The sequence below is a fragment of the Mesoplodon mirus genome, assembly GCF_964341445.2.
Source record: "Mesoplodon mirus genome assembly, contig: HAP1_SCAFFOLD_928, whole genome shotgun sequence".
Taxonomy (NCBI): domain Eukaryota; kingdom Metazoa; phylum Chordata; class Mammalia; order Artiodactyla; family Ziphiidae; genus Mesoplodon; species Mesoplodon mirus.
The window spans coordinates 90624-162712 of NW_028295117.1; the positions used below are offsets into that span (position 1 = coordinate 90624).

The window sequence follows — 72089 nt, forward strand, 5'->3', positions numbered from 1 at the left end:
ATGGCTGGAGTACGCTGGTGCTGAGGGAGCCAGCGGGGAGGACGTGCCAACAAAGGAGCCCTGCCCGGACTCAGAGTGCCCCGTCCCCTCTAGATGGGACTACGATCACCAGATCCAGGCAGGCCCTCCTACACCTAAGCCAAGCCTACTGCACCCCAAAGATGGTGGACCCTCTGGGCTCAAAGAGCGTTAACAAGGGACCTGGTCGCCAGGTCCCCTAGTGGTAAGGTCCCCACCTCCAGCCTCCTTCCTTAGAGTAGCCCCATGTACGGACGACAGCACCCTCAGCAGAGTGGTTATGCAGGGATTGGCATCTGCCAGGGTAAGGGGGAAAAAGGAATGAGGCACAAGCCCTTGAGTCCTTGTGCTGGCACACTCCCCTCTCTTTTACAAGCCAGGAACACAACTTTCCCTAAGGCTCTGGTTGCCTGAGTCACCACACTGGAGCATGAAGAAATCCTGCCGCCTTGTGGCCGCTTCCTGTAACAACAGCTATAAACCTGCTGCTGCTGGGTACTTAATGTTCACAAGGCCTGAGGGGCGTTAGGTGATACCTGCCCTCAAGTAACGTGCTGGGGTAGGTCATCGAAGAAGAATTCAAAAATGGGAAGACTTTCCAGAAGCCCATTTCAAGAGATAACTTTTACTCACACTGTTTAAGGGGAAAAAAATAAAAGCACATGAAAAGATGCTCAACGTGGCTAATTATCAGAGAAATGCAAATGAAAATGACAACGAGCTATCACATCGCACCAGTCAGAATGGCCATCATCAAAATGTCTACAAACAGTAAATGTTGGAGAGGGTGTGGAAAAAGGGAACCCTCCTCGCTTTTGGTGAGAATGGAAATTGGTTAAGAGCCACTGTGAAGAACAGTATGGAGGTTCCTTAAAAAACTAAAACTAGAGCTACCAAATGATCCGGCAGCCCCACTCCTGGGAGTATATCCACAGAAAATCCTATTTCAAAAAGACACATGGGCTTCCCTGGTGGCGCAGTGGTTGAGAATCCGCCTGCCGATGCAGGGGACACGGGTTCGTGCCCCGGTCTGGGAAGATCCCACATGCCGCGGAGTGGCTGGGCCCGTGAGCCATGGCCGCTGAGCCTGCGTGTCCGGAGCCTGTGCTCCGCAACGGGAGAGGCCACAACAGTGAGAGGCCCGCGTACCGCAAAAAAATTAAAAAAATAAAAAATAACAATATGCTTCCTTGTATCCCATACTATAGTAGGATATTTTTACTCTCCTGTCAAAGATAAACTTTACTTTGACCTGTAGCTGTGCTCTTATCAAGTGTATGTTTCATTGATTCCTAGCATCAGTCCAGTGTGATAACATCAAGCTAAATATCCTCTCAACAAAGGCATTTGACCATGGGAAACAGGATTCTACTTACTAGGTTTATCTTATGAACCTGCAACAGCAGGCTTATAAACTTATAGGAATTAGTTTCCAGCTCTCCAAAAATGTCCATCTACTTTGTATCTACAGGTTTGTTTTGGTAGAGCAGCTGTTTGTCAGTCAGTTACTTTGCATCTGTAAATTCATCAGATGGGCTATCTATGTCTGAAATGTCCATCATTTTTAAACACTCTGAAGCATGTTGGATGTCATCATAAGTTAAACCTCTCTTTCTCAGGGAAAATAGTTTAAAGCACAGAGATAATCTGAAGTTGTAAAATTAAATTCTAAATCAGTTACAGTTTTAATAAATAAGTTGGGATTAATGGATACACACTACTATACATAAAATAGATAACCATCTAGAGGGACCTACTGTATAGCACAGGGAGCTACGTTCAATATCTTGTAATAACCTATAATGGAAGAGAATCTGAAAAAGAATACAAGTATCTATCTATCTATCTATCTATATGTATACGAACCACTTTGATGTACACCTGAAACATTGTAAATCAACTATACTTCAATTAAAAAAAATTTTTTTTTAATTAATTGAGAAAGTCCTGTTTAAACTGGCTACCCTTTTCTGGTGACACTTTTTCGGAGTTCTAAAGCAGTCTTACTTCCAAATATCAAGTCATTTTTTGCTTGTATGAGTTTTTGTTGCAACCTATCCATAACATCTAATGACTCAGATGTACTCAGTTCATCCTTTTTCAGACTTTGTGGCCTCTTCAAAGATCATCAAACAGCTTTGGAGAAAGAGCATATAAATTGTTTTGCTATAATACTTTTCTCCACTCTCATTAATATATTTCCAAATTAAAGAAGGACATTGTTACAAACTGAATGTGCCCCCAACCCCAAAATTCATATGTTGAAGCCCTAACCCCCCAGTGTGGCTGTATTTGGAGATGGAGCCTCTAAGGAAGTAATTAAGATTAAATGAGGTCATAGGTGGGGCCCTGGTCCATTAGGATTAGTGTCTTTATAAGAAAAGACTCCAGAGAGCTTGGTTTCTCTTTCTCTCCACATGCTCACAAAGAAGAGGTCATTTGAGCAGCCGTCTGCAACCCATGGAGAGAGGCCTCACCAGTCACCAACCCTGCTGGCACCTTGATCTTGGACTTCCAGTGTCCAGAACTTTTCTCCACAGTGTGCAGTATGCTCTGTTTGGTTATTCACTGCCCTAATCCAGATGTACACGTCCTTCAATCTGTCATTAAAATAAGTCATTTAGCAATGGAATAGAATAGAGAGCCCAGAAATAAACCCACACACCTACGGTCAATTAATCTTCGATACAGGAGGCAAGAATATAAAAGGGGAAAAAGTCTCTTCAGCAAGTGGTGCTGGGAAAGTTGGACAGCTGCATGTAAATCAATGACATTAGAACACACCCTCACACCATGCACAAAAATAAACTCAAATTGGCTTAAAGACTTAAACATAAGACACAACACCATGAAACTCCTAGAAGAGAGTATAGGCAAAACATTCTCTGACATAAATCGTACCAATGTTTTCTTAGGTCAGTCTCCCAAGGCAATAGAAATAAAAACAAACATAAAAAAAATGGGACCTGGGCTTCCCTGGTGGTGCAGTGGCTGAGGGTCCGCCTGCCGATGCAGGGGACACGGGTTCGTGTCCGGTCCGGGAAGATCCCACATGCCGCAGAGCGGCTGGGCCCGTGAGCCATGGCTGCTGAGCTTGCACGTCCGGAGCCTGTGCTCCACAATGGGAGAGGGCACAACAGTGAGAAGCCCACAAAAAAAAAAAAAAAAAGGACCTAATCAAACTTACAAGCTTTTGCACAACAAAGGAAACCAATGAAATGACAACATATGGAATAGGAGAAAATATTTGCAAATGATGCAACTGACAAGAGCTTAATCTCTAAAATATACAAACAGCTCATACAACTCAAAAAAAAAAACCCAAAAAAACCCAACCCAACCGAAAAATGGGCAGAAGGGGCAGAAGACATTAATCGACATTTCTCCAGAGAAGACATACAGATGGCCAGTGCACACAGGAAAAGAGGCTCCACGTCAGTCATTATTACAAAGTCTACAAATAACAAATGCTGGAAAGGGCGTGGAGAAAAGGGAACCCTCCTATACTGTTGGTGGGAATGTGAGTTGGTGCAGCCACTATGAAAAACAGTAGGGGGGTTCCTCGGAAAACTCAAAATGGAATTACCATCTGATCCAGCAATCCCACTCCTGGGCATGTACCTGGACAAAACTCTAATTCAAAGAGATACATGCATCCCTATGTTCACAGCAGCACTATTCACAATAGCCAAGACATGGAAACAACCTAAATGTCCATCAACAGATGAATGGATAAAGAAGATGTGGTACATATATACAATGGAATACTACTCCGCCATAAAAAAGAAAGAAAGAATGCCATTTGCAGCAACATGGATACAACTAGTTATTATCATACTAAGAAAGAGAAAGACAAACACCATATGATATCACTTATATGTGGAATCTAAAATATGCCACAAATGAACCTATCTACAAAATAGAAATAGACTCACAGACATAGAGAACAGACTTGTGGTTGCCAAGGGGGAAGAGGAGAGGGAGAGGGATGGACTGGGAGTTAGTAGATGCAAACTATTACATCTAGAATGGATAAACAACAAGGTCCTCTTGTATAGCATAGGGAACTATATCCAATCTACTGGGATAAACCATAATGGGAAAGAATATAAAAAAAGAGAATGTATGTATGTGTATAACTGAGTCACTTTGCTGAACAGCAGAGACTGGCACAACATCGTAAATCAACTATATTTCAATAAAAAAATGAGTCATTTAGCCTTCTTTTTCAGTGATGTCTGTGTCATACTGGCACTGGTAGGATAATCATTCTTGTTTTCATTATCTGAACTCTTAGAAAACATGGTCATGATATTCAGTGTCAAAAATTAAACTAGCACTATCTCAATACAAAGTCCAATAGTTAATCCACAAGCAAAATGAAAAATAGACTGTTAGTGCTCATGATTACAACACACTTAAGGTGGACATTTAAGTCACATCATTTGGAGTGACGTTACAATGAATGCTCCAGTTTTGTGAACCATAAATCATGGTTGCCTGCATCAATGGTAAGGGAAAAAAATAAGCAACAGCAACTACAGAAGGCAGATAATCTATGCCATATCCATCTGACACTAAAAATCGTATTGATTTCAGCCCCTATTTTTCAGGTAGCCTTGTGGGGTTCTATATTCTCCCCCAGACTTCTGCATCCATCACCCAAAACTGGGACTTTTTGTGTCCTGAGGAGGGGTTTCCTGGGATGCTAAACTTTCAGTGCTAAAACTGGGACAGTAGTGAGCAAACCAGGGGGTTAGTCACCCTTGCCTAAAGGAAGCTCGGAGTCTATATCAGTTATATCAATTTCCAGAATGGATGGATTCAATGAGTAATTAGCTACACTTACTGAGCATCCACAATGATCAGGTATATAGTGCAAGGTTTCTTCATGCGCATTTAATTTCTTTAAAAATATTTATAGGGCCTCCCTGGTGGCGCAGTGGTTGAGAGTCCGCCTGCCGATGCAGGGGATACGGGTTCATGCCCCGGTCTGGGAGGATCCCATATACCGCGAAGTGGCTGGGCCCGTGAGCCATGGCCGCTGGGCCTGCGCATCCGGAGCCTGTGCTCCGCAACGGGAGAGGCCACAACAGTGAGAGGCCCGCATACCGCAAAAAAAAAAAAAAAAAAAAAAAATATTTATAATGGCCCCACAAGTAGATGTTATAGTCTCCATTTTATAGATGGAAAAAGTAAGCCTCAAAATCTAGGCTGCACCACTCATGGAATTGGGGAAAAGTGTAAAATGGATTTTTGTCCTTGCCTTGGCTAGAGAGGAACCATATCTGAGTAAACTAAGGGTCAGACACACTGTCAAAGAGGAGAAAATTCAGTAACTCTAAGAGAAAGACAACAAATTATAGAGGGGTGAGTTAGGGCCTGCCAGTCCCACTGCCCTTTGCGCCCTCCAGGTGGCTCCTTTTGTTTCTGGAACATTAGGACCTTGTTTTATTAAGAGGTGCATCCCTTATGCAGTAATTCTTTTTTTTTTTTTTTTTTTTTTTTTTTTTTTTTTTTTATTTATTTTGCAGTACGTGGGCCTCTCCCTGTTGTGGCCTCTCCCGTTGCAGAGCACAGGCTCTGGACGCGCAGGCTCAGCGGCCATGGCTCACGGGCCCAGCCGCTCCACGGCATGTGGGATCCTCCCGGACCGGGGCACGAACCCGTGTCCCCTGCATCAGCAGGCGGACTCTCAACCACCGCGCCACCAGGGAAGCCCCATATGCAGTAATTCTTAAACTTTGTCTCTAATGGCAGGTCAGAGAAAATTTAGACTCAAGGCACATGACCAGGGATGAGGCTGTAAACCACCTTATGGTCAGCATGTACTTTAACATTAAAATAATTAAATCATTATTAAAATGTTTAAATACACTTTGACTTTGTATTTCAAAATCCTTGTCTGAAATTACTGCTCCAGAAAGCAGTAACTATGGGCAAGCTAATTAACATTTATATTCCTTATAAAAGCAAATATAATATGATGCCTTCCCTCTCTATTCCACAGTCTCTGAGAATTGAGAAGAAATAATTTACATAAGACATATTCTTTAAGCTTATTACTATTTGGGGAGTCAAGGCTCCATGCTTCTGTCACGGCTGCATTTTTTTTTTCTGAAATTCTACCACTAGTTCTCACCTGTAAAACAGTCACAGCTCAGCCAAGCAAGACATACCACATTTAAAGGCTAGTTCCCTGGTCCAGACCAAAGAGTTAAGATAATCAGTATCTCATTTTCAAACTTATTTATCTTGTGTTCCAAGTGTAGGCAACAAGGTAAGTATTGGCTATTTCAGATTTATTAGCTTATCACCACAGATCTGAGCAACACTGTAATAAAGAGTATAACTTCATTACTGATATTTGATCACTAACAGCTTTCAAGCCTCTTTTCCCCCTCTTCTCCTATTGCCCCACACCTGGACAGGCCTGTAAGAAACCCTGCGGGCTCCCTCTCCTGGTGCCAGTGGAAGTTCAAACCATGCCAGCCCCTGCAGGCACAGTTAGAACCCTCACCCCAACGCTACTACCTACACAAAAAGAATATCCAAATGGCCAATAAGGATATGAACAAGGTACTCAACATCATTAGTCATTAGGGAAATATAATTAAAACCATAACATGTTACATCTATACTAACACCAGAATGGCTAATATTAAAAAGACTACCCAGGGGCTTCCCTGGTGGTCCAGTGGTTGAGAGTCCGCCTGCCGATGCAGAGGGCATGGGTTCAATCCATGTTCGGGGAACTAGAAAAGACTATGAAGGAGGAGGTTGCAGAGTATCTAAGACTCTCATACACTGCTGGAAGCAGGATACTTCATTACAACTATTTTGTAAAACTTTTGGCAGTATCTGTCTAAGCCAAGCATATGCCTAACCTGTATGATGTAGCAATTCCACTCATATAATAATTAATTAATATAAAATTATATCAATGTATCTATCTACCTATAGATATTCAAGAGATATACATGAATAGGTCAGTCAAAAGGCATGTAAAAGAACGTTCATAGTATTTACAAAAGCCCCAAATCTGAAGCCACCCAAATATCCATCAACCAGTGGTATATTCAGTCGATGGAATAGTACTCAGCAATTTTAAAAAGCCTCTGCTACACGTAACAACATGGATAAACCTCACAGACAAAATGTGGTAAAAGCATCTAAACATAAAAGAGCAGATACTAAATTATTTTCTTTGTCATCTACACTAACCTATAGTAAGAGAAATCATTACAGTGGTTGACCCTTGGGAGGAGGCTGACTGGCAGAAGACGTGAGGAAGCCGTCTGGGCTATCTTGATCTGGGTAGGGGGCACGATACACCTCACTGTTTGCCTCCACTGGAGCCTACCTTGCTATTCTCAAGCGTGCCTTTCCTTACTTAGCAATATCTTGTGGCCGTTCCCGTGTCAATAAAAGTAGCTCTCTTTCATCAACTTTGAGTTGCTGTCACCTCTTTTTATTAAACATACTTTCAGGAATCTTGTCTCCTTAAGCAAGTTACAAATGCTACAAGGGCAGGGGCTCTATCTTGCAAATCACATGAAGAAAGAGAATTTGGAGCTGCGGAGAGAGACAGACCTGGTTTTAAAACCGAATTTCACCACTTTGGGCTGTATAACCTTGGACAAATAATGTACCCATCCAGCCTCAGTTTCCTCATCTATAAAATGGGGGTATAATGCCTACCTCATGAAGTTTATTAGAAAGTTTTACATAGACAATGAATGGAAGGAACTTAATACCTAATGGGTGCTCATCAAACGACAGCTGTCTTCTCTTCCAGCCTCATCAAGGCCTTGCTCACAGAGCCCTCAGAAAAGCTATGATGATTCTCTTACCTCGTTCCTGGAACCAAGCAGCAGTCTAGAGACTAAGTGCAGGGCAGCATCAGCTCAGCGTGCTTCCTAATGCCAATCGCTCCTTCTCAAGGTCAGGAGACACTGTCCAGCTGATCACACCATTTAAGACCTGAGGATGAATTCCGAGAACGCATAGTAATGTGTATCCTGAATTGCTCTCCCCAGTCACAGACAGCAATCCCCTCAGAAGGCATAAAAATGAGGAAGTGTGCTGAACTTCAAGGCTGGCAGGTGGGGTTTGACAGAGACCACCTAGGCTAGTCCCAGAATCAGGAGTATAAGAGAAATGTGTTAAATAATGAGGATTTGAAGAAGTAAGTAGCACCCCTGCGTGGCCAACATTCCATATGGAAGCTGTTCTGTGCTTTGATTCAGCCTGGGGTTTTTCCTAACTGCTGTATCATGTCCTGGCTTCACAAGGGTGGAGAGAGAACTAAGACACATTCAGGAAAATGAGTACAGTTGTTCCCATAATCTGTTCCTCACCAAGATCTGTGGCTCTGAGCCCACTGTGCCTCTAGGGCCTCCTAGCTTCATAACAGGCATTAATTCAACAACCTCTTGCCATAGGCATTGTACAGATCTTAACCTGAGCAAGCCCCACCTCACTCCTTTTTTTTTTTTTTTTTTTTTTTTTTTTTTTTTTTTGCGGTACGCGGGCCTCTCACTGTTGTGGCCTCTCCCGTTGCTGAGCACAGGCTCCGGACGCGCAGGCTCAGTGGCCATGGCTCACGGGCCTAGCCACTCCGCGGCATATGGGACCTTCCCAGACCGGGGCACGAACCCGTGTCCCCTGCATCGGCAGGCGGACTCTCAACCACTGCGCCACCAGGGAAGGCCCTTTTTAAAAAATAAAAATAAATTTATTTATGGCCGCGCTGGGTCTTTGTTGCTGCGCGTGGGCTTTCTCTAGTTGCAGCGAGCGGGGGCTACTCTTCATTGCGGTGCGCGGGCTTCTCACTGCAGTGGCCTCTCTTGTTGTGGAGCACAGGCTCTAGGCGTGCAGGCTTCAGTAGTCGTGGCACGCAGGCTCAGTAGTTGTGGCTCGTGGGCTCAGTAGTTGTGGCTTGAGGGCTCTAGAGCGCAGGCTCAGTAGTTGTGGCACACGGACTGAGTTGCTCCGCATGTTGGATCTTCCTGGACCAGGGCTCGAAACTGTGTCCCCTGCAACGGCAGGCGGATTCTTAACCACTGCACCACCAGGGAAGTCCCCCACCCCACTCCTATATTCTGCTCTCTGATCTTTCAATGTGGGTGGGATTCATGAAACTGTATTTCTTGCCAGACTCCTGCCTTCCACTGTATATGGCTGTCTATCTTCTCGTAGGTTTCCTAAGCAATATGAGGACAGATGCCAGGACTAACTTATTCACAAATGTAATCTTGGCACCTATCACGATGCTTGGCACAAAGAATGAGCTTAATAAATGTCTGCCGAATAAATGAATGTTGACGTGCTTGAACTGTCCAATATATGCTGTAACTACTGATTGCAGAAATCATTTCACTCACTCACTTGATCCAAGATTTATTAAGTATCTCCTATGTGCCATGAACTGTATAAGGTGCCAGGGTGACAAAGATGACTAGAACATTATCCTCTGCCCACAAGGATCTCCAGGTGGGAGAGAGAAGGTGTGGAAGTGAATAATATGACCAGAGCTACCACAAAGGAATGAGCAGGCTGCTTGACACCTGCCTGAATAGGTGGGCTAAGGCTTCTGAGCCAGCTGACTGTTTGGGATGAGTAGCAGCTCTCTAAGTAGGCAACTCGGGAAGGGGAGGCGTTCTACTCAAAGGGAACGGGATGCTGTGCATGAGGCTGGGTCAGGGTCACTTTGCATTGGCCAAAACAAGTCTCATGGCCAAGCTTGACTTCAACAGAGTGTGAAGAGTAACCCTCCCGGGAGGCGCACTGCGAAGACGCAGCTGGTCGGCTCCTTTCCCCCTGGCGCTTCTGCCCAGCTCTGGCGGACAAGTCTCGACCTCGTGCGCGCCCCTCCCCCTCCCGGGACCGCTCCCTCCCCCTTCTCGACGTAGTCGAAGATAAACAATAGTTGGCCGGCGAGCGCAGAGTGTGCATCCCGCTGCCGCATTCGGCGGGCTGCGTGGGACCGGCGGGATCTCGGCCAGCCTGCCATGGCGGGGCTGTACTCCCTGGGAGTGAGCGTCTTCTCAGACCAGGGCGGGAGGAAGCACATGGAGGACGTTACTCAGATCGTGGTGGAGCCCGAGCCCACGGCTGAAGAAGAACCCTCGCCGCGGCGGTCTCTCTCTCAGCCGTTGCCTCCGCAGCGGTCACCGCTGGCTTTTCCTGGCGGCGAAATCTCGGGGAAAGGCCCGGCGGTGGCAGCCCGAGAGGCTTGCGACGCGCCGCCGGACGCCGGGGCCTCGCCGGCTCCCGGCTGCTGCTGTCGCCGTCGTTCCTCAGTGGCCTTTTTCGCCGTGTGCGACGGGCACGGCGGGCGGGAGGCGGCACAGTTTGCCCGGGAGCACTTGTGGGGTTTCATCAAGAAGCAGAAGGGCTTCACCTCTTCCGAGCCGGCGAAGGTGTGCGCTGCCATCCGCAAAGGCTTCCTCGCTTGTCATCTCGCCATGTGGAAGAAACTGGCAGAATGGCCAAAGACTATGAAAGGTCTTCCCAGCACGTCAGGGACAACTGCCAGTGTGGTCATCATACGGGGCCTGAAGATGTATGTAGCTCATGTGGGTGACTCAGGGGTGGTTCTTGGAATTCAGGATGACCCAAAGGATGATTTTGTCAGAGCGGTGGAGGTGACACAGGACCATAAGCCAGAACTTCCCAAGGAAAGAGAACGAATTGAAGCACTTGGGGGGAGCGTGATGAACAAGTCTGGGGTGAATCGTGTAGTTTGGAAACGACCTCGGCTCACTCACAGTGGACCTGTGAGAAGGAGCACAGTCATTGACCAGATTCCATTTCTGGCAGTAGCAAGAGCACTTGGTGATTTCTGGAGCTATGATTTCTTCAGTGGTGAGTTTGTGGTGTCACCTGAACCAGACACAAGTGTCCACACTCTTGATCCCCAGAAGCACAAGTATATTATCTTGGGGAGTGATGGTCTTTGGAATATGATTCCACCTCAAGATGCCATCTCAATGTGCCAGGACCAAGAGGAGATAAAATACCTGATGGGTGAGCATGGACAGTCTTGTGCCAAAATGCTTGTGAATCGAGCTCTAGGCCGCTGGAGGCAGCGTAGGCTTCGAGCGGATAATACTAGTGCCATAGTAATCTGCATCTCTCCAGGAGTGGGCACTCAGGGAGATTTCACCAATGGAGACGAGCTCTACCTGAACCTGACTGATAGCCCTTCCTATAATAGTCAAGAAACCTGCGTGATGACTCCTTCTCCATGTTCTACACCACCAGTCAAGTCACTGGAGGAGGACCCATGGCCAAGGCTGAACTCTAAGGACCACATACCTGCTCTTGTTCGTAGTAATGCCTTCTCAGAGAATTATTTAGAAGTCGCAGCTGAGATAGCTCGAGGGAATGTCCAGGCTGCAGTCATATCCTCAAAAGATCCAGAGCCACTTGAAGAAAATTGCACTAAAGCCCTGACTTTAAGGATACATGATTCTTTGAATAATAGCCTGTCAGTTGGCCTTGTGCCTACCAATTCAACAAACACCATCATGGACCAAAAAAACTTAGAGATGTCGATCCCAGGTCAAATGAAAGCTCAAGAAGTTGAAAGAACCCCTCCAACAAACTTCAAAAGGACATTAGAAGAATCCAACTCTGGCCCTCTTGTGAAGAAGCATAGACGAAATGGTTTAAGTTGAAGCAGCGGTGCTCAGCCTGCAAGCCTCCCCACAAACTCACGGCGAAAGAACTCTGTTAAACTTACCATGTGACGCAGACTTAGGGGCCAGAAGAAAATGGGAAATCCTTTACTTCACCAGCACAGAAAAACTGTTTGTGTTTGCTGAAATATATCTGGAATTTTTTTTTTCCAGACTTCTAAGAGGGCTTTATGAATTTGGTGCCGAAGCTGAACTTTTTTTAAGGGGACAAAATAAAAATAGTATACAGTTTGACTTTTTGGAATTCAACAGTTTTATCCTGGCCTTGTACTTGCTTGTATTATACCTGTGAATTTTGTAGATGTTAGGGTATAAGTTGCTATAAAATGTGTGTAAATTTGTATCCTTCACACAAACTCAGTCTCTTACACTGATACACAGTAAATGTAACAACAGGGCTAAAGGTTTAAAAAAAAATCAAAAGAATCTATTCGATTTTAGAAATACATTTAAACTTTTAAAAATGCTTATTAAGACATTTGTATAAGTCACGTGTGATGAAAGCTACACAACTTTTTAAAGTAAATTATGAAGCAAACTGGAAAAGTGATGTATTTTCATAGTGACCTGTGTTCCACTTAATGTTTCTTAGAGACAACTAGTGTCTTTTAAAAATTATTCTTTATTTCTGATTTCATAATTCAGAACTAAATTTTTCATAGAAGCAGAAGTGTTGAGCCATGCAAAAGCAGCTGGGTTTTAGTCTCCTTGTCCTAATTAAAATACTATGCAGTATCTCTTATTTCTTTCAGTAGCATTTTTTCTAAACATTAATCATCAGATTTGCTCACCAAATCTTTGAAGTAGAAGGAGGTAGGTTTGCCTAAAAAGATGCCCTTCTCAATCATCCTGGACATTCAGTGGCATTAGTGGGTCTTAAAAGTAGTTATATCCTCTTCTAGTGTTTGCATAAAATATGTGAAGTTTTTCTTGCTATGTCAATAACAGATGGTGCTGCTAATTCCCAACATTTCTTAAATTATTTTATATATCCTATGGTTTTCATTGATTATATGGACATGTTTGTTCATCGAACAAAATCAGTGAACTGTTAAAAAAAAAAAAAAAAAAAGAATAACCCTCCCACAGAGAGAATAAGTGACTCTTTGGTGAATGACAATATGAGCTCATTGCCCATGTGAGCGGTCCTCCCCACAGACAGTAAACTCCAGGACTGTTTGATACAAGTCAACTTTTCCATTCGAAGATTGACCAGAGGGCTTCCCTGGTGGCGCAGTGGTTGAGAGTCCGCCTGCCGATGCAGGGGACACGGGTTCGTGCCCCGGTCCGGGAAGATCCCACATGCCGCAGAGCGGCTGGGCCCGTGAACCATGGCCGCTGAGCCTGTGCGTCCGGAGCCTGTGCTCCGCAACGGGAGAGGCCACGACAGTGAGAGGCCCGCGTACCGCAAAAAAAATAAAGATCGACCAGAATTCAGGAATTGAGGGGAACCTACAGAGTGTCTCTCACATTTGATGAGGCCAACCCACCAGGTACTGGCTTTATCAGTTTTCTCTTTGACCGAGAAGCCCTGTGATCTGGCCATGTTGTGTGTACTTTCCTTCTTTGTCCCATTCTTCAGAATAGGATAGTCAGAGAGAAGACCTGTCCATCTTTGGCTTTGTTTAATAGAGCTTCTATTACTACTGAGCTATTGCAACAAATACTGACATTCTCATCTGGTCCCTCAACAGTCACTCAGTATGCCCTCCTAGCTCCTCCAAACTCAGGGACATTAATAAAACCTTGCTCAAATCTCCTCTACTTGCTGCCTAAGAAACAGAAACTTTCTCAGAAAAGGCTTTGAGTCATCCCTCACGATCAATTCACATCCATCTACACAAGTCTTTAAGAATGAAGAAAAGTCCTTAAGAATTGAGGCAAAAGGTAGTATTATTTGTTCTCTTCTCTTTTGTATTCTTTTCAGGACAAGATCAGTCACAAGGATGGGGAATTAGAGAGTTGGATGTCTGTGCTCAAATCATCATATTAAGTTAAACATTTCTGAGTGGCATTTTAAAATATAAAATTTGAATTGGTCATACCATATCCCTATTGCCTACAAGTTGGTAGATGCAGTGGAATTTAGAAGGACGTAACCCACTTTCTAGCAATGTTAACAAATTTTGCTGGGTCAGTTCCCATTGTACTACAACACTCAATAAAGAAAAAATAAACTTCTAATTTTGTTATAATTACACAGGCTTTTCTCAGGTATCAATATGCCTGGAGCAAAAGCTTTATTAAAGTCAAATCCAGCAACGCGGTGCTCTCAGGACATTGTTTCAGGTATTATCTCAATAACCCTCCACCTTATAGTGTCCATTTGAGGGCTTCTCATCCATTCCAGTTGCTGGACTGGTGGTTGGTTCTCCTGGCATGGATGGCATGCAATGCAGATTCTATCACAGGGTGGCACAAGACTCAGGTGCCTAATTAGGTACCAGCATATTCTTGGCATTGGAAATATACTGAGGCATAGCCACTTCTCCTCACTAAACACTGTATTGCTTAAAATTAATTCAATTTTTAGCAAGTCCAAGCAGCTATCAGCTTCTTGTCATACATGCCTATCTCAACAGTTGGCTCTGCTACATAAACGATCAGATCTTCACATACACACTCGTTTAGGTAACATCGATTGCCAGCCAGCATGGTTCTCTAGCCTTCTTCCCCATCGCCAGGCTCTGATAAATTCTAAAGTTGCTTTCCCCAACTTTTCTGTCTTTTGTTCCTATTATTTTCTGTAAGTGTCTGACTCCTCACCAGTAAGGCCTCTGAGTAAGATCTTCAGCTCTGAGTATGGAAGGGAAGACAGAGGCTGCGACTGGCCCTTCCAGGCTCCGTGTATGGAGCCAGGTCACGGGAGGTCTTTCAGCGGCAGGGCCAGGAGTAGTGAAGAGAGAGAAGCCTGGGATACCTACCTCAAGAACCTAGAGTGGGGCACAAAACAGCAATAGGGGTAGATGAAAAATGAAAGTGGTGCAACCATGGTCACACGTGGAGACATACTCACTGAATTTGAATTCAAACCTCTCAGTATACCCCCACGTATTCATGTGTAAAATTCTGACACTAGGACTTCCCTGGTGGCGCAGTGGTTAAGAATCCGCCTGCCAATGCAGGGGACACGGCAAGATCCCACATGCTCCAGAGCAACTAAGCCTGTGCGACACGACTACTGAGTCTGAGCTCTAGAGCCCGTGAGCCACAACTACTGAGCCCTCGAGCCACAACTACTGAAGCCTGCGCACCTAGAGCCTGTGCTCCGCAGCAAGAGGAGCCACCGCAATGAGAAGCCTGTGCACCGCAACGAGGAGTAGGCCCCACTCGCCGCAGCTAGAGAAAGCCCACGTGCAGGAACGAAGACCCAACACAGGCTAACTAACTAACTAACTAAATAAATAAACTTATTTATTTATTTGTTTATGGGGAAAAAAATTGTGACAATAATAACCCCTTACTACAGAGAGCTATTATACCATTGAGATAAAGAATATAAACTCCACACAATAATACTTGGCTCATGTTAGGTGCTCAAGAAGATGTGGTGTACATATGTATGAAATATGATGCAGCCATTAAAAAAATGAAATAATGCCATCTGCAACAAAATGGATGGATGTAGAGGTGATCAAACTAAGTGAACACAGTCAGACAAAGACAAATATCATAGGATAACACTTATAGGTGGAATGTAAAAATTGATACAAATGACAACTTGACAAAACAGAAACAGGCTGGCAGACTTCAAAAAGACATTTATGTTTACCAAAGGGGAAAGGTGGGCAGGGGGGATAAATTAGGAGGTTGGCATTAACACACACACACACACACACACACACACACATATAAAATAGATCATCAACAGGGACCTACTATACAGAACAGGGAACTCTACTCAGCACTCTGTAATAACCTAAATGGGGAAAGAATTTGAAAAACAATAGACATATGGATATCTATGACTGCATCAAGTTGCTGTACACCTAAAACAAAAACAACATTGTAAATCAAGTCTACTCCAAGTTAAAGTAAAAGTTAAATGAAAAACAACACAAAAAAAAGTAAGGAAAGAAATGCCTACTCTGTTACCCTCAGGCCTAGTGACCTGGGCTGGTGTCACATCCCTGGAGCCTGAGCAGCCTTGGGTCCCATGGCTGGAGTACGCTGGTGCTGAGGGAGCCAGCGGGGAGGACGTGCCAACAAAGGAGCCCTGCCCGGACTCAGAGTGCCCCGTCCCCTCTAGATGGGACTACGATCACCAGATCCAGGCAGGCCCTCCTACACCTAAGCCAAGCCTACTGCACCCCAAAGATGGTGGACCCTCTGGGCTCAAAGAGCGTTAACAAGGGACCTGGTCGCCAGGTCCCCTAGTGGTAAGGTCCCCACCTCCAGCCTCCTTCCTTAGAGTAGCCCCATGTACGGACGACAGCACCCTCAGCAGAGTGGTTATGCAGGGATTGGCATCTGCCAGGGTAAGGGGGAAAAAGGAATGAGGCACAAGCCCTTGAGTCCTTGTGCTGGCACACTCCCCTCTCTTTTACAAGCCAGGAACACAACTTTCCCTAAGGCTCTGGTTGCCTGAGTCACCACACTGGAGCATGAAGAAATCCTGCCGCCTTGTGGCCGCTTCCTGTAACAACAGCTATAAACCTGCTGCTGCTGGGTACTTAATGTTCACAAGGCCTGAGGGGCGTTAGGTGATACCTGCCCTCAAGTAACGTGCTGGGGTAGGTCATCGAAGAAGAATTCAAAAATGGGAAGACTTTCCAGAAGCCCATTTCAAGAGATAACTTTTACTCACACTGTTTAAGGGGAAAAAAATAAAAGCACATGAAAAGATGCTCAACGTGGCTAATTATCAGAGAAATGCAAATGAAAATGACAACGAGCTATCACATCGCACCAGTCAGAATGGCCATCATCAAAATGTCTACAAACAGTAAATGTTGGAGAGGGTGTGGAAAAAGGGAACCCTCCTCGCTTTTGGTGAGAATGGAAATTGGTTAAGAGCCACTGTGAAGAACAGTATGGAGGTTCCTTAAAAAACTAAAACTAGAGCTACCAAATGATCCGGCAGCCCCACTCCTGGGAGTATATCCACAGAAAATCCTATTTCAAAAAGACACATGGGCTTCCCTGGTGGCGCAGTGGTTGAGAATCCGCCTGCCGATGCAGGGGACACGGGTTCGTGCCCCGGTCTGGGAAGATCCCACATGCCGCGGAGTGGCTGGGCCCGTGAGCCATGGCCGCTGAGCCTGCGTGTCCGGAGCCTGTGCTCCGCAACGGGAGAGGCCACAACAGTGAGAGGCCCGCGTACCGCAAAAAAATTAAAAAAATAAAAAATAACAATATGCTTCCTTGTATCCCATACTATAGTAGGATATTTTTACTCTCCTGTCAAAGATAAACTTTACTTTGACCTGTAGCTGTGCTCTTATCAAGTGTATGTTTCATTGATTCCTAGCATCAGTCCAGTGTGATAACATCAAGCTAAATATCCTCTCAACAAAGGCATTTGACCATGGGAAACAGGATTCTACTTACTAGGTTTATCTTATGAACCTGCAACAGCAGGCTTATAAACTTATAGGAATTAGTTTCCAGCTCTCCAAAAATGTCCATCTACTTTGTATCTACAGGTTTGTTTTGGTAGAGCAGCTGTTTGTCAGTCAGTTACTTTGCATCTGTAAATTCATCAGATGGGCTATCTATGTCTGAAATGTCCATCATTTTTAAACACTCTGAAGCATGTTGGATGTCATCATAAGTTAAACCTCTCTTTCTCAGGGAAAATAGTTTAAAGCACAGAGATAATCTGAAGTTGTAAAATTAAATTCTAAATCAGTTACAGTTTTAATAAATAAGTTGGGATTAATGGATACACACTACTATACATAAAATAGATAACCATCTAGAGGGACCTACTGTATAGCACAGGGAGCTACGTTCAATATCTTGTAATAACCTATAATGGAAGAGAATCTGAAAAAGAATACAAGTATCTATCTATCTATCTATCTATATGTATACGAACCACTTTGATGTACACCTGAAACATTGTAAATCAACTATACTTCAATTAAAAAAAATTTTTTTTTAATTAATTGAGAAAGTCCTGTTTAAACTGGCTACCCTTTTCTGGTGACACTTTTTCGGAGTTCTAAAGCAGTCTTACTTCCAAATATCAAGTCATTTTTTGCTTGTATGAGTTTTTGTTGCAACCTATCCATAACATCTAATGACTCAGATGTACTCAGTTCATCCTTTTTCAGACTTTGTGGCCTCTTCAAAGATCATCAAACAGCTTTGGAGAAAGAGCATATAAATTGTTTTGCTATAATACTTTTCTCCACTCTCATTAATATATTTCCAAATTAAAGAAGGACATTGTTACAAACTGAATGTGCCCCCAACCCCAAAATTCATATGTTGAAGCCCTAACCCCCCAGTGTGGCTGTATTTGGAGATGGAGCCTCTAAGGAAGTAATTAAGATTAAATGAGGTCATAGGTGGGGCCCTGGTCCATTAGGATTAGTGTCTTTATAAGAAAAGACTCCAGAGAGCTTGGTTTCTCTTTCTCTCCACATGCTCACAAAGAAGAGGTCATTTGAGCAGCCGTCTGCAACCCATGGAGAGAGGCCTCACCAGTCACCAACCCTGCTGGCACCTTGATCTTGGACTTCCAGTGTCCAGAACTTTTCTCCACAGTGTGCAGTATGCTCTGTTGGGTTATTCACTGCCCTAATCCAGATGTACACGTCCTTCAATCTGTCATTAAAATAAGTCATTTAGCAATGGAATAGAATAGAGAGCCCAGAAATAAACCCACACACCTACGGTCAATTAATCTTCGATACAGGAGGCAAGAATATAAAAGGGGAAAAAGTCTCTTCAGCAAGTGGTGCTGGGAAAGTTGGACAGCTGCATGTAAATCAATGACATTAGAACACACCCTCACACCATGCACAAAAATAAACTCAAATTGGCTTAAAGACTTAAACATAAGACACAACACCATGAAACTCCTAGAAGAGAGTATAGGCAAAACATTCTCTGACATAAATCGTACCAATGTTTTCTTAGGTCAGTCTCCCAAGGCAATAGAAATAAAAACAAACATAAAAAAAATGGGACCTGGGCTTCCCTGGTGGTGCAGTGGCTGAGGGTCCGCCTGCCGATGCAGGGGACACGGGTTCGTGTCCGGTCCGGGAAGATCCCACATGCCGCAGAGCGGCTGGGCCCGTGAGCCATGGCTGCTGAGCTTGCACGTCCGGAGCCTGTGCTCCACAACGGGAGAGGGCACAACAGTGAGAAGCCCACAAAAAAAAAAAAAAAAAAGGACCTAATCAAACTTACAAGCTTTTGCACAACAAAGGAAACCAATGAAATGACAACATATGGAATAGGAGAAAATATTTGCAAATGATGCAACTGACAAGAGCTTAATCTCTAAAATATACAAACAGCTCATACAACTCAAAAAAAAAAACCCAAAAAAACCCAACCCAACCGAAAAATGGGCAGAAGGGGCAGAAGACATTAATCGACATTTCTCCAGAGAAGACATACAGATGGCCAGTGCACACAGGAAAAGAGGCTCCACGTCAGTCATTATTACAAAGTCTACAAATAACAAATGCTGGAAAGGGCGTGGAGAAAAGGGAACCCTCCTACACTGTTGGTGGGAATGTGAGTTGGTGCAGCCACTATGAAAAACAGTAGGGGGGTTCCTCGGAAAACTCAAAATGGAATTACCATCTGATCCAGCAATCCCACTCCTGGGCATGTACCTGGACAAAACTCTAATTCAAAGAGATACATGCATCCCTATGTTCACAGCAGCACTATTCACAATAGCCAAGACATGGAAACAACCTAAATGTCCATCAACAGATGAATGGATAAAGAAGATGTGGTACATATATACAATGGAATACTACTCCGCCATAAAAAAGAAAGAAAGAATGCCATTTGCAGCAACATGGATACAACTAGTTATTATCATACTAAGAAAGAGAAAGACAAACACCATATGATATCACTTATATGTGGAATCTAAAATATGCCACAAATGAACCTATCTACAAAATAGAAATAGACTCACAGACATAGAGAACAGACTTGTGGTTGCCAAGGGGGAAGAGGAGAGGGAGAGGGATGGACTGGGAGTTAGTAGATGCAAACTATTACATCTAGAATGGATAAACAACAAGGTCCTCTTGTATAGCATAGGGAACTATATCCAATCTACTGGGATAAACCATAATGGGAAAGAATATTAAAAAAGAGAATGTATGTATGTGTATAACTGAGTCACTTTGCTGAACAGCAGAGACTGGCACAACATCGTAAATCAACTATATTTCAATAAAAAAATGAGTCATTTAGCCTTCTTTTTCAGTGATGTCTGTGTCATACTGGCACTGGTAGGATAATCATTCTTGTTTTCATTATCTGAACTCTTAGAAAACATGGTCATGATATTCAGTGTCAAAAATTAAACTAGCACTATCTCAATACAAAGTCCAATAGTTAATCCACAAGCAAAATGAAAAATAGACTGTTAGTGCTCATGATTACAACACACTTAAGGTGGACATTTAAGTCACATCATTTGGAGTGACGTTACAATGAATGCTCCAGTTTTGTGAACCATAAATCATGGTTGCCTGCATCAATGGTAAGGGAAAAAAATAAGCAACAGCAACTACAGAAGGCAGATAATCTATGCCATATCCATCTGACACTAAAAATCGTATTGATTTCAGCCCCTATTTTTCAGGTAGCCTTGTGGGGTTCTATATTCTCCCCCAGACTTCTGCATCCATCACCCAAAACTGGGACTTTTTGTGTCCTGAGGAGGGGTTTCCTGGGATGCTAAACTTTCAGTGCTAAAACTGGGACAGTAGTGAGCAAACCAGGGGGTTAGTCACCCTTGCCTAAAGGAAGCTCGGAGTCTATATCAGTTATATCAATTTCCAGAATGGATGGATTCAATGAGTAATTAGCTACACTTACTGAGCATCCACAATGATCAGGTATATAGTGCAAGGTTTCTTCATGCGCATTTAATTTCTTTAAAAATATTTATAGGGCCTCCCTGGTGGCGCAGTGGTTGAGAGTCCGCCTGCCGATGCAGGGGATACGGGTTCATGCCCCGGTCTGGGAGGATCCCATATACCGCGAAGTGGCTGGGCCCGTGAGCCATGGCCGCTGGGCCTGCGCATCCGGAGCCTGTGCTCCGCAACGGGAGAGGCCACAACAGTGAGAGGCCCGCATACCGCAAAAAAAAAAAAAAAAAAAAAAAATATTTATAATGGCCCCACAAGTAGATGTTATAGTCTCCATTTTATAGATGGAAAAAGTAAGCCTCAAAATCTAGGCTGCACCACTCATGGAATTGGGGAAAAGTGTAAAATGGATTTTTGTCCTTGCCTTGGCTAGAGAGGAACCATATCTGAGTAAACTAAGGGTCAGACACACTGTCAAAGAGGAGAAAATTCAGTAACTCTAAGAGAAAGACAACAAATTATAGAGGGGTGAGTTAGGGCCTGCCAGTCCCACTGCCCTTTGCGCCCTCCAGGTGGCTCCTTTTGTTTCTGGAACATTAGGACCTTGTTTTATTAAGAGGTGCATCCCTTATGCAGTAATTCTTTTTTTTTTTTTTTTTTTTTTTTTTTTTTTATTTATTTATTTTGCAGTACGTGGGCCTCTCCCTGTTGTGGCCTCTCCCGTTGCAGAGCACAGGCTCTGGACGCGCAGGCTCAGCGGCCATGGCTCACGGGCCCAGCCGCTCCACGGCATGTGGGATCCTCCCGGACCGGGGCACGAACCCGTGTCCCCTGCATCAGCAGGCGGACTCTCAACCACCGCGCCACCAGGGAAGCCCCATATGCAGTAATTCTTAAACTTTGTCTCTAATGGCAGGTCAGAGAAAATTTAGACTCAAGGCACATGACCAGGGATGAGGCTGTAAACCACCTTATGGTCAGCATGTACTTTAACATTAAAATAATTAAATCATTATTAAAATGTTTAAATACACTTTGACTTTGTATTTCAAAATCCTTGTCTGAAATTACTGCTCCAGAAAGCAGTAACTATGGGCAAGCTAATTAACATTTATATTCCTTATAAAAGCAAATATAATATGATGCCTTCCCTCTCTATTCCACAGTCTCTGAGAATTGAGAAGAAATAATTTACATAAGACATATTCTTTAAGCTTATTACTATTTGGGGAGTCAAGGCTCCATGCTTCTGTCACGGCTGCATTTTTTTTTTCTGAAATTCTACCACTAGTTCTCACCTGTAAAACAGTCACAGCTCAGCCAAGCAAGACATACCACATTTAAAGGCTAGTTCCCTGGTCCAGACCAAAGAGTTAAGATAATCAGTATCTCATTTTCAAACTTATTTATCTTGTGTTCCAAGTGTAGGCAACAAGGTAAGTATTGGCTATTTCAGATTTATTATCTTATCACCACAGATCTGAGCAACACTGTAATAAAGAGTATAACTTCATTACTGATATTTGATCACTAACAGCTTTCAAGCCTCTTTTCCCCCTCTTCTCCTATTGCCCCACACCTGGACAGGCCTGTAAGAAACCCTGCGGGCTCCCTCTCCTGGTGCCAGTGGAAGTTCAAACCATGCCAGCCCCTGCAGGCACAGTTAGAACCCTCACCCCAACGCTACTACCTACACAAAAAGAATATCCAAATGGCCAATAAGGATATGAACAAGGTACTCAACATCATTAGTCATTAGGGAAATATAATTAAAACCATAACATGTTACATCTATACTAACACCAGAATGGCTAATATTAAAAAGACTACCCAGGGGCTTCCCTGGTGGTCCAGTGGTTGAGAGTCCGCCTGCCGATGCAGAGGGCATGGGTTCAATCCATGTTCGGGGAACTAGAAAAGACTATGAAGGAGGAGGTTGCAGAGTATCTAAGACTCTCATACACTGCTGGAAGCAGGATACTTCATTACAACTATTTTGTAAAACTTTTGGCAGTATCTGTCTAAGCCAAGCATATGCCTAACCTGTATGATGTAGCAATTCCACTCATATAATAATTAATTAATATAAAATTATATCAATGTATCTATCTACCTATAGATATTCAAGAGATATACATGAATAGGTCAGTCAAAAGGCATGTAAAAGAACGTTCATAGTATTTACAAAAGCCCCAAATCTGAAGCCACCCAAATATCCATCAACCAGTGGTATATTCAGTCGATGGAATAGTACTCAGCAATTTTAAAAAGCCTCTGCTACACGTAACAACATGGATAAACCTCACAGACAAAATGTGGTAAAAGCATCTAAACATAAAAGAGCAGATACTAAATTATTTTCTTTGTCATCTACACTAACCTATAGTAAGAGAAATCATTACAGTGGTTGACCCTTGGGAGGAGGCTGACTGGCAGAAGACGTGAGGAAGCCGTCTGGGCTATCTTGATCTGGGTAGGGGGCACGATACACCTCACTGTTTGCCTCCACTGGAGCCTACCTTGCTATTCTCAAGCGTGCCTTTCCTTACTTAGCAATATCTTGTGGCCGTTCCCGTGTCAATAAAAGTAGCTCTCTTTCATCAACTTTGAGTTGCTGTCACCTCTTTTTATTAAACATACTTTCAGGAATCTTGTCTCCTTAAGCAAGTTACAAATGCTACAAGGGCAGGGGCTCTATCTTGCAAATCACATGAAGAAAGAGAATTTGGAGCTGCGGAGAGAGACAGACCTGGTTTTAAAACCGAATTTCACCACTTTGGGCTGTATAACCTTGGACAAATAATGTACCCATCCAGCCTCAGTTTCCTCATCTATAAAATGGGGGTATAATGCCTACCTCATGAAGTTTATTAGAAAGTTTTACATAGACAATGAATGGAAGGAACTTAATACCTAATGGGTGCTCATCAAACGACAGCTGTCTTCTCTTCCAGCCTCATCAAGGCCTTGCTCACAGAGCCCTCAGAAAAGCTATGATGATTCTCTTACCTCGTTCCTGGAACCAAGCAGCAGTCTAGAGACTAAGGGCAGGGCAGCATCAGCTCAGCGTGCTTCCTAATGCCAATCGCTCCTTCTCAAGGTCAGGAGACACTGTCTAGCTGATCACACCATTTAAGACCTGAGGATGAATTCCGAGAACGCATAGTAATGTGTATCCTGAATTGCTCTCCCCAGTCACAGACAGCAATCCCCTCAGAAGGCATAAAAATGAGGAAGTGTGCTGAACTTCAAGGCTGGCAGGTGGGGTTTGACAGAGACCACCTAGGCTAGTCCCAGAATCAGGAGTATAAGAGAAATGTGTTAAATAATGAGGATTTGAAGAAGTAAATAGCACCCCTGCGTGGCCAACATTCCATATGGAAGCTGTTCTGTGCTTTGATTCAGCCTGGGGTTTTTCCTAACTGCTGTATCATGTCCTGGCTTCACAAGGGTGGAGAGAGAACTAAGACACATTCAGGAAAATGAGTACAGTTGTTCCCATAATCTGTTCCTCACCAAGATCTGTGGCTCTGAGCCCACTGTGCCTCTAGGGCCTCCTAGCTTCATAACAGGCATTAATTCAACAACCTCTTGCCATAGGCATTGTACAGATCTTAACCTGAGCAAGCCCCACCTCACTCCTTTTTTTTTTTTTTTTTTTTTTTTTTTTGCGGTACGCGGGCCTCTCACTGTTGTGGCCTCTCCCGTTGCTGAGCACAGGCTCCGGACGCGCAGGCTCAGTGGCCATGGCTCACGGGCCTAGCCACTCCGCGGCATGTGGGATCTTCCCAGACCGGGGCACGAACCCGTGTCCCCTGCATCGGCAGGCGGACTCTCAACCACTGCGCCACCAGGGAAGGCCCTTTTTAAAAAATAAAAATAAATTTATTTATGGCCGCGCTGGGTCTTTGTTGCTGCGCGTGGGCTTTCTCTAGTTGCAGCGAGCGGGGGCTACTCTTCATTGCGGTGCGCGGGCTTCTCACTGCAGTGGCCTCTCTTGTTGTGGAGCACAGGCTCTAGGCGTGCAGGCTTCAGCAGTCGTGGCACGCAGGCTCAGTAGTTGTGGCTCGTGGGCTCAGTAGTTGTGGCTTGAGGGCTCTAGAGCGCAGGCTCAGTAGTTGTGGCACACGGACTGAGTTGCTCCGCAGCATGTTGGATCTTCCTGGACCAGGGCTCGAACCTGTGTCCCCTGCAACGGCAGGCGGATTCTTAACCACTGCACCACCAGGGAAGTCCCCCACCCCACTCCTATATTCTGCTCTCTGATCTTTCAATGTGGGTGGGATTCATGAAACTGTATTTCTTGCCAGACTCCTGCCTTCCACTGTATATGGCTGTCTATCTTCTCGTAGGTTTCCTAAGCAATATGAGGACAGATGCCAGGACTAACTTATTCACAAATGTAATCTTGGCACCTATCACGATGCTTGGCACAAAGAATGAGCTTAATAAATGTCTGCCGAATAAATGAATGTTGACGTGCTTGAACTGTCCAATATATGCTGTAACTACTGATTGCAGAAATCATTTCACTCACTCACTTGATCCAAGATTTATTAAGTATCTCCTATGTGCCATGAACTGTATAAGGTGCCAGGGTGACAAAGATGACTAGAACATTATCCTCTGCCCACAAGGATCTCCAGGTGGGAGAGAGAAGGTGTGGAAGTGAATAATATGACCAGAGCTACCACAAAGGAATGAGCAGGCTGCTTGACACCTGCCTGAATAGGTGGGCTAAGGCTTCTGAGCCAGCTGACTGTTTGGGATGAGTAGCAGCTCTCTAAGTAGGCAACTCGGGAAGGGGAGGCGTTCTACTCAAAGGGAACGGGATGCTGTGCATGAGGCTGGGTCAGGGTCACTTTGCATTGGCCAAAACAAGTCTCATGGCCAAGCTTGACTTCAACAGAGTGTGAAGAGTAACCCTCCCGGGAGGCGCACTGCGAAGACGCAGCTGGTCGGCTCCTTTCCCCCTGGCGCTTCTGCCCAGCTCTGGCGGACAAGTCTCGACCTCGTGCGCGCCCCTCCCCCTCCCGGAACCGCTCCCTCCCCCTTCTCGACGTAGTCGAAGATAAACAATAGTTGGCCGGCGAGCGCAGAGTGTGCATCCCGCTGCCGCATTCGGCGGGCTGCGTGGGACCGGCGGGATCTCGGCCAGCCTGCCATGGCGGGGCTGTACTCCCTGGGAGTGAGCGTCTTCTCAGACCAGGGCGGGAGGAAGCACATGGAGGACGTTACTCAGATCGTGGTGGAGCCCGAGCCCACGGCTGAAGAAGAACCCTCGCCGCGGCGGTCTCTCTCTCAGCCGTTGCCTCCGCAGCGGTCACCGCTGGCTTTTCCTGGCGGCGAAATCTCGGGGAAAGGCCCGGCGGTGGCAGCCCGAGAGGCTTGCGACGCGCCGCCGGACGCCGGGGCCTCGCCGGCTCCCGGCTGCTGCTGTCGCCGTCGTTCCTCAGTGGCCTTTTTCGCCGTGTGCGACGGGCACGGCGGGCGGGAGGCGGCACAGTTTGCCCGGGAGCACTTGTGGGGTTTCATCAAGAAGCAGAAGGGCTTCACCTCTTCCGAGCCGGCGAAGGTGTGCGCTGCCATCCGCAAAGGCTTCCTCGCTTGTCATCTCGCCATGTGGAAGAAACTGGCAGAATGGCCAAAGACTATGAAAGGTCTTCCCAGCACGTCAGGGACAACTGCCAGTGTGGTCATCATACGGGGCCTGAAGATGTATGTAGCTCATGTGGGTGACTCAGGGGTGGTTCTTGGAATTCAGGATGACCCAAAGGATGATTTTGTCAGAGCGGTGGAGGTGACACAGGACCATAAGCCAGAACTTCCCAAGGAAAGAGAACGAATTGAAGCACTTGGGGGGAGCGTGATGAACAAGTCTGGGGTGAATCGTGTAGTTTGGAAACGACCTCGGCTCACTCACAGTGGACCTGTGAGAAGGAGCACAGTCATTGACCAGATTCCATTTCTGGCAGTAGCAAGAGCACTTGGTGATTTCTGGAGCTATGATTTCTTCAGTGGTGAGTTTGTGGTGTCACCTGAACCAGACACAAGTGTCCACACTCTTGATCCCCAGAAGCACAAGTATATTATCTTGGGGAGTGATGGTCTTTGGAATATGATTCCACCTCAAGATGCCATCTCAATGTGCCAGGACCAAGAGGAGATAAAATACCTGATGGGTGAGCATGGACAGTCTTGTGCCAAAATGCTTGTGAATCGAGCTCTAGGCCGCTGGAGGCAGCGTAGGCTTCGAGCGGATAATACTAGTGCCATAGTAATCTGCATCTCTCCAGGAGTGGGCACTCAGGGAGATTTCACCAATGGAGACGAGCTCTACCTGAACCTGACTGATAGCCCTTCCTATAATAGTCAGGAAACCTGCGTGATGACTCCTTCTCCATGTTCTACACCACCAGTCAAGTCACTGGAGGAGGACCCATGGCCAAGGCTGAACTCTAAGGACCACATACCTGCTCTTGTTCGTAGTAATGCCTTCTCAGAGAATTATTTAGAAGTCGCAGCTGAGATAGCTCGAGGGAATGTCCAGGCTGCAGTCATATCCTCAAAAGATCCAGAGCCACTTGAAGAAAATTGCACTAAAGCCCTGACTTTAAGGATACATGCTTCTTTGAATAATAGCCTGTCAGTTGGCCTTGTGCCTACCAATTCAACAAACACCATCATGGACCAAAAAAACTTAGAGATGTCGATCCCAGGTCAAATGAAAGCTCAAGAAGTTGAAAGAACCCCTCCAACAAACTTCAAAAGGACATTAGAAGAATCCAACTCTGGCCCTCTTGTGAAGAAGCATAGACGAAATGGTTTAAGTTGAAGCAGCGGTGCTCAGCCTGCAAGCCTCCCCACAAACTCACGGCGAAAGAACTCTGTTAAACTTACCATGTGACGCAGACTTAGGGGCCAGAAGAAAATGGGAAATCCTTTACTTCACCAGCACAGAAAAACTGTTTGTGTTTGCTGAAATATATCTGGAATTTTTTTTTTCCAGACTTCTAAGAGGGCTTTATGAATTTGGTGCCGAAGCTGAACTTTTTTTAAGGGGACAAAATAAAAATAGTATACAGTTTGACTTTTTGGAATTCAACAGTTTTATCCTGGCCTTGTACTTGCTTGTATTATACCTGTGAATTTTGTAGATGTTAGGGTATAAGTTGCTATAAAATGTGTGTAAATTTGTATCCTTCACACAAACTCAGTCTCTTACACTGATACACAGTAAACGTAACAACAGGGCTAAAGGTTTAAAAAAAAATCAAAAGAATCTATTCGATTTTAGAAATACATTTAAACTTTTAAAAATGCTTATTAAGACATTTGTATAAGTCACGTGTGATGAAAGCTACACAACTTTTTAAAGTAAATTATGAAGCAAACTGGAAAAGTGATGTATTTTCATAGTGACCTGTGTTCCACTTAATGTTTCTTAGAGACAACTAGTGTCTTTTAAAAATTATTCTTTATTTCTGATTTCATAATTCAGAACTAAATTTTTCATAGAAGCAGAAGTGTTGAGCCATGCAAAAGCAGCTGGGTTTTAGTCTCCTTGTCCTAATTAAAATACTATGCAGTATCTCTTATTTCTTTCAGTAGCATTTTTTCTAAACATTAATCATCAGATTTGCTCACCAAATCTTTGAAGTAGAAGGAGGTAGGTTTGCCTAAAAAGATGCCCTTCTCAATCATCCTGGACATTCAGTGGCATTAGTGGGTCTTAAAAGTAGTTATATCCTCTTCTAGTGTTTGCATAAAATATGTGAAGTTTTTCTTGCTATGTCAATAACAGATGGTGCTGCTAATTCCCAACATTTCTTAAATTATTTTATATATCCTATGGTTTTCATTGATTATATGGACATGTTTGTTCATCGAACAAAATCAGTGAACTGTTAAAAAAAAAAAAAAAAAAAAGAATAACCCTCCCACAGAGAGAATAAGTGACTCTTTGGTGAATGACAATATGAGCTCATTGCCCATGTGAGCGGTCCTCCCCACAGACAGTAAACTCCAGGACTGTTTGATACAAGTCAACTTTTCCATTCGAAGATTGACCAGAGGGCTTCCCTGGTGGCGCAGTGGTTGAGAGTCCGCCTGCCGATGCAGGGGACACGGGTTCGTGCCCCGGTCCGGGAAGATCCCACATGCCGCAGAGCGGCTGGGCCCGTGAACCATGGCCGCTGAGCCTGTGCGTCCGGAGCCTGTGCTCCGCAACGGGAGAGGCCACGACAGTGAGAGGCCCGCGTACCGCAAAAAAAATAAAGATCGACCAGAATTCAGGAATTGAGGGGAACCTACAGAGTGTCTCTCACATTTGATGAGGCCAACCCACCAGGTACTGGCTTTATCAGTTTTCTCTTTGACCGAGAAGCCCTGTGATCTGGCCATGTTGTGTGTACTTTCCTTCTTTGTCCCATTCTTCAGAATAGGATAGTCAGAGAGAAGACCTGTCCATCTTTGGCTTTGTTTAATAGAGCTTCTATTACTACTGAGCTATTGCAACAAATACTGACATTCTCATCTGGTCCCTCAACAGTCACTCAGTATGCCCTCCTAGCTCCTCCAAACTCAGGGACATTAATAAAACCTTGCTCAAATCTCCTCTACTTGCTGCCTAAGAAACAGAAACTTTCTCAGAAAAGGCTTTGAGTCATCCCTCACGATCAATTCACATCCATCTACACAAGTCTTTAAGAATGAAGAAAAGTCCTTAAGAATTGAGGCAAAAGGTAGTATTATTTGTTCTCTTCTCTTTTGTATTCTTTTCAGGACAAGATCAGTCACAAGGATGGGGAATTAGAGAGTTGGATGTCTGTGCTCAAATCATCATATTAAGTTAAACATTTCTGAGTGGCATTTTAAAATATAAAATTTGAATTGGTCATACCATATCCCTATTGCCTACAAGTTGGTAGATGCAGTGGAATTTAGAAGGACGTAACCCACTTTCTAGCAATGTTAACAAATTTTGCTGTGTCAGTTCCCATTGTACTACAACACTCAATAAAGAAAAAATAAACTTCTAATTTTGTTATAATTACACAGGCTTTTCTCAGGTATCAATATGCCTGGAGCAAAAGCTTTATTAAAGTCAAATCCAGCAACGTGGTGCTCTCAGGACATTGTTTCAGGTATTATCTCAATAACCCTCCACCTTATAGTGTCCATTTGAGGGCTTCTCATCCATTCCAGTTGCTGGACTGGTGGTTGGTTCTCCTGGCATGGATGGCATGCAATGCAGATTCTATCACAGGGTGGCACAAGACTCAGGTGCCTAATTAGGTACCAGCATATTCTTGGCATTGGAAATATACTGAGGCATAGCCACTTCTCCTCACTAAACACTGTATTGCTTAAAATTAATTCAATTTTTAGCAAGTCCAAGCAGCTATCAGCTTCTTGTCATACATGCCTATCTCAACAGTTGGCTCTGCTACATAAACGATCAGATCTTCACATACACACTCGTTTAGGTAACATCGATTGCCAGCCAGCATGGTTCTCTAGCCTTCTTCCCCATCGCCAGGCTCTGATAAATTCTAAAGTTGCTTTCCCCAACTTTTCTGTCTTTTGTTCCTATTATTTTCTGTAAGTGTCTGACTCCTCACCAGTAAGGCCTCTGAGTAAGATCTTCAGCTCTGAGTATGGAAGGGAAGACAGAGGCTGCGACTGGCCCTTCCAGGCTCCGTGTATGGAGCCAGGTCACGGGAGGTCTTTCAGCGGCAGGGCCAGGAGTAGTGAAGAGAGAGAAGCCTGGGATACCTACCTCAAGAACCTAGAGTGGGGCACAAAACAGCAATAGGGGTAGATGAAAAACGAAAGTGGTGCAACCATGGTCACACGTGGAGACATACTCACTGAATTTGAATTCAAACCTCTCAGTATACCCCCACGTATTCATGTGTAAAATTCTGACACTAGGACTTCCCTGGTGGCGCAGTGGTTAAGAATCCGCCTGCCAATGCAGGGGACACGGCAAGATCCCACATGCTCCAGAGCAACTAAGCCTGTGCGACACGACTACTGAGTCTGAGCTCTAGAGCCCGTGAGCCACAACTACTGAGCCCTCGAGCCACAACTACTGAAGCCTGCGCACCTAGAGCCTGTGCTCCGCAGCAAGAGGAGCCACCGCAATGAGAAGCCTGTGCACCGCAACGAGGAGTAGGCCCCACTCGCCGCAGCTAGAGAAAGCCCACGTGCAGGAACGAAGACCCAACACAGGCTAACTAACTAACTAACTAAATAAATAAACTTATTTATTTATTTGTTTATGGGGAAAAAAATTGTGACAATAATAACCCCTTACTACAGAGAGCTATTATACCATTGAGATAAAGAATATAAACTCCACACAATAATACTTGGCTCATGTTAGGTGCTCAAGAAGATGTGGTGTACATATGTATGAAATATGATGCAGCCATTAAAAAAATGAAATAATGCCATCTGCAACAAAATGGATGGATGTAGAGGTGATCAAACTAAGTGAACACAGTCAGACAAAGACAAATATCATAGGATAACACTTATAGGTGGAATGTAAAAATTGATACAAATGACAACTTGACAAAACAGAAACAGGCTGGCAGACTTCAAAAAGACATTTATGTTTACCAAAGGGGAAAGGTGGGCAGGGGGGATAAATTAGGAGGTTGGCATTAACACACACACACACACACACACACACACACATATAAAATAGATCATCAACAGGGACCTACTATACAGAACAGGGAACTCTACTCAGCACTCTGTAATAACCTAAATGGGGAAAGAATTTGAAAAACAATAGACATATGGATATCTATGACTGCATCAAGTTGCTGTACACCTAAAACAAAAACAACATTGTAAATCAAGTCTACTCCAAGTTAAAGTAAAAGTTAAATGAAAAACAACACAAAAAAAAGTAAGGAAAGAAATGCCTACTCTGTTACCCTCAGGCCTAGTGACCTGGGCTGGTGTCACATCCCTGGAGCCTGAGCAGCCTTGGGTCCCATGGCTGGAGTACGCTGGTGCTGAGGGAGCCAGCGGGGAGGACGTGCCAACAAAGGAGCCCTGCCCGGACTCAGAGTGCCCCGTCCCCTCTAGATGGGACTACGATCACCAGATCCAGGCAGGCCCTCCTACACCTAAGCCAAGCCTACTGCACCCCAAAGATGGTGGACCCTCTGGGCTCAAAGAGCGTTAACAAGGGACCTGGTCGCCAGGTCCCCTAGTGGTAAGGTCCCCACCTCCAGCCTCCTTCCTTAGAGTAGCCCCATGTACGGACGACAGCACCCTCAGCAGAGTGGTTATGCAGGGGTTGGCATCTGCCAGGGTAAGGGGGAAAAAGGAATGAGGCACAAGCCCTTGAGTCCTTGTGCTGGCACACTCCCCTCTCTTTTACAAGCCAGGAACACAACTTTCCCTAAGGCTCTGGTTGCCTGAGTCACCACACTGGAGCATGAAGAAATCCTGCCGCCTTGTGGCCGCTTCCTGTAACAACAGCTATAAACCTGCTGCTGCTGGGTACTTAATGTTCACAAGGCCTGAGGGGCGTTAGGTGATACCTGCCCTCAAGTAACGTGCTGGGGTAGGTCATCGAAGAAGAATTCAAAAATGGGAAGACTTTCCAGAAGCCCATTTCAAGAGATAACTTTTACTCACACTGTTTAAGGGGAAAAAAATAAAAGCACATGAAAAGATGCTCAACGTGGCTAATTATCAGAGAAATGCAAATGAAAATGACAACGAGCTATCACATCGCACCAGTCAGAATGGCCATCATCAAAATGTCTACAAACAGTAAATGTTGGAGAGGGTGTGGAAAAAGGGAACCCTCCTCGCTTTTGGTGAGAATGGAAATTGGTTAAGAGCCACTGTGAAGAACAGTATGGAGGTTCCTTAAAAAACTAAAACTAGAGCTACCAAATGATCCGGCAGCCCCACTCCTGGGAGTATATCCACAGAAAATCCTATTTCAAAAAGACACATGGGCTTCCCTGGTGGCGCAGTGGTTGAGAATCCGCCTGCCGATGCAGGGGACACGGGTTCGTGCCCCGGTCTGGGAAGATCCCACATGCCGCGGAGTGGCTGGGCCCGTGAGCCATGGCCGCTGAGCCTGCGTGTCCGGAGCCTGTGCTCCGCAACGGGAGAGGCCACAACAGTGAGAGGCCCGCGTACCGCAAAAAAATTAAAAAAATAAAAAATAACAATATGCTTCCTTGTATCCCATACTATAGTAGGATATTTTTACTCTCCTGTCAAAGATAAACTTTACTTTGACCTGTAGCTGTGCTCTTATCAAGTGTATGTTTCATTGATTCCTAGCATCAGTCCAGTGTGATAACATCAAGCTAAATATCCTCTCAACAAAGGCATTTGACCATGGGAAACAGGATTCTACTTACTAGGTTTATCTTATGAACCTGCAACAGCAGGCTTATAAACTTATAGGAATTAGTTTCCAGCTCTCCAAAAATGTCCATCTACTTTGTATCTACAGGTTTGTTTTGGTAGAGCAGCTGTTTGTCAGTCAGTTACTTTGCATCTGTAAATTCATCAGATGGGCTATCTATGTCTGAAATGTCCATCATTTTTAAACACTCTGAAGCATGTTGGATGTCATCATAAGTTAAACCTCTCTTTCTCAGGGAAAATAGTTTAAAGCACAGAGATAATCTGAAGTTGTAAAATTAAATTCTAAATCAGTTACAGTTTTAATAAATAAGTTGGGATTAATGGATACACACTACTATACATAAAATAGATAACCATCTAGAGGGACCTACTGTATAGCACAGGGAGCTACGTTCAATATCTTGTAATAACCTATAATGGAAGAGAATCTGAAAAAGAATACAAGTATCTATCTATCTATCTATCTATATGTATACGAACCACTTTGATGTACACCTGAAACATTGTAAATCAACTATACTTCAATTAAAAAAAATTTTTTTTTAATTAATTGAGAAAGTCCTGTTTAAACTGGCTACCCTTTTCTGGTGACACGTTTTCGGAGTTCTAAAGCAGTCTTACTTCCAAATATCAAGTCATTTTTTGCTTGTATGAGTTTTTGTTGCAACCTATCCATAACATCTAATGACTCAGATGTACTCAGTTCATCCTTTTTCAGACTTTGTGGCCTCTTCAAAGATCATCAAACAGCTTTGGAGAAAGAGCATATAAATTGTTTTGCTATAATACTTTTCTCCACTCTCATTAATATATTTCCAAATTAAAGAAGGACATTGTTACAAACTGAATGTGCCCCCAACCCCAAAATTCATATGTTGAAGCCCTAACCCCCCAGTGTGGCTGTATTTGGAGATGGAGCCTCTAAGGAAGTAATTAAGATTAAATGAGGTCATAGGTGGGGCCCTGGTCCATTAGGATTAGTGTCTTTATAAGAAAAGACTCCAGAGAGCTTGGTTTCTCTTTCTCTCCACATGCTCACAAAGAAGAGGTCATTTGAGCAGCCGTCTGCAACCCATGGAGAGAGGCCTCACCAGTCACCAACCCTGCTGGCACCTTGATCTTGGACTTCCAGTGTCCAGAACTTTTCTCCACAGTGTGCAGTATGCTCTGTTTGGTTATTCACTGCCCTAATCCAGATGTACACGTCCTTCAATCTGTCATTAAAATAAGTCATTTAGCAATGGAATAGAATAGAGAGCCCAGAAATAAACCCACACACCTACGGTCAATTAATCTTCGATACAGGAGGCAAGAATATAAAAGGGGAAAAAGTCTCTTCAGCAAGTGGTGCTGGGAAAGTTGGACAGCTGCATGTAAATCAATGACATTAGAACACACCCTCACACCATGCACAAAAATAAACTCAAATTGGCTTAAAGACTTAAACATAAGACACAACACCATGAAACTCCTAGAAGAGAGTATAGGCAAAACATTCTCTGACATAAATCGTACCAATGTTTTCTTAGGTCAGTCTCCCAAGGCAATAGAAATAAAAACAAACATAAAAAAAATGGGACCTGGGCTTCCCTGGTGGTGCAGTGGCTGAGGGTCCGCCTGCCGATGCAGGGGACACGGGTTCGTGTCCGGTCCGGGAAGATCCCACATGCCGCAGAGCGGCTGGGCCCGTGAGCCATGGCTGCTGAGCTTGCACGTCCGGAGCCTGTGCTCCACAACGGGAGAGGGCACAACAGTGAGAAGCCCACAAAAAAAAAAAAAAAAAAGGACCTAATCAAACTTACAAGCTTTTGCACAACAAAGGAAACCAATGAAATGACAACATATGGAATAGGAGAAAATATTTGCAAATGATGCAACTGACAAGAGCTTAATCTCTAAAATATACAAACAGCTCATACAACTCAAAAAAAAAAACCCAAAAAAACCCAACCCAACCGAAAAATGGGCAGAAGGGGCAGAAGACATTAATCGACATTTCTCCAGAGAAGACATACAGATGGCCAGTGCACACAGGAAAAGAGGCTCCACGTCAGTCATTATTACAAAGTCTACAAATAACAAATGCTGGAAAGGGCGTGGAGAAAAGGGAACCCTCCTACACTGTTGGTGGGAATGTGAGTTGGTGCAGCCACTATGAAAAACAGTAGGGGGGTTCCTCGGAAAACTCAAAATGGAATTACCATATGATCCAGCAATCCCACTCCTGGGCATACACCTGGACAAAACTCTAATTCAAAAAGATACATGCATCCCTATGTTCATAGCAGCACTATTCACAATAGCCAAGACATGGAAACAACCTAAATGTCCATCAACAGATGAATGGATAAAGAAGATGTGGTACATATATACAATGGAATACTACTCCGCCATAAAAAAGAAAGAAAGAATGCCATTTGCAGCAACATGGATACAACTAGTTATTATCATACTAAGAAAGAGAAAGACAAACACCATATGATATCACTTATATGTGGAATCTAAAATATGCCACAAATGAACCTATCTACAAAATAGAAATAGACTCACAGACATAGAGAACAGACTTGTGGTTGCCAAGGGGGAAGAGGAGAGGGAGAGGGATGGACTGGGAGTTAGTAGATGCAAACTATTACATCTAGAATGGATAAACAACAAGGTCCTCTTGTATAGCATAGGGAACTATATCCAATCTACTGGGATAAACCATAATGGGAAAGAATATTAAAAAAGAGAATGTATGTATGTGTATAACTGAGTCACTTTGCTGAACAGCAGAGACTGGCACAACATCGTAAATCAACTATATTTCAATAAAAAAATGAGTCATTTAGCCTTCTTTTTCAGTGATGTCTGTGTCATACTGGCACTGGTAGGATAATCATTCTTGTTTTCATTATCTGAACTCTTAGAAAACATGGTCATGATATTCAGTGTCAAAAATTAAACTAGCACTATCTCAATACAAAGTCCAATAGTTAATCCACAAGCAAAATGAAAAATAGACTGTTAGTGCTCATGATTACAACACACTTAAGGTGGACATTTAAGTCACATCATTTGGAGTGACGTTACAATGAATGCTCCAGTTTTGTGAACCATAAATCATGGTTGCCTGCATCAATGGTAAGGGAAAAAAATAAGCAACAGCAACTACAGAAGGCAGATAATCTATGCCATATCCATCTGACACTAAAAATCGTATTGATTTCAGCCCCTATTTTTCAGGTAGCCTTGTGGGGTTCTATATTCTCCCCCAGACTTCTGCATCCATCACCCAAAACTGGGACTTTTTGTGTCCTGAGGAGGGGTTTCCTGGGATGCTAAACTTTCAGTGCTAAAACTGGGACAGTAGTGAGCAAACCAGGGGGTTAGTCACCCTTGCCTAAAGGAACCTCGGAGTCTATATCAGTTATATCAATTTCCAGAATGGATGGATTCAATGAGTAATTAGCTACACTTACTGAGCATCCACAATGATCAGGTATATAGTGCAAGGTTTCTTCATGCGCATTTAATTTCTTTAAAAATATTTATAATGGCCCCACAAGTAGATGTTATAGTCTCCATTTTATAGATGGAAAAAGTAAGCCTCAAAATCTAGGCTGCACCACTCATGGAATTGGGGAAAAGTGTAAAATGGATTTTTGTCCTTGCCTTGGCTAGAGAGGAACCATATCTGAGTAAACTAAGGGTCAGACACACTGTCAAAGAGGAGAAAATTCAGTAACTCTAAGAGAAAGACAACAAATTATAGAGGGGTGAGTTAGGGCCTGCCAGTCCCACTGCCCTTTGCGCCCTCCAGGTGGCTCCTTTTGTTTCTGGAACATTAGGACCTTGTTTTATTAAGAGGTGCATCCCTTATGCAGTAATTCTTAAACTTTGTCTCTAATGGCAGGTCAGAGAAAATTTAGACTCAAGGCACATGACCAGGGATGAGGCTGTAAACCACCTTATGGTCAGCATGTACTTTAACATTAAAATAATTAAATCATTATTAAAATGTTTAAATACACTTTGACTTTGTATTTCAAAATCCTTGTCTGAAATTACTGCTCCAGAAAGCAGTAACTATGGGCAAGCTAATTAACATTTATATTCCTTATAAAAGCAAATATAATATGATGCCTTCCCTCTCTATTCCACAGTCTCTGAGAATTGAGAAGAAATAATTTACATAAGACATATTCTTTAAGCTTATTACTATTTGGGGAGTCAAGGCTCCATGCTTCTGTCACGGCTGCATTTTTTTTTTCTGAAATTCTACCACTAGTTCTCACCTGTAAAACAGTCACAGCTCAGCCAAGCAGGACATACCACATTTAAAGGCTAGTTCCCTGGTCCAGACCAGAGAGTTAAGATAATCAGTATCTCATTTTCAAACTTATTTATCTTGTGTTCCAAGTGTAGGCAACAAGGTAAGTATTGGCTATTTCAGATTTATTATCTTATCACCACAGATCTGAGCAACACTGTAATAAAGAGTATAACTTCATTACTGATATTTGATCACTAACAGCTTTCAAGCCTCTTTTCCCCCTCTTCTCCTATTGCCCCACACCTGGACAGGCCTGTAAGAAACCCTGCGGGCTCCCTCTCCTGGTGCCAGTGGAAGTTCAAACCATGCCAGCCCCTGCAGGCACAGTTAGAACCCTCACCCCAACGCTACTACCTACACAAAAAGAATATCCAAATGGCCAATAAGGATATGAACAAGGTACTCAACATCATTAGTCATTAGGGAAATATAATTAAAACCATAACATGTTACATCTATACTAACACCAGAATGGCTAATATTAAAAAGACTACCCAGGGGCTTCCCTGGTGGTCCAGTGGTTGAGAGTCCGCCTGCCGATGCAGAGGGCATGGGTTCAATCCATGTTCGGGGAACTAGAAAAGACTATGAAGGAGGAGGTTGCAGAGTATCTAAGACTCTCATACACTGCTGGAAGCAGGATACTTCATTACAACTATTTTGTAAAACTTTTGGCAGTATCTGTCTAAGCCAAGCATATGCCTAACCTGTATGATGTAGCAATTCCACTCATATAATAATTAATTAATATAAAATTATATCAATGTATCTATCTACCTATAGATATTCAAGAGATATACATGAATAGGTCAGTCAAAAGGCATGTAAAAGAACGTTCATAGTATTTACAAAAGCCCCAAATCTGAAGCCACCCAAATATCCATCAACCAGTGGTATATTCAGTCGATGGAATAGTACTCAGCAATTTTAAAAAGCCTCTGCTACACGTAACAACATGGATAAACCTCACAGACAAAATGTGGTAAAAGCATCTAAACATAAAAGAGCAGATACTAAATTATTTTCTTTGTCATCTACACTAACCTATAGTAAGAGAAATCATTACAGTGGTTGACCCTTGGGAGGAGGCTGACTGGCAGAAGACGTGAGGAAGCCGTCTGGGCTATCTTGATCTGGGTAGGGGGCACGATACACCTCACTGTTTGCCTCCACTGGAGCCTACCTTGCTATTCTCAAGCGTGCCTTTCCTTACTTAGCAATATCTTGTGGCCGTTCCCGTGTCAATAAAAGTAGCTCTCTTTCATCAACTTTGAGTTGCTGTCACCTCTTTTTATTAAACATACTTTCAGGAATCTTGTCTCCTTAAGCAAGTTACAAATGCTACAAGGGCAGGGGCTCTATCTTGCAAATCACATGAAGAAAGAGAATTTGGAGCTGCGGAGAGAGACAGACCTGGTTTTAAAACCGAATTTCACCACTTTGGGCTGTATAACCTTGGACAAATAATGTACCCATCCAGCCTCAGTTTCCTCATCTATAAAATGGGGGTATAATGCCTACCTCATGAAGTTTATTAGAAAGTTTTACATAGACAATGAATGGAAGGAACTTAATACCTAATGGGTGCTCATCAAACGACAGCTGTCTTCTCTTCCAGCCTCATCAAGGCCTTGCTCACAGAGCCCTCAGAAAAGCTATGATGATTCTCTTACCTCGTTCCTGGAACCAAGCAGCAGTCTAGAGACTAAGTGCAGGGCAGCATCAGCTCAGCGTGCTTCCTAATGCCAATCGCTCCTTCTCAAGGTCAGGAGACACTGTCCAGCTGATCACACCATTTAAGACCTGAGGATGAATTCCGAGAACGCATAGTAATGTGTATCCTGAATTGCTCTCCCCAGTCACAGACAGCAATCCCCTCAGAAGGCATAAAAATGAGGAAGTGTGCTGAACTTCAAGGCTGGCAGGTGGGGTTTGACAGAGACCACCTAGGCTAGTCCCAGAATCAGGAGTATAAGAGAAATGTGTTAAATAATGAGGATTTGAAGAAGTAAGTAGCACCCCTGCGTGGCCAACATTCCATATGGAAGCTGTTCTGTGCTTTGATTCAGCCTGGGGTTTTTCCTAACTGCTGTATCATGTCCTGGCTTCACAAGGGTGGAGAGAGAACTAAGACACATTCAGGAAAATGAGTACAGTTGTTCCCATAATCTGTTCCTCACCAAGATCTGTGGCTCTGAGCCCACTGTGCCTCTAGGGCCTCCTAGCTTCATAACAGGCATTAATTCAACAACCTCTTGCCATAGGCATTGTACAGATCTTAACCTGAGCAAGCCCCACCTCACTCCTTTTTTTTTTTTTTTTTTTTTTTTTTTTTTTTTTTTTTGCGGTACGCGGGCCTCTCACTGTTGTGGCCTCTCCCGTTGCTGAGCACAGGCTCCGGACGCGCAGGCTCAGTGGCCATGGCTCACGGGCCTAGCCACTCCGCGGCATGTGGGACCTTCCCAGACCGGGGCACGAACCCGTGTCCCCTGCATCGGCAGGCGGACTCTCAACCACTGCGCCACCAGGGAAGGCCCTTTTTAAAAAATAAAAATAAATTTATTTATGGCCGCGCTGGGTCTTTGTTGCTGCGCGTGGGCTTTCTCTAGTTGCAGCGAGCGGGGGCTACTCTTCATTGCGGTGCGCGGGCTTCTCACTGCAGTGGCCTCTCTTGTTGTGGAGCACAGGCTCTAGGCGTGCAGGCTTCAGTAGTCGTGGCACGCAGGCTCAGTAGTTGTGGCTCGTGGGCTCAGTAGTTGTGGCTTGAGGGCTCTAGAGCGCAGGCTCAGTAGTTGTGGCACACGGACTGAGTTGCTCCGCAGCATGTTGGATCTTCCTGGACCAGGGCTCGAACCTGTGTCCCCTGCAACGGCAGGCGGATTCTTAACCACTGCACCACCAGGGAAGTCCCCCACCCCACTCCTATATTCTGCTCTCTGATCTTTCAATGTGGGTGGGATTCATGAAACTGTATTTCTTGCCAGACTCCTGCCTTCCACTGTATATGGCTGTCTATCTTCTCGTAGGTTTCCTAAGCAATATGAGGACAGATGCCAGGACTAACTTATTCACAAATGTAATCTTGGCACCTATCACGATGCTTGGCACAAAGAATGAGCTTAATAAATGTCTGCCGAATAAATGAATGTTGACGTGCTTGAACTGTCCAATATATGCTGTAACTACTGATTGCAGAAATCATTTCACTCACTCACTTGATCCAAGATTTATTAAGTATCTCCTATGTGCCATGAACTGTATAAGGTGCCAGGGTGACAAAGATGACTAGAACATTATCCTCTGCCCACAAGGATCTCCAGGTGGGAGAGAGAAGGTGTGGAAGTGAATAATATGACCAGAGCTACCACAAAGGAATGAGCAGGCTGCTTGACACCTGCCTGAATAGGTGGGCTAAGGCTTCTGAGCCAGCTGACTGTTTGGGATGAGTAGCAGCTCTCTAAGTAGGCAACTCGGGAAGGGGAGGCGTTCTACTCAAAGGGAACGGGATGCTGTGCATGAGGCTGGGTCAGGGTCACTTTGCATTGGCCAAAACAAGTCTCATGGCCAAGCTTGACTTCAACAGAGTGTGAAGAGTAACCCTCCCGGGAGGCGCACTGCGAAGACGCAGCTGGTCGGCTCCTTTCCCCCTGGCGCTTCTGCCCAGCTCTGGCGGACAAGTCTCGACCTCGTGCGCGCCCCTCCCCCTCCCGGGACCGCTCCCTCCCCCTTCTCGACGTAGTCGAAGATAAACAATAGTTGGCCGGCGAGCGCAGAGTGTGCATCCCGCTGCCGCATTCGGCGGGCTGCGTGGGACCGGCGGGATCTCGGCCAGCCTGCCATGGCGGGGCTGTACTCCCTGGGAGTGAGCGTCTTCTCAGACCAGGGCGGGAGGAAGCACATGGAGGACGTTACTCAGATCGTGGTGGAGCCCGAGCCCACGGCTGAAGAAGAACCCTCGCCGCGGCGGTCTCTCTCTCAGCCGTTGCCTCCGCAGCGGTCACCGCTGGCTTTTCCTGGCGGCGAAATCTCGGGGAAAGGCCCGGCGGTGGCAGCCCGAGAGGCTTGCGACGCGCCGCCGGACGCCGGGGCCTCGCCGGCTCCCGGCTGCTGCTGTCGCCGTCGTTCCTCAGTGGCCTTTTTCGCCGTGTGCGACGGGCACGGCGGGCGGGAGGCGGCACAGTTTGCCCGGGAGCACTTGTGGGGTTTCATCAAGAAGCAGAAGGGCTTCACCTCTTCCGAGCCGGCGAAGGTGTGCGCTGCCATCCGCAAAGGCTTCCTCGCTTGTCATCTCGCCATGTGGAAGAAACTGGCAGAATGGCCAAAGACTATGAAAGGTCTTCCCAGCACGTCAGGGACAACTGCCAGTGTGGTCATCATACGGGGCCTGAAGATGTATGTAGCTCATGTGGGTGACTCAGGGGTGGTTCTTGGAATTCAGGATGACCCAAAGGATGATTTTGTCAGAGCGGTGGAGGTGACACAGGACCATAAGCCAGAACTTCCCAAGGAAAGAGAACGAATTGAAGCACTTGGGGGGAGCGTGATGAACAAGTCTGGGGTGAATCGTGTAGTTTGGAAACGACCTCGGCTCACTCACAGTGGACCTGTGAGAAGGAGCACAGTCATTGACCAGATTCCATTTCTGGCAGTAGCAAGAGCACTTGGTGATTTCTGGAGCTATGATTTCTTCAGTGGTGAGTTTGTGGTGTCACCTGAACCAGACACAAGTGTCCACACTCTTGATCCCCAGAAGCACAAGTATATTATCTTGGGGAGTGATGGTCTTTGGAATATGATTCCACCTCAAGATGCCATCTCAATGTGCCAGGACCAAGAGGAGATAAAATACCTGATGGGTGAGCATGGACAGTCTTGTGCCAAAATGCTTGTGAATCGAGCTCTAGGCCGCTGGAGGCAGCGTAGGCTTCGAGCGGATAATACTAGTGCCATAGTAATCTGCATCTCTCCAGGAGTGGGCACTCAGGGAGATTTCACCAATGGAGACGAGCTCTACCTGAACCTGACTGATAGCCCTTCCTATAATAGTCAAGAAACCTGCGTGATGACTCCTTCTCCATGTTCTACACCACCAGTCAAGTCACTGGAGGAGGACCCATGGCCAAGGCTGAACTCTAAGGACCACATACCTGCTCTTGTTCGTAGTAATGCCTTCTCAGAGAATTATTTAGAAGTCGCAGCTGAGATAGCTCGAGGGAATGTCCAGGCTGCAGTCATATCCTCAAAAGATCCAGAGCCACTTGAAGAAAATTGCACTAAAGCCCTGACTTTAAGGATACATGATTCTTTGAATAATAGCCTGTCAGTTGGCCTTGTGCCTACCAATTCAACAAACACCATCATGGACCAAAAAAACTTAGAGATGTCGATCCCAGGTCAAATGAAAGCTCAAGAAGTTGAAAGAACCCCTCCAACAAACTTCAAAAGGACATTAGAAGAATCCAACTCTGGCCCTCTTGTGAAGAAGCATAGACGAAATGGTTTAAGTTGAAGCAGCGGTGCTCAGCCTGCAAGCCTCCCCACAAACTCACGGCGAAAGAACTCTGTTAAACTTACCATGTGACGCAGACTTAGGGGCCAGAAGAAAATGGGAAATCCTTTACTTCACCAGCACAGAAAAACTGTTTGTGTTTGCTGAAATATATCTGGAATTTTTTTTTTCCAGACTTCTAAGAGGGCTTTATGAATTTGGTGCCGAAGCTGAACTTTTTTTAAGGGGACAAAATAAAAATAGTATACAGTTTGACTTTTTGGAATTCAACAGTTTTATCCTGGCCTTGTACTTGCTTGTATTATACCTGTGAATTTTGTAGATGTTAGGGTATAAGTTGCTATAAAATGTGTGTAAATTTGTATCCTTCACACAAACTCAGTCTCTTACACTGATACACAGTAAATGTAACAACAGGGCTAAAGGTTTAAAAAAAAATCAAAAGAATCTATTCGATTTTAGAAATACATTTAAACTTTTAAAAATGCTTATTAAGACATTTGTATAAGTCACGTGTGATGAAAGCTACACAACTTTTTAAAGTAAATTATGAAGCAAACTGGAAAAGTGATGTATTTTCATAGTGACCTGTGTTCCACTTAATGTTTCTTAGAGACAACTAGTGTCTTTTAAAAATTATTCTTTATTTCTGATTTCATAATTCAGAACTAAATTTTTCATAGAAGCAGAAGTGTTGAGCCATGCAAAAGCAGCTGGGTTTTAGTCTCCTTGTCCTAATTAAAATACTATGCAGTATCTCTTATTTCTTTCAGTAGCATTTTTTCTAAACATTAATCATCAGATTTGCTCACCAAATCTTTGAAGTAGAAGGAGGTAGGTTTGCCTAAAAAGATGCCCTTCTCAATCATCCTGGACATTCAGTGGCATTAGTGGGTCTTAAAAGTAGTTATATCCTCTTCTAGTGTTTGCATAAAATATGTGAAGTTTTTCTTGCTATGTCAATAACAGATGGTGCTGCTAATTCCCAACATTTCTTAAATTATTTTATATATCCTATGGTTTTCATTGATTATATGGACATGTTTGTTCATCGAACAAAATCAGTGAACTGTTAAAAAAAAAAAAAAAAAAGAATAACCCTCCCACAGAGAGAATAAGTGACTCTTTGGTGAATGACAATATGAGCTCATTGCCCATGTGAGCGGTCCTCCCCACAGACAGTAAACTCCAGGACTGTTTGATACAAGTCAACTTTTCCATTCGAAGATTGACCAGAGGGCTTCCCTGGTGGCGCAGTGGTTGAGAGTCCGCCTGCCGATGCAGGGGACACGGGTTCGTGCCCCGGTCCGGGAAGATCCCACATGCCGCAGAGCGGCTGGGCCCGTGAACCATGGCCGCTGAGCCTGTGCGTCCGGAGCCTGTGCTCCGCAACGGGAGAGGCCACGACAGTGAGAGGCCCGCGTACCGCAAAAAAAATAAAGATCGACCAGAATTCAGGAATTGAGGGGAACCTACAGAGTGTCTCTCACATTTGATGAGGCCAACCCACCAGGTACTGGCTTTATCAGTTTTCTCTTTGACCGAGAAGCCCTGTGATCTGGCCATGTTGTGTGTACTTTCCTTCTTTGTCCCATTCTTCAGAATAGGATAGTCAGAGAGAAGACCTGTCCATCTTTGGCTTTGTTTAATAGAGCTTCTATTACTACTGAGCTATTGCAACAAATACTGACATTCTCATCTGGTCCCTCAACAGTCACTCAGTATGCCCTCCTAGCTCCTCCAAACTCAGGGACATTAATAAAACCTTGCTCAAATCTCCTCTACTTGCTGCCTAAGAAACAGAAACTTTCTCAGAAAAGGCTTTGAGTCATCCCTCACGATCAATTCACATCCATCTACACAAGTCTTTAAGAATGAAGAAAAGTCCTTAAGAATTGAGGCAAAAGGTAGTATTATTTGTTCTCTTCTCTTTTGTATTCTTTTCAGGACAAGATCAGTCACAAGGATGGGGAATTAGAGAGTTGGATGTCTGTGCTCAAATCATCATATTAAGTTAAACATTTCTGAGTGGCATTTTAAAATATAAAATTTGAATTGGTCATACCATATCCCTATTGCCTACAAGTTGGTAGATGCAGTGGAATTTAGAAGGACGTAACCCACTTTCTAGCAATGTTAACAAATTTTGCTGGGTCAGTTCCCATTGTACTACAACACTCAATAAAGAAAAAATAAACTTCTAATTTTGTTATAATTACACAGGCTTTTCTCAGGTATCAATATGCCTGGAGCAAAAGCTTTATTAAAGTCAAATCCAGCAACGCGGTGCTCTCAGGACATTGTTTCAGGTATTATCTCAATAACCCTCCACCTTATAGTGTCCATTTGAGGGCTTCTCATCCATTCCAGTTGCTGGACTGGTGGTTGGTTCTCCTGGCATGGATGGCATGCAATGCAGATTCTATCACAGGGTGGCACAAGACTCAGGTGCCTAATTAGGTACCAGCATATTCTTGGCATTGGAAATATACTGAGGCATAGCCACTTCTCCTCACTAAACACTGTATTGCTTAAAATTAATTCAATTTTTAGCAAGTCCAAGCAGCTATCAGCTTCTTGTCATACATGCCTATCTCAACAGTTGGCTCTGCTACATAAACGATCAGATCTTCACATACACACTCGTTTAGGTAACATCGATTGCCAGCCAGCATGGTTCTCTAGCCTTCTTCCCCATCGCCAGGCTCTGATAAATTCTAAAGTTGCTTTCCCCAACTTTTCTGTCTTTTGTTCCTATTATTTTCTGTAAGTGTCTGACTCCTCACCAGTAAGGCCTCTGAGTAAGATCTTCAGCTCTGAGTATGGAAGGGAAGACAGAGGCTGCGACTGGCCCTTCCAGGCTCCGTGTATGGAGCCAGGTCACGGGAGGTCTTTCAGCGGCAGGGCCAGGAGTAGTGAAGAGAGAGAAGCCTGGGATACCTACCTCAAGAACCTAGAGTGGGGCACAAAACAGCAATAGGGGTAGATGAAAAATGAAAGTGGTGCAACCATGGTCACACGTGGAGACATACTCACTGAATTTGAATTCAAACCTCTCAGTATACCCCCACGTATTCATGTGTAAAATTCTGACACTAGGACTTCCCTGGTGGCGCAGTGGTTAAGAATCCGCCTGCCAATGCAGGGGACACGGCAAGATCCCACATGCTCCAGAGCAACTAAGCCTGTGCGACACGACTACTGAGTCTGAGCTCTAGAGCCCGTGAGCCACAACTACTGAGCCCTCGAGCCACAACTACTGAAGCCTGCGCACCTAGAGCCTGTGCTCCGCAGCAAGAGGAGCCACCGCAATGAGAAGCCTGTGCACCGCAACGAGGAGTAGGCCCCACTCGCCGCAGCTAGAGAAAGCCCACGTGCAGGAACGAAGACCCAACACAGGCTAACTAACTAACTAACTAAATAAATAAACTTATTTATTTATTTGTTTATGGGGAAAAAAATTGTGACAATAATAACCCCTTACTACAGAGAGCTATTATACCATTGAGATAAAGAATATAAACTCCACACAATAATACTTGGCTCATGTTAGGTGCTCAAGAAGATGTGGTGTACATATGTATGAAATATGATGCAGCCATTAAAAAAATGAAATAATGCCATCTGCAACAAAATGGATGGATGTAGAGGTGATCAAACTAAGTGAACACAGTCAGACAAAGACAAATATCATAGGATAACACTTATAGGTGGAATGTAAAAATTGATACAAATGACAACTTGACAAAACAGAAACAGGCTGGCAGACTTCAAAAAGACATTTATGTTTACCAAAGGGGAAAGGTGGGCAGGGGGGATAAATTAGGAGGTTGGCATTAACACACACACACACACACACACACACACACATATAAAATAGATCATCAACAGGGACCTACTATACAGAACAGGGAACTCTACTCAGCACTCTGTAATAACCTAAATGGGGAAAGAATTTGAAAAACAATAGACATATGGATATCTATGACTGCATCAAGTTGCTGTACACCTAAAACAAAAACAACATTGTAAATCAAGTCTACTCCAAGTTAAAGTAAAAGTTAAATGAAAAACAACACAAAAAAAAGTAAGGAAAGAAATGCCTACTCTGTTACCCTCAGGCCTAGTGACCTGGGCTGGTGTCACATCCCTGGAGCCTGAGCAGCCTTGGGTCCCATGGCTGGAGTACGCTGGTGCTGAGGGAGCCAGCGGGGAGGACGTGCCAACAAAGGAGCCCTGCCCGGACTCAGAGTGCCCCGTCCCCTCTAGATGGGACTACGATCACCAGATCCAGGCAGGCCCTCCTACACCTAAGCCAAGCCTACTGCACCCCAAAGATGGTGGACCCTCTGGGCTCAAAGAGCGTTAACAAGGGACCTGGTCGCCAGGTCCCCTAGTGGTAAGGTCCCCACCTCCAGCCTCCTTCCTTAGAGTAGCCCCATGTACGGACGACAGCACCCTCAGCAGAGTGGTTATGCAGGGGTTGGCATCTGCCAGGGTAAGGGGGAAAAAGGAATGAGGCACAAGCCCTTGAGTCCTTGTGCTGGCACACTCCCCTCTCTTTTACAAGCCAGGAACACAACTTTCCCTAAGGCTCTGGTTGCCTGAGTCACCACACTGGAGCATGAAGAAATCCTGCCGCCTTGTGGCCGCTTCCTGTAACAACAGCTATAAACCTGCTGCTGCTGGGTACTTAATGTTCACAAGGCCTGAGGGGCGTTAGGTGATACCTGCCCTCAAGTAACGTGCTGGGGTAGGTCATCGAAGAAGAATTCAAAAATGGGAAGACTTTCCAGAAGCCCATTTCAAGAGATAACTTTTACTCACACTGTTTAAGGGGAAAAAAATAAAAGCACATGAAAAGATGCTCAACGTGGCTAATTATCAGAGAAATGCAAATGAAAATGACAACGAGCTATCACATCGCACCAGTCAGAATGGCCATCATCAAAATGTCTACAAACAGTAAATGTTGGAGAGGGTGTGGAAAAAGGGAACCCTCCTCGCTTTTGGTGAGAATGGAAATTGGTTAAGAGCCACTGTGAAGAACAGTATGGAGGTTCCTTAAAAAACTAAAACTAGAGCTACCAAATGATCCGGCAGCCCCACTCCTGGGAGTATATCCACAGAAAATCCTATTTCAAAAAGACACATGGGCTTCCCTGGTGGCGCAGTGGTTGAGAATCCGCCTGCCGATGCAGGGGACACGGGTTCGTGCCCCGGTCTGGGAAGATCCCACATGCCGCGGAGTGGCTGGGCCCGTGAGCCATGGCCGCTGAGCCTGCGTGTCCGGAGCCTGTGCTCCGCAACGGGAGAGGCCACAACAGTGAGAGGCCCGCGTACCGCAAAAAAATTAAAAAAATAAAAAATAACAATATGCTTCCTTGTATCCCATACTATAGTAGGATATTTTTACTCTCCTGTCAAAGATAAACTTTACTTTGACCTGTAGCTGTGCTCTTATCAAGTGTATGTTTCATTGATTCCTAGCATCAGTCCAGTGTGATAACATCAAGCTAAATATCCTCTCAACAAAGGCATTTGACCATGGGAAACAGGATTCTACTTACTAGGTTTATCTTATGAACCTGCAACAGCAGGCTTATAAACTTATAGGAATTAGTTTCCAGCTCTCCAAAAATGTCCATCTACTTTGTATCTACAGGTTTGTTTTGGTAGAGCAGCTGTTTGTCAGTCAGTTACTTTGCATCTGTAAATTCATCAGATGGGCTATCTATGTCTGAAATGTCCATCATTTTTAAACACTCTGAAGCATGTTGGATGTCATCATAAGTTAAACCTCTCTTTCTCAGGGAAAATAGTTTAAAGCACAGAGATAATCTGAAGTTGTAAAATTAAATTCTAAATCAGTTACAGTTTTAATAAATAAGTTGGGATTAATGGATACACACTACTATACATAAAATAGATAACCATCTAGAGGGACCTACTGTATAGCACAGGGAGCTACGTTCAATATCTTGTAATAACCTATAATGGAAGAGAATCTGAAAAAGAATACAAGTATCTATCTATCTATCTATCTATATGTATACGAACCACTTTGATGTACACCTGAAACATTGTAAATCAACTATACTTCAATTAAAAAAAATTTTTTTTTAATTAATTGAGAAAGTCCTGTTTAAACTGGCTACCCTTTTCTGGTGACACTTTTTCGGAGTTCTAAAGCAGTCTTACTTCCAAATATCAAGTCATTTTTTGCTTGTATGAGTTTTTGTTGCAACCTATCCATAACATCTAATGACTCAGATGTACTCAGTTCATCCTTTTTCAGACTTTGTGGCCTCTTCAAAGATCATCAAACAGCTTTGGAGAAAGAGCATATAAATTGTTTTGCTATAATACTTTTCTCCACTCTCATTAATATATTTCCAAATTAAAGAAGGACATTGTTACAAACTGAATGTGCCCCCAACCCCAAAATTCATATGTTGAAGCCCTAACCCCCCAGTGTGGCTGTATTTGGAGATGGAGCCTCTAAGGAAGTAATTAAGATTAAATGAGGTCATAGGTGGGGCCCTGGTCCATTAGGATTAGTGTCTTTATAAGAAAAGACTCCAGAGAGCTTGGTTTCTCTTTCTCTCCACATGCTCACAAAGAAGAGGTCATTTGAGCAGCCGTCTGCAACCCATGGAGAGAGGCCTCACCAGTCACCAACCCTGCTGGCACCTTGATCTTGGACTTCCAGTGTCCAGAACTTTTCTCCACAGTGTGCAGTATGCTCTGTTTGGTTATTCACTGCCCTAATCCAGATGTACACGTCCTTCAATCTGTCATTAAAATAAGTCATTTAGCAATGGAATAGAATAGAGAGCCCAGAAATAAACCCACACACCTACGGTCAATTAATCTTCGATACAGGAGGCAAGAATATAAAAGGGGAAAAAGTCTCTTCAGCAAGTGGTGCTGGGAAAGTTGGACAGCTGCATGTAAATCAATGACATTAGAACACACCCTCACACCATGCACAAAAATAAACTCAAATTGGCTTAAAGACTTAAACATAAGACACAACACCATGAAACTCCTAGAAGAGAGTATAGGCAAAACATTCTCTGACATAAATCGTACCAATGTTTTCTTAGGTCAGTCTCCCAAGGCAATAGAAATAAAAACAAACATAAAAAAAATGGGACCTGGGCTTCCCTGGTGGTGCAGTGGCTGAGGGTCCGCCTGCCGATGCAGGGGACACGGGTTCGTGTCCGGTCCGGGAAGATCCCACATGCCGCAGAGCGGCTGGGCCCGTGAGCCATGGCTGCTGAGCTTGCACGTCCGGAGCCTGTGCTCCACAATGGGAGAGGGCACAACAGTGAGAAGCCCACAAAAAAAAAAAAAAAAGGACCTAATCAAACTTACAAGCTTTTGCACAACAAAGGAAACCAATGAAATGACAACATATGGAATAGGAGAAAATATTTGCAAATGATGCAACTGACAAGAGCTTAATCTCTAAAATATACAAACAGCTCATACAACTCAAAAAAAAAAACCCAAAAAAACCCAACCCAACCGAAAAATGGGCAGAAGGGGCAGAAGACATTAATCGACATTTCTCCAGAGAAGACATACAGATGGCCAGTGCACACAGGAAAAGAGGCTCCACATCAGTCATTATTACAAAGTCTACAAATAACAAATGCTGGAAAGGGCGTGGAGAAAAGGGAACCCTCCTACACTGTTGGTGGGAATGTGAGTTGGTGCAGCCACTATGAAAAACAGTAGGGGGGTTCCTCGGAAAACTCAAAATGGAATTACCATCTGATCCAGCAATCCCACTCCTGGGCATGTACCTGGACAAAACTCTAATTCAAAGAGATACATGCATCCCTATGTTCACAGCAGCACTATTCACAATAGCCAAGACATGGAAACAACCTAAATGTCCATCAACAGATGAATGGATAAAGAAGATGTGGTACATATATACAATGGAATACTACTCCGCCATAAAAAAGAAAGAAAGAATGCCATTTGCAGCAACATGGATACAACTAGTTATTATCATACTAAGAAAGAGAAAGACAAACACCATATGATATCACTTATATGTGGAATCTAAAATATGCCACAAATGAACCTATCTACAAAATAGAAATAGACTCACAGACATAGACAACAGACTTGTGGTTGCCAGGGGGGAAGAGGAGAGGGAGAGGGATGGACTGGGAGTTAGTAGATGCAAACTATTACATCTAGAATGGATAAACAACAAGGTCCTCTTGTATAGCATAGGGAACTATATCCAATCTACTGGGATAAACCATAATGGGAAAGAATATAAAAAAAGAGAATGTATGTATGTGTATAACTGAGTCACTTTGCTGAACAGCAGAGACTGGCACAACATCGTAAATCAACTATATTTCAATAAAAAAATGAGTCATTTAGCCTTCTTTTTCAGTGATGTCTGTGTCATACTGGCACTGGTAGGATAATCATTCTTGTTTTCATTATCTGAACTCTTAGAAAACATGGTCATGATATTCAGTGTCAAAAATTAAACTAGCACTATCTCAATACAAAGTCCAATAGTTAATCCACAAGCAAAATGAAAAATAGACTGTTAGTGCTCATGATTACAACACACTTAAGGTGGACATTTAAGTCACATCATTTGGAGTGACGTTACAATGAATGCTCCAGTTTTGTGAACCATAAATCATGGTTGCCTGCATCAATGGTAAGGGAAAAAAATAAGCAACAGCAACTACAGAAGGCAGATAATCTATGCCATATCCATCTGACACTAAAAATCGTATTGATTTCAGCCCCTATTTTTCAGGTAGCCTTGTGGGGTTCTATATTCTCCCCCAGACTTCTGCATCCATCACCCAAAACTGGGACTTTTTGTGTCCTGAGGAGGGGTTTCCTGGGATGCTAAACTTTCAGTGCTAAAACTGGGACAGTAGTGAGCAAACCAGGGGGTTAGTCACCCTTGCCTAAAGGAAGCTCGGAGTCTATATCAGTTATATCAATTTCCAGAATGGATGGATTCAATGAGTAATTAGCTACACTTACTGAGCATCCACAATGATCAGGTATATAGTGCAAGGTTTCTTCATGCGCATTTAATTTCTTTAAAAATATTTATAGGGCCTCCCTGGTGGCGCAGTGGTTGAGAGTCCGCCTGCCGATGCAGGGGATACGGGTTCATGCCCCGGTCTGGGAGGATCCCATATACCGCGAAGTGGCTGGGCCCGTGAGCCATGGCCGCTGGGCCTGCGCATCCGGAGCCTGTGCTCCGCAACGGGAGAGGCCACAACAGTGAGAGGCCCGCATACCGCAAAAAAAAAAAAAAAAAAAAAAAATATTTATAATGGCCCCACAAGTAGATGTTATAGTCTCCATTTTATAGATGGAAAAAGTAAGCCTCAAAATCTAGGCTGCACCACTCATGGAATTGGGGAAAAGTGTAAAATGGATTTTTGTCCTTGCCTTGGCTAGAGAGGAACCATATCTGAGTAAACTAAGGGTCAGACACACTGTCAAAGAGGAGAAAATTCAGTAACTCTAAGAGAAAGACAACAAATTATAGAGGGGTGAGTTAGGGCCTGCCAGTCCCACTGCCCTTTGCGCCCTCCAGGTGGCTCCTTTTGTTTCTGGAACATTAGGACCTTGTTTTATTAAGAGGTGCATCCCTTATGCAGTAATTCTTTTTTTTTTTTTTTTTTTTTTTTATTTATTTATTTTGCAGTACGTGGGCCTCTCCCTGTTGTGGCCTCTCCCGTTGCAGAGCACAGGCTCTGGACGCGCAGGCTCAGCGGCCATGGCTCACGGGCCCAGCCGCTCCACGGCATGTGGGATCCTCCCGGACCGGGGCACGAACCCGTGTCCCCTGCATCAGCAGGCGGACTCTCAACCACCGCGCCACCAGGGAAGCCCCATATGCAGTAATTCTTAAACTTTGTCTCTAATGGCAGGTCAGAGAAAATTTAGACTCAAGGCACATGACCAGGGATGAGGCTGTAAACCACCTTATGGTCAGCATGTACTTTAACATTAAAATAATTAAATCATTATTAAAATGTTTAAATACACTTTGACTTTGTATTTCAAAATCCTTGTCTGAAATTACTGCTCCAGAAAGCAGTAACTATGGGCAAGCTAATTAACATTTATATTCCTTATAAAAGCAAATATAATATGATGCCTTCCCTCTCTATTCCACAGTCTCTGAGAATTGAGAAGAAATAATTTACATAAGACATATTCTTTAAGCTTATTACTATTTGGGGAGTCAAGGCTCCATGCTTCTGTCACGGCTGCATTTTTTTTTTCTGAAATTCTACCACTAGTTCTCACCTGTAAAACAGTCACAGCTCAGCCAAGCAAGACATACCACATTTAAAGGCTAGTTCCCTGGTCCAGACCAAAGAGTTAAGATAATCAGTATCTCATTTTCAAACTTATTTATCTTGTGTTCCAAGTGTAGGCAACAAGGTAAGTATTGGCTATTTCAGATTTATTAGCTTATCACCACAGATCTGAGCAACACTGTAATAAAGAGTATAACTTCATTACTGATATTTGATCACTAACAGCTTTCAAGCCTCTTTTCCCCCTCTTCTCCTATTGCCCCACACCTGGACAGGCCTGTAAGAAACCCTGCGGGCTCCCTCTCCTGGTGCCAGTGGAAGTTCAAACCATGCCAGCCCCTGCAGGCACAGTTAGAACCCTCACCCCAACGCTACTACCTACACAAAAAGAATATCCAAATGGCCAATAAGGATATGAACAAGGTACTCAACATCATTAGTCATTAGGGAAATATAATTAAAACCATAACATGTTACATCTATACTAACACCAGAATGGCTAATATTAAAAAGACTACCCAGGGGCTTCCCTGGTGGTCCAGTGGTTGAGAGTCCGCCTGCCGATGCAGAGGGCATGGGTTCAATCCATGTTCGGGGAACTAGAAAAGACTATGAAGGAGGAGGTTGCAGAGTATCTAAGACTCTCATACACTGCTGGAAGCAGGATACTTCATTACAACTATTTTGTAAAACTTTTGGCAGTATCTGTCTAAGCCAAGCATATGCCTAACCTGTATGATGTAGCAATTCCACTCATATAATAATTAATTAATATAAAATTATATCAATGTATCTATCTACCTATAGATATTCAAGAGATATACATGAATAGGTCAGTCAAAAGGCATGTAAAAGAACGTTCATAGTATTTACAAAAGCCCCAAATCTGAAGCCACCCAAATATCCATCAACCAGTGGTATATTCAGTCGATGGAATAGTACTCAGCAATTTTAAAAAGCCTCTGCTACACGTAACAACATGGATAAACCTCACAGACAAAATGTGGTAAAAGCATCTAAACATAAAAGAGCAGATACTAAATTATTTTCTTTGTCATCTACACTAACCTATAGTAAGAGAAATCATTACAGTGGTTGACCCTTGGGAGGAGGCTGACTGGCAGAAGACGTGAGGAAGCCGTCTGGGCTATCTTGATCTGGGTAGGGGGCACGATACACCTCACTGTTTGCCTCCACTGGAGCCTACCTTGCTATTCTCAAGCGTGCCTTTCCTTACTTAGCAATATCTTGTGGCCGTTCCCGTGTCAATAAAAGTAGCTCTCTTTCATCAACTTTGAGTTGCTGTCACCTCTTTTTATTAAACATACTTTCAGGAATCTTGTCTCCTTAAGCAAGTTACAAATGCTACAAGGGCAGGGGCTCTATCTTGCAAATCACATGAAGAAAGAGAATTTGGAGCTGCGGAGAGAGACAGACCTGGTTTTAAAACCGAATTTCACCACTTTGGGCTGTATAACCTTGGACAAATAATGTACCCATCCAGCCTCAGTTTCCTCATCTATAAAATGGGGGTATAATGCCTACCTCATGAAGTTTATTAGAAAGTTTTACATAGACAATGAATGGAAGGAACTTAATACCTAATGGGTGCTCATCAAACGACAGCTGTCTTCTCTTCCAGCCTCATCAAGGCCTTGCTCACAGAGCCCTCAGAAAAGCTATGATGATTCTCTTACCTCGTTCCTGGAACCAAGCAGCAGTCTAGAGACTAAGGGCAGGGCAGCATCAGCTCAGCGTGCTTCCTAATGCCAATCGCTCCTTCTCAAGGTCAGGAGACACTGTCTAGCTGATCACACCATTTAAGACCTGAGGATGAATTCCGAGAACGCATAGTAATGTGTATCCTGAATTGCTCTCCCCAGTCACAGACAGCAATCCCCTCAGAAGGCATAAAAATGAGGAAGTGTGCTGAACTTCAAGGCTGGCAGGTGGGGTTTGACAGAGACCACCTAGGCTAGTCCCAGAATCAGGAGTATAAGAGAAATGTGTTAAATAATGAGGATTTGAAGAAGTAAATAGCACCCCTGCGTGGCCAACATTCCATATGGAAGCTGTTCTGTGCTTTGATTCAGCCTGGGGTTTTTCCTAACTGCTGTATCATGTCCTGGCTTCACAAGGGTGGAGAGAGAACTAAGACACATTCAGGAAAATGAGTACAGTTGTTCCCATAATCTGTTCCTCACCAAGATCTGTGGCTCTGAGCCCACTGTGCCTCTAGGGCCTCCTAGCTTCATAACAGGCATTAATTCAACAACCTCTTGCCATAGGCATTGTACAGATCTTAACCTGAGCAAGCCCCACCTCACTCCTTTTTTTTTTTTTTGCGGTACGCGGGCCTCTCACTGTTGTGGCCTCTCCCGTTGCTGAGCACAGGCTCCGGACGCGCAGGCTCAGTGGCCATGGCTCACGGGCCTAGCCACTCCGCGGCATGTGGGATCTTCCCAGACCGGGGCACGAACCCGTGTCCCCTGCATCGGCAGGCGGACTCTCAACCACTGCGCCACCAGGGAAGGCCCTTTTTAAAAAATAAAAATAAATTTATTTATGGCCGCGCTGGGTCTTTGTTGCTGCGCGTGGGCTTTCTCTAGTTGCAGCGAGCGGGGGCTACTCTTCATTGCGGTGCGCGGGCTTCTCACTGCAGTGGCCTCTCTTGTTGTGGAGCACAGGCTCTAGGCGTGCAGGCTTCAGCAGTCGTGGCACGCAGGCTCAGTAGTTGTGGCTCGTGGGCTCAGTAGTTGTGGCTTGAGGGCTCTAGAGCGCAGGCTCAGTAGTTGTGGCACACGGACTGAGTTGCTCCGCAGCATGTTGGATCTTCCTGGACCAGGGCTCGAACCTGTGTCCCCTGCAACGGCAGGCGGATTCTTAACCACTGCACCACCAGGGAAGTCCCCCACCCCACTCCTATATTCTGCTCTCTGATCTTTCAATGTGGGTGGGATTCATGAAACTGTATTTCTTGCCAGACTCCTGCCTTCCACTGTATATGGCTGTCTATCTTCTCGTAGGTTTCCTAAGCAATATGAGGACAGATGCCAGGACTAACTTATTCACAAATGTAATCTTGGCACCTATCACGATGCTTGGCACAAAGAATGAGCTTAATAAATGTCTGCCGAATAAATGAATGTTGACGTGCTTGAACTGTCCAATATATGCTGTAACTACTGATTGCAGAAATCATTTCACTCACTCACTTGATCCAAGATTTATTAAGTATCTCCTATGTGCCATGAACTGTATAAGGTGCCAGGGTGACAAAGATGACTAGAACATTATCCTCTGCCCACAAGGATCTCCAGGTGGGAGAGAGAAGGTGTGGAAGTGAATAATATGACCAGAGCTACCACAAAGGAATGAGCAGGCTGCTTGACACCTGCCTGAATAGGTGGGCTAAGGCTTCTGAGCCAGCTGACTGTTTGGGATGAGTAGCAGCTCTCTAAGTAGGCAACTCGGGAAGGGGAGGCGTTCTACTCAAAGGGAACGGGATGCTGTGCATGAGGCTGGGTCAGGGTCACTTTGCATTGGCCAAAACAAGTCTCATGGCCAAGCTTGACTTCAACAGAGTGTGAAGAGTAACCCTCCCGGGAGGCGCACTGCGAAGACGCAGCTGGTCGGCTCCTTTCCCCCTGGCGCTTCTGCCCAGCTCTGGCGGACAAGTCTCGACCTCGTGCGCGCCCCTCCCCCTCCCGGGACCGCTCCCTCCCCCTTCTCGACGTAGTCGAAGATAAACAATAGTTGGCCGGCGAGCGCAGAGTGTGCATCCCGCTGCCGCATTCGGCGGGCTGCGTGGGACCGGCGGGATCTCGGCCAGCCTGCCATGGCGGGGCTGTACTCCCTGGGAGTGAGCGTCTTCTCAGACCAGGGCGGGAGGAAGCACATGGAGGACGTTACTCAGATCGTGGTGGAGCCCGAGCCCACGGCTGAAGAAGAACCCTCGCCGCGGCGGTCTCTCTCTCAGCCGTTGCCTCCGCAGCGGTCACCGCTGGCTTTTCCTGGCGGCGAAATCTCGGGGAAAGGCCCGGCGGTGGCAGCCCGAGAGGCTTGCGACGCGCCGCCGGACGCCGGGGCCTCGCCGGCTCCCGGCTGCTGCTGTCGCCGTCGTTCCTCAGTGGCCTTTTTCGCCGTGTGCGACGGGCACGGCGGGCGGGAGGCGGCACAGTTTGCCCGGGAGCACTTGTGGGGTTTCATCAAGAAGCAGAAGGGCTTCACCTCTTCCGAGCCGGCGAAGGTGTGCGCTGCCATCCGCAAAGGCTTCCTCGCTTGTCATCTCGCCATGTGGAAGAAACTGGCAGAATGGCCAAAGACTATGAAAGGTCTTCCCAGCACGTCAGGGACAACTGCCAGTGTGGTCATCATACGGGGCCTGAAGATGTATGTAGCTCATGTGGGTGACTCAGGGGTGGTTCTTGGAATTCAGGATGACCCAAAGGATGATTTTGTCAGAGCGGTGGAGGTGACACAGGACCATAAGCCAGAACTTCCCAAGGAAAGAGAACGAATTGAAGCACTTGGGGGGAGCGTGATGAACAAGTCTGGGGTGAATCGTGTAGTTTGGAAACGACCTCGGCTCACTCACAGTGGACCTGTGAGAAGGAGCACAGTCATTGACCAGATTCCATTTCTGGCAGTAGCAAGAGCACTTGGTGATTTCTGGAGCTATGATTTCTTCAGTGGTGAGTTTGTGGTGTCACCTGAACCAGACACAAGTGTCCACACTCTTGATCCCCAGAAGCACAAGTATATTATCTTGGGGAGTGATGGTCTTTGGAATATGATTCCACCTCAAGATGCCATCTCAATGTGCCAGGACCAAGAGGAGATAAAATACCTGATGGGTGAGCATGGACAGTCTTGTGCCAAAATGCTTGTGAATCGAGCTCTAGGCCGCTGGAGGCAGCGTAGGCTTCGAGCGGATAATACTAGTGCCATAGTAATCTGCATCTCTCCAGGAGTGGGCACTCAGGGAGATTTCACCAATGGAGACGAGCTCTACCTGAACCTGACTGATAGCCCTTCCTATAATAGTCAAGAAACCTGCGTGATGACTCCTTCTCCATGTTCTACACCACCAGTCAAGTCACTGGAGGAGGACCCATGGCCAAGGCTGAACTCTAAGGACCACATACCTGCTCTTGTTCGTAGTAATGCCTTCTCAGAGAATTATTTAGAAGTCGCAGCTGAGATAGCTCGAGGGAATGTCCAGGCTGCAGTCATATCCTCAAAAGATCCAGAGCCACTTGAAGAAAATTGCACTAAAGCCCTGACTTTAAGGATACATGCTTCTTTGAATAATAGCCTGTCAGTTGGCCTTGTGCCTACCAATTCAACAAACACCATCATGGACCAAAAAAACTTAGAGATGTCGATCCCAGGTCAAATGAAAGCTCAAGAAGTTGAAAGAACCCCTCCAACAAACTTCAAAAGGACATTAGAAGAATCCAACTCTGGCCCTCTTGTGAAGAAGCATAGACGAAATGGTTTAAGTTGAAGCAGCGGTGCTCAGCCTGCAAGCCTCCCCACAAACTCACGGCGAAAGAACTCTGTTAAACTTACCATGTGACGCAGACTTAGGGGCCAGAAGAAAATGGGAAATCCTTTACTTCACCAGCACAGAAAAACTGTTTGTGTTTGCTGAAATATATCTGGAATTTTTTTTTTCCAGACTTCTAAGAGGGCTTTATGAATTTGGTGCCGAAGCTGAACTTTTTTTAAGGGGACAAAATAAAAATAGTATACAGTTTGACTTTTTGGAATTCAACAGTTTTATCCTGGCCTTGTACTTGCTTGTATTATACATGTGAATTTTGTAGATGTTAGGGTATAAGTTGCTATAAAATGTGTGTAAATTTGTATCCTTCACACAAACTCAGTCTCTTACACTGATACACAGTAAATGTAACAACAGGGCTAAAGGTTTAAAAAAAGATCAAAAGAATCTATTCGATTTTAGAAATACATTTAAACTTTTAAAAATGCTTATTAAGACATTTGTATAAGTCACGTGTGATGAAAGCTACACAACTTTTTAAAGTAAATTATGAAGCAAACTGGAAAAGTGATGTATTTTCATAGTGACCTGTGTTCCACTTAATGTTTCTTAGAGACAACTAGTGTCTTTTAAAAATTATTCTTTATTTCTGATTTCATAATTCAGAACTAAATTTTTCATAGAAGCAGAAGTGTTGAGCCATGCAAAAGCAGCTGGGTTTTAGTCTCCTTGTCCTAATTAAAATACTATGCAGTATCTCTTATTTCTTTCAGTAGCATTTTTTCTAAACATTAATCATCAGATTTGCTCACCAAATCTTTGAAGTAGAAGGAGGTAGGTTTGCCTAAAAAGATGCCCTTCTCAATCATCCTGGACATTCAGTGGCATTAGTGGGTCTTAAAAGTAGTTATATCCTCTTCTAGTGTTTGCATAAAATATGTGAAGTTTTTCTTGCTATGTCAATAACAGATGGTGCTGCTAATTCCCAACATTTCTTAAATTATTTTATATATCCTATGGTTTTCATTGATTATATGGACATGTTTGTTCATCGAACAAAATCAGTGAACTGTTAAAAAAAAAAAAAAAAAAGAATAACCCTCCCACAGAGAGAATAAGTGACTCTTTGGTGAATGACAATATGAGCTCATTGCCCATGTGAGCGGTCCTCCCCACAGACAGTAAACTCCAGGACTGTTTGATACAAGTCAACTTTTCCATTCGAAGATTGACCAGAGGGCTTCCCTGGTGGCGCAGTGGTTGAGAGTCCGCCTGCCGATGCGGGGGACACGGGTTCGTGCCCCGGTCCGGGAAGATCCCACATGCCGCAGAGCGGCTGGGCCCGTGAACCATGGCCGCTGAGCCTGTGCGTCCGGAGCCTGTGCTCCGCAACGGGAGAGGCCACGACAGTGAGAGGCCCGCGTACCGCAAAAAAAATAAAGATCGACCAGAATTCAGGAATTGAGGGGAACCTACAGAGTGTCTCTCACATTTGATGAGGCCAACCCACCAGGTACTGGCTTTATCAGTTTTCTCTTTGACCGAGAAGCCCTGTGATCTGGCCATGTTGTGTGTACTTTCCTTCTTTGTCCCATTCTTCAGAATAGGATAGTCAGAGAGAAGACCTGTCCATCTTTGGCTTTGTTTAATAGAGCTTCTATTACTACTGAGCTATTGCAACAAATACTGACATTCTCATCTGGTCCCTCAACAGTCACTCAGTATGCCCTCCTAGCTCCTCCAAACTCAGGGACATTAATAAAACCTTGCTCAAATCTCCTCTACTTGCTGCCTAAGAAACAGAAACTTTCTCAGAAAAGGCTTTGAGTCATCCCTCACGATCAATTCACATCCATCTACACAAGTCTTTAAGAATGAAGAAAAGTCCTTAAGAATTGAGGCAAAAGGTAGTATTATTTGTTCTCTTCTCTTTTGTATTCTTTTCAGGACAAGATCAGTCACAAGGATGGGGAATTAGAGAGTTGGATGTCTGTGCTCAAATCATCATATTAAGTTAAACATTTCTGAGTGGCATTTTAAAATATAAAATTTGAATTGGTCATACCATATCCCTATTGCCTACAAGTTGGTAGATGCAGTGGAATTTAGAAGGACGTAACCCACTTTCTAGCAATGTTAACAAATTTTGCTGGGTCAGTTCCCATTGTACTACAACACTCAATAAAGAAAAAATAAACTTCTAATTTTGTTATAATTACACAGGCTTTTCTCAGGTATCAATATGCCTGGAGCAAAAGCTTTATTAAAGTCAAATCCAGCAACGCGGTGCTCTCAGGACATTGTTTCAGGTATTATCTCAATAACCCTCCACCTTATAGTGTCCATTTGAGGGCTTCTCATCCATTCCAGTTGCTGGACTGGTGGTTGGTTCTCCTGGCATGGATGGCATGCAATGCAGATTCTATCACAGGGTGGCACAAGACTCAGGTGCCTAATTAGGTACCAGCATATTCTTGGCATTGGAAATATACTGAGGCATAGCCACTTCTCCTCACTAAACACTGTATTGCTTAAAATTAATTCAATTTTTAGCAAGTCCAAGCAGCTATCAGCTTCTTGTCATACATGCCTATCTCAACAGTTGGCTCTGCTACATAAACGATCAGATCTTCACATACACACTCGTTTAGGTAACATCGATTGCCAGCCAGCATGGTTCTCTAGCCTTCTTCCCCATCGCCAGGCTCTGATAAATTCTAAAGTTGCTTTCCCCAACTTTTCTGTCTTTTGTTCCTATTATTTTCTGTAAGTGTCTGACTCCTCACCAGTAAGGCCTCTGAGTAAGATCTTCAGCTCTGAGTATGGAAGGGAAGACAGAGGCTGCGACTGGCCCTTCCAGGCTCCGTGTATGGAGCCAGGTCACGGGAGGTCTTTCAGCGGCAGGGCCAGGAGTAGTGAAGAGAGAGAAGCCTGGGATACCTACCTCAAGAACCTAGAGTGGGGCACAAAACAGCAATAGGGGTAGATGAAAAATGAAAGTGGTGCAACCATGGTCACACGTGGAGACATACTCACTGAATTTGAATTCAAACCTCTCAGTATACCCCCACGTATTCATGTGTAAAATTCTGACACTAGGACTTCCCTGGTGGCGCAGTGGTTAAGAATCCGCCTGCCAATGCAGGGGACACGGCAAGATCCCACATGCTCCAGAGCAACTAAGCCTGTGCGACACGACTACTGAGTCTGAGCTCTAGAGCCCGTGAGCCACAACTACTGAGCCCTCGAGCCACAACTACTGAAGCCTGCGCACCTAGAGCCTGTGCTCCGCAGCAAGAGGAGCCACCGCAATGAGAAGCCTGTGCACCGCAACGAGGAGTAGGCCCCACTCGCCGCAGCTAGAGAAAGCCCACGTGCAGGAACGAAGACCCAACACAGGCTAACTAACTAACTAACTAAATAAATAAACTTATTTATTTATTTGTTTATGGGGAAAAAAATTGTGACAATAATAACCCCTTACTACAGAGAGCTATTATACCATTGAGATAAAGAATATAAACTCCACACAATAATACTTGGCTCATGTTAGGTGCTCAAGAAGATGTGGTGTACATATGTATGAAATATGATGCAGCCATTAAAAAAATGAAATAATGCCATCTGCAACAAAATGGATGGATGTAGAGGTGATCAAACTAAGTGAACACAGTCAGACAAAGACAAATATCATAGGATAACACTTATAGGTGGAATGTAAAAATTGATACAAATGACAACTTGACAAAACAGAAACAGGCTGGCAGACTTCAAAAAGACATTTATGTTTACCAAAGGGGAAAGGTGGGCAGGGGGGATAAATTAGGAGGTTGGCATTAACACACACACACACACACACACACACACACATATAAAATAGATCATCAACAGGGACCTACTATACAGAACAGGGAACTCTACTCAGCACTCTGTAATAACCTAAATGGGGAAAGAATTTGAAAAACAATAGACATATGGATATCTATGACTGCATCAAGTTGCTGTACACCTAAAACAAAAACAACATTGTAAATCAAGTCTACTCCAAGTTAAAGTAAAAGTTAAATGAAAAACAACACAAAAAAAAGTAAGGAAAGAAATGCCTACTCTGTTACCCTCAGGCCTAGTGACCTGGGCTGGTGTCACATCCCTGGAGCCTGAGCAGCCTTGGGTCCCATGGCTGGAGTACGCTGGTGCTGAGGGAGCCAGCGGGGAGGACGTGCCAACAAAGGAGCCCTGCCCGGACTCAGAGTGCCCCGTCCCCTCTAGATGGGACTACGATCACCAGATCCAGGCAGGCCCTCCTACACCTAAGCCAAGCCTACTGCACCCCAAAGATGGTGGACCCTCTGGGCTCAAAGAGCGTTAACAAGGGACCTGGTCGCCAGGTCCCCTAGTGGTAAGGTCCCCACCTCCAGCCTCCTTCCTTAGAGTAGCCCCATGTACGGACGACAGCACCCTCAGCAGAGTGGTTATGCAGGGGTTGGCATCTGCCAGGGTAAGGGGGAAAAAGGAATGAGGCACAAGCCCTTGAGTCCTTGTGCTGGCACACTCCCCTCTCTTTTACAAGCCAGGAACACAACTTTCCCTAAGGCTCTGGTTGCCTGAGTCACCACACTGGAGCATGAAGAAATCCTGCCGCCTTGTGGCCGCTTCCTGTAACAACAGCTATAAACCTGCTGCTGCTGGGTACTTAATGTTCACAAGGCCTGAGGGGCGTTAGGTGATACCTGCCCTCAAGTAACGTGCTGGGGTAGGTCATCGAAGAAGAATTCAAAAATGGGAAGACTTTCCAGAAGCCCATTTCAAGAGATAACTTTTACTCACACTGTTTAAGGGGAAAAAAATAAAAGCACATGAAAAGATGCTCAACGTGGCTAATTATCAGAGAAATGCAAATGAAAATGACAACGAGCTATCACATCGCACCAGTCAGAATGGCCATCATCAAAATGTCTACAAACAGTAAATGTTGGAGAGGGTGTGGAAAAAGGGAACCCTCCTCGCTTTTGGTGAGAATGGAAATTGGTTAAGAGCCACTGTGAAGAACAGTATGGAGGTTCCTTAAAAAACTAAAACTAGAGCTACCAAATGATCCGGCAGCCCCACTCCTGGGAGTATATCCACAGAAAATCCTATTTCAAAAAGACACATGGGCTTCCCTGGTGGCGCAGTGGTTGAGAATCCGCCTGCCGATGCAGGGGACACGGGTTCGTGCCCCGGTCTGGGAAGATCCCACATGCCGCGGAGTGGCTGGGCCCGTGAGCCATGGCCGCTGAGCCTGCGTGTCCGGAGCCTGTGCTCCGCAACGGGAGAGGCCACAACAGTGAGAGGCCCGCGTACCGCAAAAAAATTAAAAAAATAAAAAATAACAATATGCTTCCTTGTATCCCATACTATAGTAGGATATTTTTACTCTCCTGTCAAAGATAAACTTTACTTTGACCTGTAGCTGTGCTCTTATCAAGTGTATGTTTCATTGATTCCTAGCATCAGTCCAGTGTGATAACATCAAGCTAAATATCCTCTCAACAAAGGCATTTGACCATGGGAAACAGGATTCTACTTACTAGGTTTATCTTATGAACCTGCAACAGCAGGCTTATAAACTTATAGGAATTAGTTTCCAGCTCTCCAAAAATGTCCATCTACTTTGTATCTACAGGTTTGTTTTGGTAGAGCAGCTGTTTGTCAGTCAGTTACTTTGCATCTGTAAATTCATCAGATGGGCTATCTATGTCTGAAATGTCCATCATTTTTAAACACTCTGAAGCATGTTGGATGTCATCATAAGTTAAACCTCTCTTTCTCAGGGAAAATAGTTTAAAGCACAGAGATAATCTGAAGTTGTAAAATTAAATTCTAAATCAGTTACAGTTTTAATAAATAAGTTGGGATTAATGGATACACACTACTATACATAAAATAGATAACCATCTAGAGGGACCTACTGTATAGCACAGGGAGCTACGTTCAATATCTTGTAATAACCTATAATGGAAGAGAATCTGAAAAAGAATACAAGTATCTATCTATCTATCTATCTATATGTATACGAACCACTTTGATGTACACCTGAAACATTGTAAATCAACTATACTTCAATTAAAAAAAATTTTTTTTTAATTAATTGAGAAAGTCCTGTTTAAACTGGCTACCCTTTTCTGGTGACACTTTTTCGGAGTTCTAAAGCAGTCTTACTTCCAAATATCAAGTCATTTTTTGCTTGTATGAGTTTTTGTTGCAACCTATCCATAACATCTAATGACTCAGATGTACTCAGTTCATCCTTTTTCAGACTTTGTGGCCTCTTCAAAGATCATCAAACAGCTTTGGAGAAAGAGCATATAAATTGTTTTGCTATAATACTTTTCTCCACTCTCATTAATATATTTCCAAATTAAAGAAGGACATTGTTACAAACTGAATGTGCCCCCAACCCCAAAATTCATATGTTGAAGCCCTAACCCCCCAGTGTGGCTGTATTTGGAGATGGAGCCTCTAAGGAAGTAATTAAGATTAAATGAGGTCATAGGTGGGGCCCTGGTCCATTAGGATTAGTGTCTTTATAAGAAAAGACTCCAGAGAGCTTGGTTTCTCTTTCTCTCCACATGCTCACAAAGAAGAGGTCATTTGAGCAGCCGTCTGCAACCCATGGAGAGAGGCCTCACCAGTCACCAACCCTGCTGGCACCTTGATCTTGGACTTCCAGTGTCCAGAACTTTTCTCCACAGTGTGCAGTATGCTCTGTTTGGTTATTCACTGCCCTAATCCAGATGTACACGTCCTTCAATCTGTCATTAAAATAAGTCATTTAGCAATGGAATAGAATAGAGAGCCCAGAAATAAACCCACACACCTACGGTCAATTAATCTTCGATACAGGAGGCAAGAATATAAAAGGGGAAAAAGTCTCTTCAGCAAGTGGTGCTGGGAAAGTTGGACAGCTGCATGTAAATCAATGACATTAGAACACACCCTCACACCATGCACAAAAATAAACTCAAATTGGCTTAAAGACTTAAACATAAGACACAACACCATGAAACTCCTAGAAGAGAGTATAGGCAAAACATTCTCTGACATAAATCGTACCAATGTTTTCTTAGGTCAGTCTCCCAAGGCAATAGAAATAAAAACAAACATAAAAAAAATGGGACCTGGGCTTCCCTGGTGGTGCAGTGGCTGAGGGTCCGCCTGCCGATGCAGGGGACACGGGTTCGTGTCCGGTCCGGGAAGATCCCACATGCCGCAGAGCGGCTGGGCCCGTGAGCCATGGCTGCTGAGCTTGCACGTCCGGAGCCTGTGCTCCACAATGGGAGAGGGCACAACAGTGAGAAGCCCACAAAAAAAAAAAAAAAAAGGACCTAATCAAACTTACAAGCTTTTGCACAACAAAGGAAACCAATGAAATGACAACATATGGAATAGGAGAAAATATTTGCAAATGATGCAACTGACAAGAGCTTAATCTCTAAAATATACAAACAGCTCATACAACTCAAAAAAAAAAACCCAAAAAAACCCAACCCAACCGAAAAATGGGCAGAAGGGGCAGAAGACATTAATCGACATTTCTCCAGAGAAGACATACAGATGGCCAGTGCACACAGGAAAAGAGGCTCCACGTCAGTCATTATTACAAAGTCTACAAATAACAAATGCTGGAAAGGGCGTGGAGAAAAGGGAACCCTCCTACACTGTTGGTGGGAATGTGAGTTGGTGCAGCCACTATGAAAAACAGTAGGGGGGTTCCTCGGAAAACTCAAAATGGAATTACCATCTGATCCAGCAATCCCACTCCTGGGCATGTACCTGGACAAAACTCTAATTCAAAGAGATACATGCATCCCTATGTTCACAGCAGCACTATTCACAATAGCCAAGACATGGAAACAACCTAAATGTCCATCAACAGATGAATGGATAAAGAAGATGTGGTACATATATACAATGGAATACTACTCCGCCATAAAAAAGAAAGAAAGAATGCCATTTGCAGCAACATGGATACAACTAGTTATTATCATACTAAGAAAGAGAAAGACAAACACCATATGATATCACTTATATGTGGAATCTAAAATATGCCACAAATGAACCTATCTACAAAATAGAAATAGACTCACAGACATAGAGAACAGACTTGTGGTTGCCAAGGGGGAAGAGGAGAGGGAGAGGGATGGACTGGGAGTTAGTAGATGCAAACTATTACATCTAGAATGGATAAACAACAAGGTCCTCTTGTATAGCATAGGGAACTATATCCAATCTACTGGGATAAACCATAATGGGAAAGAATATAAAAAAAGAGAATGTATGTATGTGTATAACTGAGTCACTTTGCTGAACAGCAGAGACTGGCACAACATCGTAAATCAACTATATTTCAATAAAAAAATGAGTCATTTAGCCTTCTTTTTCAGTGATGTCTGTGTCATACTGGCACTGGTAGGATAATCATTCTTGTTTTCATTATCTGAACTCTTAGAAAACATGGTCATGATATTCAGTGTCAAAAATTAAACTAGCACTATCTCAATACAAAGTCCAATAGTTAATCCACAAGCAAAATGAAAAATAGACTGTTAGTGCTCATGATTACAACACACTTAAGGTGGACATTTAAGTCACATCATTTGGAGTGACGTTACAATGAATGCTCCAGTTTTGTGAACCATAAATCATGGTTGCCTGCATCAATGGTAAGGGAAAAAAATAAGCAACAGCAACTACAGAAGGCAGATAATCTATGCCATATCCATCTGACACTAAAAATCGTATTGATTTCAGCCCCTATTTTTCAGGTAGCCTTGTGGGGTTCTATATTCTCCCCCAGACTTCTGCATCCATCACCCAAAACTGGGACTTTTTGTGTCCTGAGGAGGGGTTTCCTGGGATGCTAAACTTTCAGTGCTAAAACTGGGACAGTAGTGAGCAAACCAGGGGGTTAGTCACCCTTGCCTAAAGGAAGCTCGGAGTCTATATCAGTTATATCAATTTCCAGAATGGATGGATTCAATGAGTAATTAGCTACACTTACTGAGCATCCACAATGATCAGGTATATAGTGCAAGGTTTCTTCATGCGCATTTAATTTCTTTAAAAATATTTATAGGGCCTCCCTGGTGGCGCAGTGGTTGAGAGTCCGCCTGCCGATGCAGGGGATACGGGTTCATGCCCCGTTCTGGGAGGATCCCATATACCGCGAAGTGGCTGGGCCCGTGAGCCATGGCCGCTGGGCCTGCGCATCCGGAGCCTGTGCTCCGCAACGGGAGAGGCCACAACAGTGAGAGGCCCGCATACCGCAAAAAAAAAAAAAAAAAAAAAAAATATTTATAATGGCCCCACAAGTAGATGTTATAGTCTCCATTTTATAGATGGAAAAAGTAAGCCTCAAAATCTAGGCTGCACCACTCATGGAATTGGGGAAAAGTGTAAAATGGATTTTTGTCCTTGCCTTGGCTAGAGAGGAACCATATCTGAGTAAACTAAGGGTCAGACACACTGTCAAAGAGGAGAAAATTCAGTAACTCTAAGAGAAAGACAACAAATTATAGAGGGGTGAGTTAGGGCCTGCCAGTCCCACTGCCCTTTGTGCCCTCCAGGTGGCTCCTTTTGTTTCTGGAACATTAGGACCTTGTTTTATTAAGAGGTGCATCCCTTATGCAGTAATTCTTTTTTTTTTTTTTTTTTTTTTTTTTTTTTTTTATTTATTTATTTTGCAGTACGTGGGCCTCTCCCTGTTGTGGCCTCTCCCGTTGCAGAGCACAGGCTCTGGACGCGCAGGCTCAGCGGCCATGGCTCACGGGCCCAGCCGCTCCACGGCATGTGGGATCCTCCCGGACCGGGGCACGAACCCGTGTCCCCTGCATCAGCAGGCGGACTCTCAACCACCGCGCCACCAGGGAAGCCCCATATGCAGTAATTCTTAAACTTTGTCTCTAATGGCAGGTCAGAGAAAATTTAGACTCAAGGCACATGACCAGGGATGAGGCTGTAAACCACCTTATGGTCAGCATGTACTTTAACATTAAAATAATTAAATCATTATTAAAATGTTTAAATACACTTTGACTTTGTATTTCAAAATCCTTGTCTGAAATTACTGCTCCAGAAAGCAGTAACTATGGGCAAGCTAATTAACATTTATATTCCTTATAAAAGCAAATATAATATGATGCCTTCCCTCTCTATTCCACAGTCTCTGAGAATTGAGAAGAAATAATTTACATAAGACATATTCTTTAAGCTTATTACTATTTGGGGAGTCAAGGCTCCATGCTTCTGTCACGGCTGCATTTTTTTTTTCTGAAATTCTACCACTAGTTCTCACCTGTAAAACAGTCACAGCTCAGCCAAGCAAGACATACCACATTTAAAGGCTAGTTCCCTGGTCCAGACCAAAGAGTTAAGATAATCAGTATCTCATTTTCAAACTTATTTATCTTGTGTTCCAAGTGTAGGCAACAAGGTAAGTATTGGCTATTTCAGATTTATTAGCTTATCACCACAGATCTGAGCAACACTGTAATAAAGAGTATAACTTCATTACTGATATTTGATCACTAACAGCTTTCAAGCCTCTTTTCCCCCTCTTCTCCTATTGCCCCACACCTGGACAGGCCTGTAAGAAACCCTGCGGGCTCCCTCTCCTGGTGCCAGTGGAAGTTCAAACCATGCCAGCCCCTGCAGGCACAGTTAGAACCCTCACCCCAACGCTACTACCTACACAAAAAGAATATCCAAATGGCCAATAAGGATATGAACAAGGTACTCAACATCATTAGTCATTAGGGAAATATAATTAAAACCATAACATGTTACATCTATACTAACACCAGAATGGCTAATATTAAAAAGACTACCCAGGGGCTTCCCTGGTGGTCCAGTGGTTGAGAGTCCGCCTGCCGATGCAGAGGGCATGGGTTCAATCCATGTTCGGGGAACTAGAAAAGACTATGAAGGAGGAGGTTGCAGAGTATCTAAGACTCTCATACACTGCTGGAAGCAGGATACTTCATTACAACTATTTTGTAAAACTTTTGGCAGTATCTGTCTAAGCCAAGCATATGCCTAACCTGTATGATGTAGCAATTCCACTCATATAATAATTAATTAATATAAAATTATATCAATGTATCTATCTACCTATAGATATTCAAGAGATATACATGAATAGGTCAGTCAAAAGGCATGTAAAAGAACGTTCATAGTATTTACAAAAGCCCCAAATCTGAAGCCACCCAAATATCCATCAACCAGTGGTATATTCAGTCGATGGAATAGTACTCAGCAATTTTAAAAAGCCTCTGCTACACGTAACAACATGGATAAACCTCACAGACAAAATGTGGTAAAAGCATCTAAACATAAAAGAGCAGATACTAAATTATTTTCTTTGTCATCTACACTAACCTATAGTAAGAGAAATCATTACAGTGGTTGACCCTTGGGAGGAGGCTGACTGGCAGAAGACGTGAGGAAGCCGTCTGGGCTATCTTGATCTGGGTAGGGGGCACGATACACCTCACTGTTTGCCTCCACTGGAGCCTACCTTGCTATTCTCAAGCGTGCCTTTCCTTACTTAGCAATATCTTGTGGCCGTTCCCGTGTCAATAAAAGTAGCTCTCTTTCATCAACTTTGAGTTGCTGTCACCTCTTTTTATTAAACATACTTTCAGGAATCTTGTCTCCTTAAGCAAGTTACAAATGCTACAAGGGCAGGGGCTCTATCTTGCAAATCACATGAAGAAAGAGAATTTGGAGCTGCGGAGAGAGACAGACCTGGTTTTAAAACCGAATTTCACCACTTTGGGCTGTATAACCTTGGACAAATAATGTACCCATCCAGCCTCAGTTTCCTCATCTATAAAATGGGGGTATAATGCCTACCTCATGAAGTTTATTAGAAAGTTTTACATAGACAATGAATGGAAGGAACTTAATACCTAATGGGTGCTCATCAAACGACAGCTGTCTTCTCTTCCAGCCTCATCAAGGCCTTGCTCACAGAGCCCTCAGAAAAGCTATGATGATTCTCTTACCTCGTTCCTGGAACCAAGCAGCAGTCTAGAGACTAAGGGCAGGGCAGCATCAGCTCAGCGTGCTTCCTAATGCCAATCGCTCCTTCTCAAGGTCAGGAGACACTGTCTAGCTGATCACACCATTTAAGACCTGAGGATGAATTCCGAGAACGCATAGTAATGTGTATCCTGAATTGCTCTCCCCAGTCACAGACAGCAATCCCCTCAGAAGGCATAAAAATGAGGAAGTGTGCTGAACTTCAAGGCTGGCAGGTGGGGTTTGACAGAGACCACCTAGGCTAGTCCCAGAATCAGGAGTATAAGAGAAATGTGTTAAATAATGAGGATTTGAAGAAGTAAATAGCACCCCTGCGTGGCCAACATTCCATATGGAAGCTGTTCTGTGCTTTGATTCAGCCTGGGGTTTTTCCTAACTGCTGTATCATGTCCTGGCTTCACAAGGGTGGAGAGAGAACTAAGACACATTCAGGAAAATGAGTACAGTTGTTCCCATAATCTGTTCCTCACCAAGATCTGTGGCTCTGAGCCCACTGTGCCTCTAGGGCCTCCTAGCTTCATAACAGGCATTAATTCAACAACCTCTTGCCATAGGCATTGTACAGATCTTAACCTGAGCAAGCCCCACCTCACTCCTTTTTTTTTTTTTTTTTTTTTTTTTTTTGCGGTACGCGGGCCTCTCACTGTTGTGGCCTCTCCCGTTGCTGAGCACAGGCTCCGGACGCGCAGGCTCAGTGGCCATGGCTCACGGGCCTAGCCACTCCGCGGCATGTGGGATCTTCCCAGACCGGGGCACGAACCCGTGTCCCCTGCATCGGCAGGCGGACTCTCAACCACTGCGCCACCAGGGAAGGCCCTTTTTAAAAAATAAAAATAAATTTATTTATGGCCGCGCTGGGTCTTTGTTGCTGCGCGTGGGCTTTCTCTAGTTGCAGCGAGCGGGGGCTACTCTTCATTGCGGTGCGCGGGCTTCTCACTGCAGTGGCCTCTCTTGTTGTGGAGCACAGGCTCTAGGCGTGCAGGCTTCAGCAGTCGTGGCACGCAGGCTCAGTAGTTGTGGCTCGTGGGCTCAGTAGTTGTGGCTTGAGGGCTCTAGAGCGCAGGCTCAGTAGTTGTGGCACACGGACTGAGTTGCTCCGCAGCATGTTGGATCTTCCTGGACCAGGGCTCGAACCTGTGTCCCCTGCAACGGCAGGCGGATTCTTAACCACT

The 72089-nt window shown here is 44.3% G+C and overlaps 4 protein-coding genes and 1 pseudogene across 5 annotated transcripts in view; all 5 read left to right on the forward strand.

The window, feature by feature from the left end:
- The first annotated feature begins 8961 nt into the window (after window positions 1-8961).
- Window positions 8962-13807, forward strand: LOC309797733 (protein phosphatase 1D-like). The gene has a single exon (XM_082646167.1). The coding sequence runs from the start codon at window positions 10032-10034 to the stop codon at window positions 11700-11702; it is 1671 nt and encodes a 556-aa protein (XP_082502293.1). The 5' UTR covers window positions 8962-10031; the 3' UTR covers window positions 11703-13807.
- An 11956-nt stretch (window positions 13808-25763) lies between these two features.
- LOC309797731 (protein phosphatase 1D-like) lies at window positions 25764-27950 on the forward strand (annotated as a pseudogene). Its single transcript has one exon. The product of its transcript is annotated as a protein phosphatase 1D-like (transcript).
- Window positions 27951-39921: 11971 nt separating this feature from the next.
- LOC309797735 (protein phosphatase 1D-like) lies at window positions 39922-45088 on the forward strand. The gene has a single exon (XM_082646168.1). The coding sequence runs from the start codon at window positions 41314-41316 to the stop codon at window positions 42982-42984; it is 1671 nt and encodes a 556-aa protein (XP_082502294.1). The 5' UTR covers window positions 39922-41313; the 3' UTR covers window positions 42985-45088.
- An 8402-nt stretch (window positions 45089-53490) lies between these two features.
- Window positions 53491-60937, forward strand: LOC309797723 (protein phosphatase 1D-like). Its single transcript, XM_082646159.1, has one exon. The coding sequence runs from the start codon at window positions 57163-57165 to the stop codon at window positions 58831-58833; it is 1671 nt and encodes a 556-aa protein (XP_082502285.1). The 5' UTR covers window positions 53491-57162; the 3' UTR covers window positions 58834-60937.
- Window positions 60938-71587: 10650 nt separating this feature from the next.
- Window positions 71588-72089, forward strand: part of LOC309797736 (protein phosphatase 1D-like) — a 5355-nt gene continuing 4853 nt past the window's right edge. The window contains exon 1 of the mRNA XM_082646169.1: window positions 71588-72089. This exon is cut by the window's right edge and continues 4853 nt beyond it. The gene's annotated coding sequence lies outside the window, so the exon portion shown is untranslated.

Coding starts and splice junctions, on each gene's coding strand:
- LOC309797723 (XM_082646159.1), top strand. CDS start 57,163: ATGGCGGGGCTGTACTCCCTGGGAGTGAGCGTCTTCTCAGACCAGGGC.
- LOC309797735 (XM_082646168.1), top strand. CDS start 41,314: ATGGCGGGGCTGTACTCCCTGGGAGTGAGCGTCTTCTCAGACCAGGGC.
- LOC309797733 (XM_082646167.1), top strand. CDS start 10,032: ATGGCGGGGCTGTACTCCCTGGGAGTGAGCGTCTTCTCAGACCAGGGC.